Source organism: Pezoporus occidentalis, unplaced genomic scaffold (genome assembly GCF_034315485.1).
Source record: "Pezoporus occidentalis ecotype Australia unplaced genomic scaffold, CSIRO_AGI_Poc_V1 ctg2, whole genome shotgun sequence".
In the NCBI taxonomy this organism is placed as follows: Eukaryota; Metazoa; Chordata; class Aves; order Psittaciformes; family Psittacidae; genus Pezoporus; species Pezoporus occidentalis.
In genome coordinates, this window is record NW_026913855.1 from 13,304,877 (window position 1) to 13,375,957 (window position 71,081).

Genomic DNA, 71,081 nt, shown 5'->3' on the forward strand with positions numbered 1-71,081 from the left:
GAGTCATGGCGTTTATCACAATCTTTTTTTAAGTCCCTGTATCTCCCAGTACGCATGAGGTGCAGGCTGTAAATAACCTTGAAAATAAGAAACAAAAATAAAGCATTTCAAGTATTTTAGGCACTCAAGGAGTCAGATTTACAAATTGGACAGGCAATATGGTACTTGTGGGAAATACACATCTGTATGTCTCCATCAGGATTGCTCTATAAACCTCTGTGTTCTTCTAAGGTGAAGGCAGAAGCAGAGAAAGTTCAGTATAAAAACTTAGGAAAATCCTGAGACAAACTGTAAATATTTTTTTGTGAGGTAGATGGTGTTATTTATTCTGTATCTGCAAGATAACTGGGACACAAAGGAATTAAGCGAGTTGCCTAAGGGTGAGACAGCTGGACAGAGAGGAAGGAAACCTAACCAGCCTCAGTTTTGAGATTTACTCTGTCACAGGTCCCGCTATAAATGGGCTATGCAGAAATGAATCTCCTAAGTCTTTTTCCCCTTTCCTGTCTTCCAGCTGCAGGCATTTATTTCAAAACATGTAAGAGATGTGCATGTCTGAGGGGCGTGGTGTTTATTTGGAGCTATGCTGAAAACACACACACTCTGTGTGCTAAGTGTCACTGGAAAAATATGGCATGCAAATGCAGACAGGCTATCACTTGCCCCAGAGGCAGCATCACCTGCTTCACACTTAACCTTGCTAACCTGGAGCAGGCCCTCCCCTCCTGACACCCTTCCCTGCCTCTAGACAGATGGCCCCAGCTGTAGGCAATGTAGATGCAGGTCTGCCCTGCCCATATTTATGGGTGGGTGGTTGCCCTCCCTTTGTTTCCCACCTGGAGTGTTTATTACTCCTTTCACCAGCTCTTCCAGGACAGCCTCTGTTGTCCAGGTAAATCTGGCCCCTAAGGCCACAGCTCCCCACACCCGGGGAACCTGTCCTAAAAAACGTTTCTCACCTTGTTCCTTTCTTGTTCTGTTTCAACCCTTCCCCTCCCTTCATGCAGTATCAGGTTGCCCCACCAAAGCTTTTGGTAAGGAACGCTGTTGAAGTCAGGCAGCAAGCTTAAAAATAACCCTAGAGAAAAAAGAAAGGTATTTAAATCAGGGAACTTGTCCTGTGTAAGGACCTAAGACATCTGCCTTGCAGCCTGCTTCCCTGATGGATATGGGCATGTCTTAACCCCTGCCTGGTCTTGCACATTGCGGGTTGTGTTTCAAAACTTGAGAATAAGCTGCTTCTTAATCTTCTTTTAGGCCTATTAAGGAACCTGGGCTTTGTTAATAGCCCTGTGCTCATGTGGAGCCTCCCCAGAAGTAAAGCCTTTCCCTGTGTTCCTGGAAATCCCTCTCCTGGCAGCATAAACGGTGGGAGGATAGTCTTCATCTCAACATGATGAAGCTCTTTTTCTTACCTCCATTTTGTGCTCTTCCTGCACAGAGGGGAAGTGGTGCTGCTTCATTTTGGAAGGCCAATGTTGGTTGCAAAAGGCGGTTGCTAATTGAGTGGGTGAGCGTGGGGTCAAACTCAACCCTGCAATTGTGTGAAATTGATTTCCAGTGCAGGAAAAGGGTTTCTATAATTTTCCCTTACAATCGGGCCCATTAGCTAAGCAGGGGATATATTACACTTGTGAGGAAGCACAGCACAAATACAGCTCTTAAGGGCTGTAAGCCCCGACTGCCTATGCTAATGGGTCGTGTGTTGGCTTGACCCAGTTTACAGGCTGTTGATTGAACATAAGAATTTAGAGCAGGAACAAAAAATTGTCCCATAAATAGGCTGTCTGCATTTTAAACCAAATTAGCCCCACAGTGAATGGCCTCCTCTACTGAATTACAGCATGACTGAGCCTGCGTTGGGGATTGAAAGGGATTCATGTGGCTGGTTAAGAGCAGCATTATTAAGATTATTATTGGGGGCTGGATCAGGCCCAATATGAATGTAATTATGCAGGACCTTTGAGCTACAATTATGTGTGACAGAAGAAGCCTAAGTAACTGATGGCAGAGAGTTTTTGGCCTTTACGGCCATGTAACTCATATAGAAGCAGACAGGGCTTACGGCACTGACAGACGGGTTGTAGTGAAGCTTGCTGTGCTGGTTGAAGATGTTTCCATCTCCAGCCGTGCACTCCTATAAAAGAGCTGGCAGAAGGGAATTGGTTCCTGAGCCTCAGTCGCTCTGGAGAGAAGCTCAGCACCTCAGGCTGTAGTTTCACACCACGAGCAGTTCAATGACAATAGCAGCCTTAAGGGATTCACACCCTCTACCTCAGCCTCCTGTCAACTTTTTGCAGACCTGCTCCACTGATTCAGTTCATAAAGAAAAAAGAAAGGGGGGATTACCCTCCCCTTCAAATTTAAGCAGATCAGCTCTTGAGTCTGATCATAGTCTGATGCAAGCTCTATAGCCCATGGAGCTGAAGGTGTAGGACAGGAATGGCCACCAATTTGGAAACAGGGGCCTTACCTTAAACTGCTGTTGAGGGTGGCTTTTTTTCTGCCTTCCTTCTGTTCCTGTGCTTGGAAAAGGCTGCTGCTGCCAGGCTGCTTTCCCCCCTTCCTGGAGGACCAGAGCACTCTCTCCTGCAGGCAATCTCTTCTGGCTGGACTGTGCCCTGCAAGCAAGGAGACAGAAAACATGTATGAAATCAGAGTGGAAGCAGCATGGAAAACAGTGTTTGGAACAGCATGAAATTTCACATGTGTTTTCATCTCCACGTTTGCCCCAGCCAGTTTACACACAGCAGAAAACACTACTTCTTTATAATGGGTGAGTACCTACGATTTATTGGAACTGAGCTGTTGCTAAACACATGGAGTAGCGATGTATTAACACATTGTAAAAGGCCGTTTGATCACCATGGGATTCCAGATGAGCTAACAACAGAAAATAAGCCGTGATTCAGAAATGACTCATTTCAGCATTTCTCTTTGATGCAGCAGTTCAAGCAAGCCCTGTCTATGCACATTCAAATGAGTTCACTGAATAGTCATTGAGCCTAGCCATGCCATGCTTACAAAGTCGTTTTTACAAAGTCTAAGTGCAGTTTTTGAGTATAAAAATTGGGCAATTTCTAGCAAGCCGTGCCAATGCATGACTCTTAATCACTCCTGCCTGCAACCCCTTCCTACGCTTAGAACCTTGACGCCAAATACTAGTTTTCCATGATTCGAGGTTCTCCAAAGGTAAGGGTCCTGAGAAATCACCCACACCGTGAGTCGTGCATCTTCTGTCAGGTTGGAAATAACAGCAAAGGGGGCGACGTCTCAGAGAGACGTGTTTCCTACAGACTCTGCATGACGGCAGGAAGAAGGCTGCTTCTCCTCCCGTCTTCCTCCTCCTCCTCTGCCTGGTCTCTGTACCGGCCGCGAAAGCACGGCGATACTTTAGCCGGCATTGCCATCCAGCGGCACAGGGGACAAATGACAGCGGAGAGGCTCGCGTGTAGGAGCGGGGACCCTCTTGATAGGTTTAATCGCGATACCCGGCTGGACAGGTTGGACCAAACTTGAGCAGCAACCTAATGGCTGGGTGTAATATATAATATATTGATAGCGTGCAGCACCACTGTGTAGTACCCTCTTGCTGTTAGCCAGGATGCTGCGGAGAAGCAGTGAACATTTATTTAACATAACTAGGGGATGGTGTGCTAACTGAAGGGTACACAGCCCACTTCAGAGAATGGATGTCAGTGAACCCTAAATCCTGACTGTGTTTGGATTTAGGGTTCTGTAAATTCTCTGTGCTTTAGCAGGCAGAATTTTATCATTGTTCTATAGATTGCAGATTTGAGTATATTACTCAGATGGTTGCTGTAATGCAGTCGCAGTCACCTGGTCATTCAGTTTTCTTTTTTCTGAGGTGCTGCTAGCCAGGATGCTCCCCCAAACCTCAAGCATTAAGTAACCAGTACATAAGACTACTGGTAAAATAATCTGTAAAAATATAGGGTCATTCTTTCCCCAAGAAAACTTGCAATATTTACATCAATATGGTCTGGGCTTTGAAATGTTTGTATTGCCCACCCGCTCTTCATGGCTTGGCCATGCTGCCATTTCTTCTTGCCCAGAGGGAAATTCTCTCAATCATATGGGTTGCAAAGGAACAAGGCCCAAGCCAAAGGAGGCAATGACAGTCATTTTCCGCTACTAATGTCATGAATAAAAACCACAAACCCCAGAACAACTGCTTGGGCTTAAGTGGTTGCATAAGAGAGAAAAAAGGACTGTTTTCTTTTTGCCAAAGCTGGTAGACAGGGCAGCACATAGGTTACTCTGCAAACCCCAGTACAGCTGCTGACCCCACACTGTGAAGCAGGTCCGGCTGCCACAGTGGAGTTTGTCACCACAGGACAGGAGGTGCTGGCTGGTGAATGCCAAGGACTGGCAGCTTAGGGACAGCATGGTGGCCAGCAAGGTTTGCCATAAAGAACTGATACATAATCCCAGCGTCTATGCAGCTGAAACTAGGGTGGAATACGTGATACTTATGACCCTGCAGCCAATAGGAAGAGGGCCACCCTCCTGATGTCCCTGTGGAAGCAGTCAGGACCCAGCAGAAACTTCAGCCACAGCTTCCGAACTGGGTACGTAGTTTTCCACATGGGTCTGGCAACTGCAGGATGAGTGGAAGGAAGAGAGCAAGAACCCACATTTACTAGGGAAAGGTAAAGCAGGGGCACATTGGCAGATGGTATGCTTTTAGACCCGATCAAATAGGATGTAAAACACCACAAATTTCATGCTGTACACACAGCAGCATCACTAGAGCTCGGTCCCTGAGCAGGCTGGATATTAAATTGATCAAACTGGTAATGAAAGTGGGAATTACTCCATCTGAGCTGACACAAGGCAGGTGACCTTATTAAAAAATATGCCAGTGTATTTAATGGGGTAGGGCAGTTTCTCAGGGAATTCATGATTAATGTGGCTATAACTCTGGAGATCCCACAGTTAATGCCCCTGGAAAAAGTCTCACTTCCACTATGAGATGGCCCGGCTGAAATTTTTGAGATGGGACTGTCTGAATAGAGGCACATGAATTCAGCCACTATTTTCAGACATAACAGCCAAGTCACACAAGAACTGCTGCGCTGATTACAGAACATGGTGGCCTCATGCTGGACAAGGCAAACTAGATATGTAAGAAACCTGAGTCTGCAATGTGCCTCTCTATAGTCTGTTCAGGCTAACCGCCAGGAGCACCTTAAACTCCCATGCTATTTAGTCATCACTGAAACAACAGAAGCCACTGTACAAGACACTGACTTGAAGTAATGCCCTGAGCAAGACCTGACTTGGAGAAACCTTAGTATCCACTGACAACCAACAGCCTGGAGCAGGCAGTGGTTGCAGCTGTCTTAAGCTATGGGCATGTATATGAAAAGGATCTGAGAGTGAGAAAAACAGCTGTCTGTGAACCTCTGAGAGGGAGCAGGAACTTTAGGAAGGCCATAGCATCCCAGCCCAGTGTTGTGTCCCCTGCAGGTGCTAATGCCTATGGAAGAGCAAAGGAGCAGGGAAAGCAAATGTGGCACTTTTCCTTACACCCTTCTAGCCTCCAGCTATCCTGATGGAGGCTTGTGAGATGGACACCATTGCTGTATACCCAGTAATAGTCCTGTCCCGTGAACTTGCCCAGTTACTTTAACACAGCTCACACAGCATTGAGCAAGCAGAGGCTTAGGAATAAAGTGCCTGTTTTCTTCTGCTTGCTGTAGGTGCAGGGAAAAGAGGCCTTTGTGCACATTCTTTGCAAACGGAAAGGAGTACAGCAAAATCTAACCTAATATAGGCTTGCGGTTCAGGCCAAGCAGTGTCATCATTGTGAACAACAGGCAAGAATCTGTAAGTAGTCCCCAAAGACAGAAACTGAGCCAAACTGGAAGAAACAGGCGCTTGAATTTTGAGGCTTCAGAGTGGAATTACAGTTCAAGGCAGGATCCAGGTACACTGCAAAAGAAGGTCCCTGAAAGCACTGTGGAACAACCTGTCATGAGACAGAAAACCCATGCTAGGGTACCAGCTGCCAAGGTATGTATGGTAACTGAGGAGCCCAACAAGAAAAACCTGGACTGGGAGAGGCAGTTTAGCAGGAAGGGACCAGACAAGATGAGGCTGGCTGCAGGAGCGGAGGAATGCAATGTTGTGCAAGACAGTAGTTTTCTATCCTCTTTACAACTTTCCAGTGACCCAGTATGGGGAGAATAGATTGTCCCAGCTTCAGTAATGCCATCAGGGTCTGTCTCTGACCCTATGGCAAGTGGTGATTGCAGCCACTGCCCTTCCCGTAAGAGAGCCATAAAATGTTTTTGCATAAGCAGTAGAACAAGGGACCAAAACATAAGCATGAGCCTCCACCCGAAGCAAGAGGAAACAGGAAGGTGCTTGGCAATTTGAAATACCTGGGAGTGGAGTGCAAGGCTTTTACTGAGAATTGTTTTGGTTGTCTGTACATCAGCAAAAAAAAAGGAAAAATAATATACTATCTTCATGGTAAGACAGTGGCAATTTTAAGCACAAGTTTTGGGCTTATGCAGTGTGAGACAGATGGCTCATCAACACAGATTGCTTGTCTAGACTGCTGGTTATACAAAGAGGACACCTTGGCTCCAAAGGGAAAATGAGGCAACAGAAGCTGAAAGTCCAAACCTTAAGAAAAACATCATTCTTTGGGCTACAAAATGTGGCATTTCTTCAGGGAAGAAAACTGCAGCTGCATGGCACTGGCCAATTTCTTTCCCAGTTTGACAGCCAGCATTTGTCACTTGTTACACGTTATGTCTGCCAGATATGTCTGCCATTACTCTCTAAGAACCTGGCAGGCTTTAACAATCATGGATGTCTAACATTATCTCTCAAGCAGACCTGGAGTGCAGTGTGATGGGAATACTTTCAATCCTAAAAGCCCTTTGGGAGAAACTGGAGCCCCACAAACCAGGTGGCACCTCACCCCTGCTTACAACTTGATGGTGTGGGAAAAAGACATTTTCCAAGTCCAGGCTTGGTTCTACCTAAACCTAGTACATCTGTCCCAGGTAGGAAGATGCTAAGGACAAAGGAAGCATACCTACCACAGCCCTCTGAAAGAGGATACTGATAATTCACTGAAAGAAAACTAAACAAAGAGATGTTACAGGCATCAAGGTAATTTGCCTAATGACGTGAAAAGACATGAGAGGTGAAATACCTGTCAATAGATAAACAGTTATAAATTTATTATTTATTAAATGATTTTTCTTTATGCTTAGGATGAATCATCAAAGTATACAAATATTTTTCCTTCTAGAGTAGTCTGGGACTATCCTGAGCCTACCCAAACTGCAATGCTAATGGTCATTAGCAGAGATAAGCATACTTCTAAATGATGTCAAAATACTTTTGTTATAGTTTCTAAATGTAATAGGATCCCCAACCCAGCTGCAACCAAGCTAGGTGATACTGTAATATAGACAATCATAGGAAAGAAAGCTGGAAAAGACCTAGAAAATTACCAGGTCCAGACCAGTATGACCTGCAAAACTGCTGAAAAATCTACACCTAACCTGCTTCTGAAAACCGTTAGTAGGAAAATTCCAACCTCTCCAGACTATCTAATCCACATTTAACTGTTTATCACTACAAAGCTTCCCTCACTCTGATCTTCACCTCTCCTGATGCTATCTAAGATGATTAGTTCTTGTCCTACACACAGAGAACAGGGAGAATCAGCTACTCCCTTCCTATTTGCACCAGGATTTGCTTCTGGCTTTCCTTTTTTTTTACATATTTAAAGACTTTCTGCCTTTTTTTTTTTTTTTTTTTCTTTATGGCATAATAACCATGCGTATATTTCAGTTATTCCTGACAGGGGGTGTTTCTGAGATCCCTATGACTCTCATGTCATTTCATACCTAGCAACAAGTTATATTGCCAGAATAAAGAGCACAATAATGCTAAATGATTAGTGGAGCCATTAGAAATAAAAGGAGTGATCCATAGAGCCACTCTCTGGAATAGCCAGTCACCTGTACCAGCAGGCAAGGCTGTGGTAAGCTCTGCTTGGCAGTGCAGGTTACTTCTGCCCTTGGTCACACAGGGACTAACCAGGCTACAGGGACGCTGCCCTGGCACCTCACTATGGGTCTGACATCAACTGCCACACTTCAGCAACTGAGGGGAACACCTTGGGCTCATGTTCATAAAGTTGGCAAGTACCCATATCTTTGCAAAATCCAGTGTAAGCTACCTTTGGACACCTCTCCAGTGCAAATAATAGCTGCATGTGTACATTTGTACTTTACTATACATTAATCTGTAACAAGAAAACAGATTTCTCCCAGTGCCTTGACTACACCAGTGTCATCTATAAAATCCAGACATATTTAACAGAAGAAAACCAGCTTTGCCACCACAGCCTGCCTGTCATCTATTAGGACATGTTTAATTATGTCTTGCTTTTTCTGTGTAGGAGGATAAATGAGCTGGGAAGAGAATGCCGTGCTGTTGCTCCTAAGCAGCTGATGAGGAGTAGTTTGCACAGAGGTGAGTACGTGTCCCTGTTGGAAATTAATTGGAGAAGGAAGTAGTAGAGTGCTCTGCTTAGTACCAGTAGCATATCTGACTGGCAAAATGCACTCTGCTACAGACTAGGCAGTGTCTCTGCTCCTGAAACCTTTATAGCTAAAAGACTACCACAAATTCAGACAAGCAGTGAAGTTCCTGCTGCATAAGAAGCTCTGCATCTGGAGCTTGAGAGCACCACAAGACAAAAGCAGATGAGATGCTGTATTGTCTGGCCCCTGCTGTCTTGCAGACAGATGTGCTCACTAACTGCATACGCTTAGATTACTGGATGATTTTACTGGACCATGTGAGCTGAGCTAGCATTTGCCTTCATATGTCATTTCATTTCTCCTCCCATTTGCTGCCAGTGCTGCTGCCTTGTGACTATCCAGTGTCAGTGTGTCTGCGTGGGAGCTTCTGTTTAAGGTAGGCTTGTATTTTCTTTTTGAATAGTCAGATTGTGGCTGGCTGGGAAGTGCAGGGATAGCAGCCGTTGCTCTGAACAGGAAAAAGCAGGGGCAGAGGAGAAGAGGTAGGAATAAACTTTAAGTGCTCCTGTGTTCAGACTCTGCTTAAGTGCTCCTGTGTTCAGACTCTGCTTTCTCTTTCCCTCTGTTATACAGTGCATGGAATCATAGAATAGTTAGGGAAAGGACCTTAAGATCATCAAGTTCCAACCCCTCTGCCATGGGCAGGGATACCTCACACTAAACTATGTTACCCAAGGTTCTGTCCAGCCTGGCCTTGAACACCACCAGGGATGGAGCATTCACAGCTTCCCTGGGCAACCCATTCCAGTGTCTCACCACCTTAATAGGAAAGAATTTCCTCCTTATATCCAATCTAAACTTCCCCTGTCTAAGTTTTAACCTGTTACCCCTTGTCCTGTCACTACAGTCCCTAGTGAAGAGTCCCTTCCCAGCGTCCTTACAGGCCCCCCTTCAGATACTGGAAGGCTGCTATGAGGTCTCCACGCAGCCTTCTCTTCTCCAGGCTGAACAGCCCCAACTTTCTCAGCCTGTCTTCACATGGGAGGTGCTCCAGTCCCCTGATCATCCTCGTGGCCCTCCTCTGGACTTGTTCCAACAGTTCCATGTCCTTTTTATGTTGAGGACACCAGAACTGCACACAATACTCCAAGTGAGGTCTCACGAGAGCAGAGTAAAGGGGCAGGATCACCTCCTTCGGCCTGCTGGTCACGCTCCTTTTGATACAGCCCAGGATACAGTTGGCTTTCTGGGCTGTGAGCGCATATATACCTTCCAGCTCAGGAGGGGCATGTGAGTAAGGCATGTGTTAGAGAAGATTGCTGCCAGGCAGGGCTGCTCCGAGAGAAGAGTTTTAGGGAGACTGTGGGCATTGCATGACATTCCAGATCAGCACAAGATCAAAGAAGTTCCATCTTGTTGTGAGGAGGTGTGAGGGATGAGGACATCCTTTTCTTAGGCACAAAACAGTGGGCTGTGGCTACCTGCACTTCCTAACCAGAAAAACAACACTGAGGAGAATAGCTCGTAATAGCTTCACTGTGATTTTAACATTAGTGCCAGTGCAGACTGAGAGCTTTGCATGTGAGGGTCACGAAAAAGAATGTCATGATACAGATGGTTTAGTGCTAACAATAGAATAGAAAATGCCAAGTGACCCCAAATAGACATAAAATGCATGATGCTTGTCACTACTGACTGAGGCCAAACAAGAATTAAAAACTAAGAACTAAGAACTAAAAAAAAGAACTAAAAGGCTCTGCATCTTGCTTTTTAAGTTAGCTAACAAATTAGTTGAAACAAATTATCTGAAGTTTACTGAGTATGAACTATATTCCTAAGATGCTATCTTTGTGGTATGGAAAGGTCTGTTCCTATTTATCCACAGTGAAGCCATTTCAATCGCCAGTCCTACTGGGGAGTGTGTTTCCACTGTAGGAGCCACACCTGTAATGCTGACAGAATGTAGAGAAAAGTGCTCCTCTCATGTTATAACAAGAATTGCTACAATTCAGGGAACAATAGAAAGGAGTGGCATCACAAGCATCAGTCATCAACAGTTTTTGTTCTACCAGCACAGACCCCTCTTACACAGCCTCTGTCAGGCAGCATGGTAAATTTGATCTGTTATCATCATTTTGTCCAGTAACTCTGTCTTTGCACCCGAAAGGTGCTGAGGTCCAATACAATCCACAGCAGGAGAACCCATGGGCATCATAAGGTCTCCTGGACCTTGCTGCTCTTTCACAGACACTTGCCATAATATAATTCAGATTTACATCTCGATTTGGTTGCTCCTTGCATCTAAACTTCAGATGAGTCTGCAAAATTGACACTTCAGTAATACCTGAGAGTTTTTCTGTTCAGGTGGCTCATGTGAATTGCACACTCTGTTTCTTTATTCCACTGATGTTATCTTTATTTCCTTTCTTTTCTTTTTTTTCTTTTTTTCTGTGTGCATGTGCAATATCTGCCTCTAATCCAAGGCATTGATCTTATCTCACAAAGAGCAGCACAAGGCAGAACTAGTAAAAAAACCCAAACCACAAAACCTCAAAGATTTTGAGAGCTTTGTTTCCCACAGCAATCATTTGCATGTATGGATATTGTCCAGGGCATTTAGATGCCTTGGAAACTGTCTGCTGCTATACAGCTAGGAAAACTTTTAGGAACTTAAATATGTATATAAAAGATACATATACACACACACACACACACATATATGCACACACATATATATGTACCTAAGGAAGCTGTTTTCTCTTCGGTGTTGAAGTTTGTTTTACTAGCATGGTTCATAGCAAACAGGTAAGTTACATGATCAACAAGAAAACAAGATCATTTGCATGTATTCAGGCTTTTAAATACAAACTATTCTAGAGAATCGAGGCACCAGGATGAAGAAGTGGCAGCAAGCATGCAGCCTTCTTTCCCTAAAGGCTAGTAATGTCGAAGGATCATGTTTAGTCTGGATAGCTGCAAGGGTGTTGCAGCAATGTCTGTGCAAGGACATCCAAACAAAACCACAATGAAGCACACTGAGGAAAAGTTAAAATCTTGCATTTCATTGTTATGATGAGCTGGCCTATCTCTTGTTTTCTGCATATATATGTATGTGCATATATATATATATATGTATCTTTTTTATATATATTTAAAGTTCTTAAAGGTTTTCCTAGCTGTGTAGCAGGTTACATAGTGCCTAAAATGGTTTTGAAAGCATTTGAGCAGATGTTTTCAAATTCATCTAAGTCCCCTGGACAATATCAGCCTTTGGTGTCTGGAAAATCTACGTGTGGTCTCTGCCCTGACACTCCCCCAAGAAAATCCTGACTCCTGTAGAAATGTTGGCACCTGCCTCTGCCTCTGGTTTTCTTCCTTTCCCCGTTTTCCTTTCAGCTGGATGGAGGTCTCATATTAAGACCATAGCACAGGGGAAGAAATGGTCTTGCAGCTACCTGACACAGTGAGCAGGTCAGAAGATGCTGAACTTGATCTATATTGTGCACAGAGGACAGCAAGCTCCTGCTGGCCTTGTAGTCAGCTGTGTTCATGGCAGTTTGTGTTACTGAGGTGTGAGGTGGGGGAGTGTTTTTCACTCCTGGCTATAATTCACTGTAACAATCAAATTCGGAAGAAGCAGTGTTTTGAAGCACTCTGGACAGCTCTGTGCTCCCTAGGACAGCATTCGCCAGTAACTGAGCTAGGACATGTTTTACCCTCATGGCAGTATTTGCTGTGCATTTCTTTGCTAGACTTGGTTAATAGTCTCATTAACCATTAACCTGCTCATTAAGCATTAACCTGCTCATCTCTCTGAATCCTCATTTAACAATCCATACTGCTGGGCTGTGGCAGCATTTTCCAGGTGATTTCTCAGCAGAATCAAGTGGGTCTTTGTTACTCCCTGGAACTTTGCACACCTCTGTTCAGTCCCCTCAAATCCATCTGAGATATACTCCTTCCGAAGGCACTGGTGTCCAAGAGGAAGGTGGCTGTGACCACAGCCATCCCTACCTGTCCCTGATGATTCTCTGGTGAGGGGTGGCTCTGCTGCTCACTGTCTCTGGGTAAACCTAACTGCAAGGTCTTTCCTGCACCAGTGCCCATCTTGGGCGATGTTCTGGCCACAAACCCTTAAAAAGCTTCTTCAGTGCTCCTCTCCTCATTACAGCTTATGACTGTACCTGATGGGCTGCAGTCTTCAATCTCTTTGAACACAGAGTCCTGGAGACTGTTTGGAGCCATGATGGGAGGAAAATACAGCTTCTGGGAGAGACCTGCCAGCACCTGAGGTGACTTGTCTGCATTGAGTTGGAAGGCAGGTGATGGTGTTTCTGATTCTGTAACATGCTGGACTGCCCAGTCAAAACATTTACAGGCATAACCTCAGATCATCTGATACTGACTTATCATTACTTCACATTGAAGCAAAAAGACATGATGTTGAAAAAAGTTTATATGCCCCAAATGTGCTGCCTCATGGCAGGAGATCCAGATGAACAGACGCACAGTTGGAAGAGAGAGAGCTACAGGCATTTCACTTTAGTCAGAGCTGTGCCACAAGCTTTCATTGCATAAGTATGCTGTTATACCAAATGCATGCATGGCTCTTAGAAACAAGAATTATTCATCAGAAAGCCTAAGGTTAGCTTAAGTAGTTTAAATAGCAGGTTTTGCTAACCCAATTCCTTTTGGTGGATGTAAGCCTGGAGCTCATCAGGACTCATCCATGACACTTGGCAGAAACTATACGGCAGATTTTGGATTTACAAATAAAGAAAACATGACTGCGAATAATGATGGCTCTGATATAACTCAGAGGCTAAAAAGATTCTCCTGCTTCTTAGATGTGATTGTGTTGGTGGCCTTACATGGTAGCACAGTGTGCTGAACAGGCCTTTTTGTAATTCTGAAGCAGTGATGACTGATACACTTGGGTGGTTAAAAAAAGTTCCTGTAAGGGAAAAAAAAAAAAAAAAAAGAAAGATTTATACACAAGGTAAATATGAGGGTTCCTGATGTGAGGTGCACACTCAGGAACTTTTACAGCTAATAAAGTTACTAGGTCAGAGAGCAGTTAAGAACTTACCTGTAAATTGAATTCAGAGACACTGAAATATATACTGCCGGCTGTTCACTGCTTAGCCAGTAATTATGCAATATGTCTGTTTGATCTTCAGGGTGCTGTGGAGCAGCTTCTGCCTGCACATTGTTTGCTACTTATGCTGCTTCTACATCAATGATGACTATGAAACTATTAATATTGAAAGTGAAGACAGCAGCTGCATGCTATGCATCAGACGGATACATCTATTCTCAAGCAGAAAACATGAGCAGCCAGCAGAAAAAACTGTTTGTGGTGTCTGATCTGACCTCTTTGCAATATTCCAAGTGAGACTGTTTTTCTCATGGTTCTGAGCAGCAATGAGTAGACTCAGGTATTGCTTCTTTGCTGTTCTAATTTTCAGTGTTTCGCTTCTAATTTTTTTTTATGCTGTTAATTTGAACACACAAAAATCTCTTTGGAGGCTGAACTTCTCAGTGAATTCAACATTAGCAGAAGCCTGCAAAGCACTGATTGAAGACAAGGTGCACTTTACGAAGGAAAATGCTTTAGAAACTTCATCCAGAGAATCCAGCTGCACGGAGTACATCACCCGGAATCACTACATCACCCGCACCCTCTCGGCTGAAGAGGCCGCCTTCCCCATTGCCTACGTTATGACCCTGCACAAGGAGTTTGAGACCTTTGAGCGGCTCTTCAGGGCAGTGTACATGCCCCAGAACATCTACTGCATCCACGTGGATGCCAAGGCACCGGCCCACTTCCATCAGGCAGTGCAGCGCCTGCTGGGCTGCTTCCCCAACGCCTTCCTCGCCTCCCAGGCGGAGCGGGTGGTCTACGGTGGCATCTCCCGCCTGCGGGCTGACCTCCACTGCATGAGAGACCTGCTGGCCTCAGGCATGCCCTGGCGCTACCTGCTCAACACCTGCGGCCAGGACTTCCCCTTGAAGACCAACCGGGAGATCGTCCAGCTGCTGAAGCGCTTTGGGGGCAAGAATGTCACCCCCGGGGTGCTGCCACCCCCCCACATCACCTTCCGCACCAGATATGTGCACAGGGAGCAATTATACTCTCTCTTTTCTTTCATGCTTGTGACACTTGTGCGCAAGACACCCCCTCCCCACAACCTGACCATCTACTTTGGCTCTGCGTATGTGGCCGTCACCCGCCCCTTTGTGGAGTTCGTGCTGCAGGACCAGCGTGCCATCGATCTGCTGGCGTGGTCTGAGGATACCTACAGCCCTGATGAGCACTTTTGGGTGACGCTCAACAGGATCCCAGGTGAGTACTCCTTCACTTCTGTTTTCTGTAGATACACAGGTGCATGCACAGGTGTGCACATGCATGCATGCACACAAAGACATATATCCAAGGCTGATTTTCACAAAGACTAGATGAAAAATTTAATCAGATCATAACTGATAAGAAAAGGCTGGTCTATCAAATAAGTTTACTTGCCCTTTTTGACCATTGAGGGAGACGTGACTGAGCAGTGCAAGATGTGCTTTATTGTTCTGTGCCCAAGCAGGAAGTAACTCAGAGGATCAAAGTTCAAATTGCAATCCTTGGACATTTCAGGTGTTAAACATTTTACCTGTAAAAATGGAGATGAAGAAAAGCGAAGGAATAAAGTTTAAAATATGTAAGCATTGCAGGGAAAGTGTTTTTACAAATGTCCTGGGTTCAGCAGTAGCAGTCATTTTTCTCCTTCTTAGTAGCTGGCGCAGTGCTGTGTTTTTGACTTTTAGCCTGAGAACAGTGCTGGTAACACACCAATGTTTTTAGTTGTTGCTCAGTAATGTTTATTCCCATCAAGGTCTTTCAGTCTCATGCTTTGCCAGTGAGGAGGGGCATGGAAAGCCAGGAGGAAGCAGAGACAGAACACCTGACCCAAACTAGCCAAAGAGGTATTCCATACCACAGCACGTCATGCCCAGTATATAAACTGGGGGCAGTTACCCAGAAGGGCCAGATCACTGCTCAGGTTGGGCTGGGTATCGGTCGGCGGGTGGTGAGCGGTTGTATTCTCTTCCCTTGTTATTTCCCTTATTATTATTATTATTATTGGTGACAGCAGTAGTGGTTTGTGTTATACCTTAGTTACTGGACTGTTCCTATCTCAACCTGTGGGAGTTACATTATTTCGATTCTCCTCCCCATCCTTCAGGAGCAGGGGTGGAAGAACTGGGGGGGAGTGAGCAAGTGGCTGCATGGTTCTCAGTTACCAGCTGGGCTTAAACCACGACAACAAGATCTTCTTTTTTCTAGGAGGAATTTTATTTTTCACAGATAGAATTCAGTTGCTCCCTATTTATTACTTCAGAGCCAGAAAACAATGTGAGTTCAGGTTAGAATCTGCTTCTAGTCTTCATATGCTTTTCTGTGGGCACACACATGCCATCTCTCACATAACACCTGCAAAAAAAACCCATGTTCTCATAACTACTGCCTAAACCCCACTGCTCAAAGTCAAGGATTTGTTTAGTGAAACAGAGTATTTTCATTTTCACCTTAGATATTTACTATTAGTTTTACTTTGTTCAAATTACTAGGAAAGGGTTAGAAGATGCTTGGGACTTCTCCCCCATGCACATTGATGCTTTTAGAAGCATCTGGTAGGACTTTACTGCACCCAACTCCCTAGAGCTTCACAGCAGCCCAAAGCAGGACTGTTAGGAATGGAAACAGGATAAATTTCTTCTCCTGTCATTTTTTCTTCTGTCTTTCCACCCCTTCCCTACTGAACTTGTGGGAAACAAAAACAGGGAGCATTAACAGTGGGACAGAGCATGTCTACTTTAGCCTAAGCAGTAGACTGTGGGTCCGTTTTGCAAGGCCAAATTATCACTTAACTCTGTGAGAATAGTGTTTGCTCTTGTCATAACTATTTTACAACTGGCATGCACAAGGTGCACAAATGATTACTGTTTGAGATATTTATAGTATGATCATCATCAGATACTATTTGTAGTTACATGACTTTTCCAAGAAGCTGGTTGTTGTGATCTTATTATAGTCTATTGCCTCAGAAGCAATAAACCTGGGACCAGATGTGTCCTCCACAAACAGAAAGCTTTAGGTGGTTGCCATTTGTTGTACTACACTGTGTAGCTTACACAGGCTGCATATTTCATTGTATATTTCTATGATTATCACTGTATGTTTTCCAGTGTTGCACACTGGCATGACATATTTTGTGCTTTTTCTCTTTGCATTCAAAAGATGTAACATTTCCACAGCAGGTATGTTTCCTTCCTCCTTGTTTTCTCTGCCATTACATTAGTGTGTCTGGTCAAAAGTGGCCATGCAGCTCTCGCAGATGTATTCAGGGGCTGCTATTGTCCACAGTTTTGAATCCAAACTTGTAAGCATAGCACAGGGTGTCACTCACCTGAATGTATCCAAGACAGATCCAGACTCTGTGATGTGAAGTCACCCTTCTCAATGCACAGGGTGTTAGACTGGGACTCAGTTCCTGGCTCTAAAAAAACCTCTTATCCAAGTTTGACCAGGTCACGTCCTTTCAGCTTTTCAGGCATATCAGAGGCAGATAATGGTGTGAGGCAGTTGTCCAGCTGTTAGAATAAATAGTTGCAGGTCTCCAGACAAGCAAAGAGATCATTTAAGGACCAGTTTGGATGGACAGTGTATCATGAAAAAACTAAACCAAATAGATTTGATATTTCGGACTCTCACAATATTCTCAGTTCAGATAAAAGATTAAAAAAGACTGTTTGATTCCCAAATCTTAAAATAGCGTGCTTATTACCCAGAGACATGCAATGAAGACCAAGCTATTTTTTTTTTAGCCCCTTAAAGCTAAAGTCTTTCAATTCCCATTCAGTTGGTTTTCAAATAACAGTCTTAACTTATCTTTGGTATTTCTCTCAGGCCACTTATCTCCCACATAAATTCTGTGTGACAGAAAATTCTTGAAAGTCACTTTTCAGATAACAAAGAGAAGTATGAGGAAAATAAGGGAAAGTATTTGCAAAGTATGTAGGCTTGAAGTGACTGGCCCTAAATTACTTTCCCCAGGTCTCACATGAAGCAAGCACCACCACAGTGCAGGTTAGTTGCTACTTCCCAGGCCAGCAGCATAACCACTGGTCCACCTTTTCCCTCTCTGTCTACATAGAGCAGAAAGTGGGTTCTGGTTGCTGTGGGAGAGGGGTGTATCCAGAGTTAATGATATTTAGGCCTTCAGGGTAGTTTTTACTGGATTCTCTTCCAAGCCAAACTCCTGTCCCCACTTTCATGTGGCAAAGGTGCAAGATATGCTTGACTTGGGATATAGGCAGTCCTAAATGATAATCCCTCAGGATACACACCAATATGTACATTGACATACACGTATGCTGGTCCATTAGTAACTTACACATTGTTCAGTGGGAAAATAAAGGTCAGAAGGAGTAATAGAAGCACTTCTTATTCAGAGATACCAACATGTTCTTAGAAGGGAGGTCGGTCCTATTATTTCTCTTTCACAGAAGCAGGCAGAAAAGGATGAAACTATATTCCTAGTGTCTTAAACTAGACCATGGGCAAAGCCAGCACTGGAGCACTGATACATAACTCCCACTCTAACATACTGGATTAAACTGTTTTATCTTCAGAATTGGCTCACTTGAAGAATAACAGAGCATGGTTGCACTGTCACCTTTGCATCAGTCCCATTTCTTTACTAAGGGTGTGGGTGCACAAGACAGCTGAGCACTAAAAGCTCATTGTTCCCAAAATAGGAAATTTTCTCCTTATCCCTTCCTACTTCCTCCTGCCTACCAGACCTGTGCTAGGAGCTTTGCCAGTTTAAGTCACCTGATCTGAAGAAAAGCAGTGTACTGTCCTCAATCTGTGAATTTAATTGGCTTGGTGAAGAATCTGGCCAGCGCTGAAGCATGAATTAAAGCTGGGGGTGAACATGCAGATGTGAGAAATGGGAGAGGAAAATGAGAAGGAGAGGAGGAACAGGAGCCAGACCTTCCCCTTTCAGTGCTGGTGAGCCATGAGCCTGGTTTACGCCATTTTCTACAATGCTGCCTGCATATGGGCACTTTTTAACATCTGAGCTTGGAAGGGTAGGGCAGAAATATTTAAAGTCATCGTGTATGCTTAGTTGTTATCAACAGTTTTGGTACAATTTCCATTCTAGTGCAGATGAGGTGTATTTGGGAAATGCAACACTGCTAGTTGAACATATTTTTGTTATTGCATTTAAGACAAACTTCTAGGAAATGACGATATGGAGATACAAACTTTACAGTCCCATGGGTTATATCACTCTTATAAACTTTGTTTAAAACTCATATGCACAGGTCTGTGTTCTAAAGCTGTTACCTATAGTAAGTTCTCTCACATTGATTCCAATGAAACAAATCATAGCTTTGCTTTAATCTTCAAGTTTATACTATGTGCACCCTCCAACTGGCAAGTAAGCTATAAGGAAATATTCAAGAGTGCATCCTCAAAGCCAAAACAAATATGTTAAGAGGGCCAGTCCATAGTCTGGTGAACAAATGTCATCTGTGTGCCACAGGTAGCTTACTGCCCTGTAAAAATGGCATCAGTTTCCACTTCAACCTTTCTGTTAGGTGCTGCTGGCACCAGGTTCTGGATTAATACCAGCCTGGAAAGCATAAAAGAGTTTATTTGTAAGCAGTCCTGTGCTGGATCACTACACAGTGCTGTAAGTGACTGTGCTGGCAGGGCTGAAGGGGCTTGGTGGTTATGGGAATGACCAGCCAGGGTGTTCAGGGGCAGGGAATAAATCACCAGAGATCAGCAGTACATATTTAGGTAAGAAGCTCATCTCCCGGAGTACTTCAACCACCATCCTCATCCCTTCTCTCAAACCTATGGCTGAATGAACTTGTGCATATGCGAAGTAAGCCTCTTTCCTAGTTTCCTGCACTTGTTTTCCAAGTTTCTTGTTCAGGTTTCATATTTAGGAATCTCTCCCAAATTCAGGTGTGCAAGAATGTCCTTTTATCCAGACCCTTTCCAGAGTGCCTGTTGACAGCTTCTTAGCAACTTGGCCTCTGTCTGTTCTGCCCTGTTACAAAGAGACAAGAATTGTTACCGCAGCCTGGGAAACATAGCCAAGACATTGTCTCTTACCTGCTCTACCAGGGTATGTGCAACAGCTGCTGCTGTTGTGGTTGGGACAGATGTGTTTTAATAGTTGTCATCTTTAGCTTCAGAACTTAACCAGCATTCATGAAGATGCCATACCACTGAAGAAGCAAGTGAAGTCTTAGCTATTTAGTAATGAAAAGATGCCGGCAGCTCATCCTCTTCTCCACAGGGCCTCTGCCCAGAGCCAGCCCTGAAGCGCATTTCACTAGCAAATGTGAAGGTCCTCTCCACTCACAGTGGCAGGAGTTGCTACATCTGGGGCTACCGCTGCAGCTGGATTTAGAAGTGAACGGCAGGCAGGACTCAAGAAACTCAGTGAAGAAGCAGAGAAGTTTGGAAACAACCCTTCAGGAAGCACACTGGATATGCACAGTGGAGTATATTGTAATATCCAAACTGGCCAAATGCTACAAGCAGTCTAGGCATAACAAGAAACCCAGCCATAACCAGGAGAAATAGCGTTTTGCACCTGCATTCTAATGCTTTTGGGGAAGGATTATTCCCAACAGGGTGCTGCTGTATGGCTCCACAGAAATCGCATCAGCGCAGCTTAGGGTCCTTTGCAGAGCCATGAATAAGAGGAGCAAGAACTTCAGGAATATGCTTCATGTGGCATTGTCGCTGAGGGAAATGCTGAGGAATCACCACCATACAACTAGCTGGTGTGTTTCCAGAAGGCACTGTGTTGCTGCACAGAGCATGGCATTCTGGAGGCAGGCTTTGCACAGGCAAGTTTGATTTGCTGATTGTGGTTACATAATTAATGTTGTAGTTGGGAGCAGAGGTTTGCTTTTCAAGTCCTTTCCATCCAACTGTTCTTTCCTATGGCACACTAGTTTTATTCAGATAATGATCTTAGTACACAAGGGCTGGATTCCTTCTCTGGTGGAAGCAAACCAGAAGATGTACATTAGCGCACATATAGTGCACTACAACAGCTAAGGGGAATACAGGAATCCCAATCGAGGAACAGCCCCACCACTGCCAAGCATGGTACTGGTCCTGAAGTGCACACCAGCAAGTATGTGCCAGTAGAAGGCTCCAAAATATCAAGGGCTTATGTTGCGTAAGTAGCTAGGTGATGCCTGCTTCGACTTTCTTTCCTTGCTCTCCGTTTCTTACCAGTTCCAACATGCTGAACTTCACCTGTGTTTCAGTGCTGTGCTTTTTTATTGCCTTCCTTCCCTGGCGATAAGTGAAAAAGACTGCATGTCCTGGCACTCATCCAGGATCCTTGTTCCTGGATACCCCAAAAAATCCCTGCATGAGAACATTCACATCCATACACACTGCTTTTTCTGTCACCCCAAATCCAGCATCGAAAACTTCATCCCACTACCCATGTCTCCAACTATGGCATACAGCAGAGAAGTGTGGGGACACATTTGGCTACTGGGGCATCAGCCTTCGTTTTGTGGAGATGAAATGAGTATTGCTAGTCCTAATATAGGAGCTGTTAAACCATTAGCAATCCCCTCAAGATACGAGCTGCAAGAGAAAGTCTACATGTAACAACTGGCTGTTACAAAAATCATTCACTCATTGTCTGCCCTGTAAGAGTGCTCAGTTATGTTCTGGCAACTGAGCAAGGCTGCAGACACATCCTGGCATGCTAGAGCAGCCTTTCTAAGCTTCCATGGAAAGACCCTAACATGTGATTCCTTTCTCTCCCTCAAAATGCTGTGATGTAGCAATGGTGCCATGGTCAGCAATTCTTTGCTTCCTGTCACTGCAGAGTGCAACAGCAACAAGTTTGGGGTGGTTTGACCTTACATGGAGTGCAAGGTGGTTAGCAGCTATGCAGCCATTAGCCACAGTAACACACCTCTCTTCCCTGCTCTCATTCTGGCTGGCACAAAATTCATTCAGTTACTCATGGACAGGATGGTCCCACCTCTGGGACATGCCTTGATCATGCACATCCCACTCATATACAGAGAACATGAGTGGTGCTTGGCAGACATTTGGTTTAAGGGAAGCTGGGGATTTGCAGAGAAAGTGCCAGGACATAAGCACTTTTATTCCTGGTTTCTGGAAGAAGCCTGCAGAATGGTGATCAGCTGTAGGTCATCTGTCCCAGAGGAAGGGAAGGGGAAAGGAGCATAAGCCGTACAAGCCCAAAACCCAGACCATTCTCTGGTCTGAATGGGCAGATCACAGGGCCTCCAGCAGCTTCCTGTCAAGTACGGGGGACTGGGAACATCAGCAACCTCAACCTGGTATCTTTGAGTGATTTTTTTTCTCTTGTTGCAGCTAACATGACAGAAATTGGGATTCCATGGAAGATGATGTTGCATTCTGGCTTGTTCTTACTTTTCCAAGGATTCACCTAGCTGTATGCTAACCACGATTTTAAGTGTTTTTGATATAGTTACATATTGTGTCTAAGTGCAAAGGGTCAGACTCACCTCAGTTCTCTCCAAGCAGCATGAAGGTTGTGAATGTATTCACTTGTTTTGTCAGTGATGTGTAGTTTGTTTGTAAGGTGAGTGTTAAACCACCCCCGAACTTTTGTGTCTATCTGCACCATCCTGATGGCAATTCCTCATTTGGGAGCTGAGTGATAGACAGAAAAATAAGGAAGATTGTTGGTGTACAGTATGTCTCAGGTAATAGCAGGCATGTGGCGGGTAATACTGTGAGTCAAGCTAGTATTCTCTTAAGACAGATGGGAGTTGTCTTTGTTAAAATTTCACTGCAGTTTATCTGAAGCAGTAGCTTTACATCCAAACAAGAGCTGGTGGCTCTCAAGGAACATCTCATTCACATCCCTTGGATATAGGAGTGGGATACAAGAATAATACTAGAAAATTCTGAGCAGCACTGTTAGAATGCTAATCAATCACGTTAGCCAATTCTTTATTTTTAAGTTTTTATAAAGCCATTTGCTTGTACAAACAGACCTGTGTGTTTTCCAGGCAATTTAGCTTGCACTGAGTTTCTCACTACAGCAACTTCACAGTTCAGAACTGCTTTGGTACCTCTCCATCCCACTGTTGTTTGTAGGCAGCCTCTTGGACAGCCTTCTCTGCAATGCAAGCATCATACCAATAAGCACTACAGTAATTCTGTGCTGCCTATTAGAATTGTTCCTTTTCCTTAGCTTAGTGTCCACCTTTCAACAGACAGACAGTGACGCAGAAGCTTTTTGACGATTCCAGACAATGATGCTGGTTGAATAAGCCATGTTCTAGAAAAGATATATTTTGTACCTATGTCTGCAGTGTTACTCATATTACTAATCCTTATTGTCTTGATCATATTTTCCATTAATGAGTCTTCTTTATTGAGCAAGAACTTCTCATAGGAATAAGGCATTAAAAAAAAAGGGATTTTCCTGTGACTGAGTCTTATACCCACAAAGCTGGTGTAATCTCATGATCAAAACCTGCTTAAGGGAAGGTGTTGCAACACCATCACATCAATCACAAAGCCACCATCTTCATGGCAGAATTTCCTGAAAAATTACTTTTGTCCTCTATCTACCATTCAGGTAGTTCATAATTCATCTGAAAAAAAGCTAACTTAAAAGTCGGGTTTGGTCTCTGTGCAATCTGCAGTCATTGGAATTCAAGTACTGTTTTCAGTAGGAACAATGCTTCACAACCAGTTGTTTGCTTCTCGGTAAAACACTACTTAGTGATGATGGGATAAGGAAGGGTATGTCTTCAAGAAGTCTTTTTGAAAAGCCTGTAATAGCTAATAAATGGCCTTGTGCTCCTTTGCTTGATCTATCACACATAGGCTTCAAGCAGCACAACTCCTAGAAGAAGAGAATCAGATGACAGTAATTTAAGAAAGAATTTCTTTCTTTCTAAATTCTGGCATCAGGTGATGTCTGTCACTGTTCATGCATGTAACCAACTAAATGTCAGTCCAGTTGCAGTAACAGAGGCTTTTCTTGATGTTCCCAGATACTGAGTTGACAACAGCCCTTGTATTTGTTCGGGGGGGGGAACTCCCGTCAAGCAACCCGAACCTGTCCCCTCCTTTCACCTACAAGCAAATTTCATCTGACCACACCTAAAGCTACATTGCACTTGCTGAGATACAAACCCTCCTGCCAGCACCCTGCCTGAGCAGTCAGGGTGGAAGTTGCCAGAACCATGCCTGAATGGGTGCTGGGGTGGGCACTGGTGTTTCCTGCACAGCAACTCTTCTGTCTCTGTCCTTGGTGCCCAGCATGTCCCCACAGGTCCAGCTCACTCCTGCTCTGGGAAGTAGGTGTTTCCTGATCAGCCCTGTAGATTTCAGCTGCTCTGATGCAGGACTACCCTGCCAAAGACACTAGTTTATGGATCACTAACAACTCAGAAAAACCTCCTTCAAAACACATCATCAAATGAAGGTACTGTAACTGAGACTCTTTCATTACTATCTATCAGACAATTCAAGACATGAGGTGCAGTTTAGCCCTCTTATAACTGTCAACAGCCTGATAGCATTGCCTTAATTCAGATGGCTGCCTTGAAAGAAGTAGTTTTAAATAACTTCCCCTCTCTCCACACCCCTCCTCTCCCACCCCCCCCCCGCCCCCTGAGTTTTATTTCCTTCTCTCCAGGTTCTAAGGTCTGCTTTAAAGTCTGATAACCTTGAGTTTATATTAGTTAACCCCTTGTCCCTCCATGCACATACTTTTGCATTCACATACCACACTGAAATGAATATTTATGGGGTCAAAATAGAAAATTAAGCCTCAGTACATTTTTAAGGAGGAGTGATGTGGTTCTCTTTTCTCCACTGATTCAATCTTATCTTGAAAGAAAATCTCTTCTTTTGAGGACTCCCCCATATCTTTACCAGCCACCTCCCTCCCATGAACAGGTGGGAGAACTTGTCTCACAGGACAAGCAAGAAGACAGATAAACCATGATTTTGGAGCAAATCGTTCTTACGTGCTGCCTTATGAGCCCAGTCAGAGAAAGTCTTGTTCCCATACAGGGTTAAGAGGTGATTGTTTCAGTCCTATCTGCATTTGCTCATCAGCTTCTCTCCATCCTCCTAACACTGGCAGCTTAACTCCTTGACTGCAGTTCTGCAAGATGACAACTGAAAACAAAACAAATCAAAACAAACCTAATTTACTGTTGGAGAACCTGGAAGGGACTAAAATAGGTTGGACATAGCTGGGAGTGAAGCCCTGTGTCCATGAGCTGGACTTCATACGCACCAAGGAGTGTCGCAAGCATGGTGGCCACCACCAGAAGGTAGGGATGGCCCTCAGGGCGCATGTCCTCTTGCCCCCAGCACTGGCCTGAGGGCTGTCTTTGGAAATGCCATGAAGGCAGCAGGTGCCGGGAGCACCCTGGGGTGCTGGGACAGCTGCAGAAGGGGGCAAGACTGCCCTTCCCAGGGGACGGAGGTGTCTTGGGGCAGTGCTTTTGACACGTCAGCCTTGCTCTTGTGTCCCCTCACAGTGGGACTGCTGGGAGGTGTGACCAGCCTAAGGGTGGCCTGAGGCTGGCAGTGTGGACCATGTGGTGTCAACAGGTGGTGAGACTGCTTGTGGCTGCCACAGCACTGATGGGCACTGCCATGTTGCTGTGGCATGGCAGGCAGCAAGTGGTGGGCAGTGTGGGCTCCCCTGAGGCCATGGCTCTGAAGCAGGTATGCAGCATGCTGCTGGTCAGGCAGGGCTTCCACCTGAGGGGCAGGCAGCTGTGGTACATATATGTCCCGCAGCCAAAAATCTCTTTGGAGGCTGAACTTCTCAGTGAATTCAACATTAGCAGAAGCCTGCAAAGCACTGATTGAAGACAAGGTGCAGTTTATGAAGGAAAATGCTTTAGAAGCTTCATCCAGAGAATCCAGTTGCAAGGAGTACATCACCCAGAATCACTACATCACCCGCACCCTCTCGGCTGAAGAGGCCGCCTTCCCCATTGCCTACGTTATGACCCTGCACAAGGAGCTTGAGACCTTTGAGCGGCTCTTCAGGGCAGTGTACATGCCCCAGAACAAGGCCACCCCCCCACATCACCTTCCACACCAGATATGTGCACAGGGAGCAATTATACTCTCTCTTTTCTTTCATGCTTGTGACACTTGTGCGCAAGACACCCCCTCCCCACAACCTGACCATCTACTTTGGCTCTGCGTATGTGGCCGTCACCCGCCCCTTTGTGGAGTTCGTGCTGCAGGACCAGCGTGCCATCGATCTGCTGGCATGGTCTGAGGATACCTACAGCCCTGATGAGCACTTTTGGGTGATGCTCAACAGGATCCCAGGTTGGTCATCAGGTCTGGGGAGTGCACAGAGGTCCCCACCATGGCACCTACCACCCAGCACTTGCTGCCACTTGGCCATTACGTAGTGACAGCTCTTCCGTGATGGCCACCACAGCTCACATCTCCATGGAGGTGTTTCCAGCTCTTGGTGGCTCTTGGTGGTGTCCACCAGCAGGTTTTTCACCAGTCCTATTGTTTCACATGGAAAAACTGCCCAGCAGGTGAGAGCCCATGTTTGCAGCGCTAGTGGCAAGTGAGGAAGGCACACTGTGCCCCCCTGAGTGTGACATCCTGGACATTCATCCACTTGGCTGAGCTGTCTCCTGGAAGATTAGTACCCATGACTGGGTAAGGGGCATCCTAGGATGGATGTGGGCATTGCAGTGTGACAGATTCAAGGATGGTGCTGCATGCCTTCCTGAGTAGGAGCCGCTGCTGTGCCCCATGAAGGCCCAGGGGTGCAGCATGGCATCCCCTTGGCTTACACGCTCTTTGGCCATACTGTCTCACTAGTCCCACCTGCACTTCCTTATACCATCTTGCTTTTCGAAAAGCCACCAAAGGGGGTTGTGAATTTCCAGGTGCCTGCATACACTGGTGGGCTGCACAACTTCACTTATAGAGCTGACAGCATGTGCTTGCCCGCCTATACATGAACCACTATATACGGCCCTGCATATTCCCAAACATAAACACATGGCCCCAAAAGCCAGCAAAAGTTATGATTGATTTCAATCAGGTCTTGCAGAATAATACTCCCAAGGGTCGTATGTACAGCATTTCAGGCAGATATGTGAAGTACAAACTCCCGTGCCCCAGCTTATAAAGTGCAGGAGAAAAGCTTGAATCACTTCGTGGCACAGAAATGTAAAGAAGTTGTCCCCTTCAATAGAAAGAGATGCCAATGAGGAAACATAGGCTGCTTCAGGGGACTGGTGGAGACTAGCCTGTTGGCAGCTAGGTTTTAACTGATGTGTTGATTTGATCCTGTAATCACAGAGAGAGGACTTGGAAGGCCACAGCAAATCAGGCAGCCTTTTATGATGCAAGATTCCCAGCCCAGTGTCAGTTTACATTCAGTGTGTATTACAGAAATTCCGGCACAGTGGCTCGTTTTGTGTGAGATGCTTATGTTTGTCTTCGTAATATGTGGTACCAGTGAAAGGAGGAAAGGGAGTGGGCTGTCTCTTGGGGCCAACACATACAGATCAGCTCTCACTTGAATCGCAGTGGCAAAAAAAAATCAGGAAGAACTTAGAGGAGAAACAGGTTGTGTTGCTTTTGTTCTATGAAGAGCTCCAGTGTTTTTAGCTGGAGCTAAAGCACCTCCAGTGTTGTTAGCTTCCGCTAACAAGGAAAGACATGAAACTAAAGGCTCTGGAGGAGGTGGCCTGTCTTTCCAGTGACTCGTGGCTGTCTTCATACCCAAGCAGTGCAGTTCTGCTAGTGGCTATTTCTAAGACTTGGTGGTGGCAAACTCGTTTCTAGGATAGTGCTCAGTATGGCTGCCCATGAAGAGGCTTTTCCTCCCTCCCTGTTTTCAGGGACAAGAACAAAACTCTACTAACCAAGACAGAGTGGGAAATGAGGGCTGAATAAAAGGAGAGTGAGCAACTCATGCTAAAGTTTATATTAACTTTCACATCACCACCAATTCTCAAACAAACTATTTACACAAACAGGACCCCAGAACAGCTTTTGAATCTGAAGTCAGTTGCTCAAACAAATATTTAAAAGAAAATGTGTTAAATCCATTTTTTTCTCAGTGCTGAGCCATACTTTCCCCCAGTCTTGAATTAACTTACAAAAATGCTTAGATTGCTCTATCTGGGAGATGGTGAATAATGTGAAGTCAGTAATTTTGTATTCCTGGAAGGCAGTGCCTTCCAGTGTTTCTGTGGATGTCCTGGGGTCATTCCTGTTTTGTCAGTCATCCTGCCGCTTCTCCACTGTGTCAGCATTTTCCAAGTCTTTCTGCACACCACATTTACTGCCATCTGTTATGAACAGGTTTTTAATTGAGGATGGTAATACACATCGCAGGCCATTTAAAGTATCTCTCCCCTACCATCACTTCCTCTTTTTGTCTTTTATGAAGTGTTATCTTCAGCTTAATGCTTTCTACAGAAAAATAACATTTTCTGAATTTTCCCCAGGACAAACCCACACTTTTTGGCATGTTATTTTATTTGATAACAGCCCGATATACAGAGAGGGAGAAATAAAGTAGTAAGTTCTGGTTACAGCTGCCACATATCTCTGTTTATGGCAAAGTGCTATGGTGGTTCTGCTGTTAGATCAGATGGTCTTTTTGCATCTGTTATAGAAGTTGTGACTTGGTAATTGCAAACATCCATCCTTACTTACCAAGAACAAGCTGTTCTTAAAAACACAGTGCAAAGCAAGCAAACAGAAAAAAACCTCTGATGCTTAACCTTTCTCCTATCCAATTTCTCAAAAAAGCCCCAGTCTCTCCTGACATTATACAGTGCCTTCATGGTCTTGTTTGTCCTCCACCGTGCTTCTCTTCAAGCTCACAAGCAAAATAGCTGTTGGGTTATGGTAACTATGGAGGTACTGTACTTGTTGCCATCTACGAAAGGAATAGAAATAGCACTAAATATCTACAAAACCTTGCTTTGCTTTTACCTTTATTTTTTAGAAAACCCCAGGATTAGGATGATGACACTTTCAGCTACCATTTCAGCACCGAGGGCTTCTTGCATGTATTGCAGTCACCAGGTGAAAATGTGCTTTACAGAACGGCTGTAATCACCCCATTTAGGATTGTGGTTAACCAGCAAAATAAATAGCCTATATTAATCCATGCTTTAAATGAAGTTACAAAATCAGGAAGACAGGATAATTAGCCTTAAAAAGAGAGGTCAGAACTCGAGATAAAAATGTTAAATGTTTATTTTAGCTAAAATCATATTTAAAGGGCCTAGGATCCCTATCTTTGCACAAGTCCCACAACTCCAAAGCAGTGCTATTATGCATTTCACGCAAGCTTGACAAGGTTTTGTTCCCATCTCATTGTGATGAAAATGTATATATAGTATATAGAGTATGCTGGTTTTGTCTGGAAAAGAGTTAAATTTCTTCATAGCAGCTAGGATAGGTCTATGTTTTGGATTTGTGCTAGAAACAGTATTGATAATTCAGGGATGTTTTTCTCGTTGCTGAGCAGTGCTACACAGAGCCTATATTCATGTGAAGCTATTATGTGTCAGTAGCCTACTGTTCAAATAGCACCAGGAGGGTACTGCTGATTGGGAGGGTGGAAGGTTACATCCCAACTAGAAGCAAGTGCAGCAGGAGGGTCAGGAGACCTCCTTGGATGGATAAGGAGCTCCTGAGGAAAATTCAAATGAAAAAAGATGCTTATAATAAGTGGAAGCAAGGACAGGCGGCCTGGGAAGAGTACAGGGATGTTGTCCAGGAAGCTAGGGACCAGGTTAGGAAAGCTAAGGCCCAGTTAGAATTAAACTTGGCTAGGGGTATTAAGGATAACAGGAAGGGATTCTACAAGTACATAGCAAATAAAAAACAGACAGGGGAGAATGTAGGCCCCCTCCGGAAGCTCTCGGGAGAACTGGCTACACGGGATTTGGAGAAGGCTGAGGTTCTGAATCGCTTCTTTGCCTCGGTCTTCACTGGCAAAGGCTGTGACCACACCACCCAAGTCTTGGAAGGCAGATGCAGGGACTGTGAGAATGAAGACCTTGGGCCCACTGTAGGAGAGGATCTGATTCAAGACCATCTTAAGAACCTGAATGTGCACAAGTCCATGGGACCTGATGAAATCCATCCATGGGTCCTGAAGGAGCTGGCGAATGAAGTTGCGAAGCCGCTGGTCATCATATTTGAGAAATCATGGTAGTCAGGTGAAGTTCCCGATGACTGGAAAAAGGGAAATATAACCCCCATTTTCAGGAAGGGGAAAATGGATAACCCGGGGAATTACAGACCAGTCAGTCTCATCTCTGTGCCTGGCAAAATCTTGGAGCAGATTCTCCTGGAAGGCATGCTAAGGCACATGAAAAACAACAAGGTGCTTGGTGACAGCCAGCATGGCTTCACTAAGGGGAAATCCTGCCTGACCAATTTGGTGGCCTTCTATGATGGGGCTATGGAACTGATGGACAGGGGTAGAGCAGTTGATGTCATCTACCTGGACTTGTGCAAAGCATTCGACACTGTCCCACACGACATCCTTGTCTCTAAATTGGAGAGATATCAATTTGATGGATGGACCACTCGGTGGATAAAGAACTGGCTGGATGGCGGCACACAAAGAGTTGTGGTCAATGGTGCAATGTCCAACTGGAGACCAGTAACGAGTGGTGGCCCTCAGGGATGGGTTTGGGACCGGTCTTGTTCAACATCTTTGTCGCTGACATGGACAGTGGGATTGAGTGCGCCCTCAGCAAGTTTGCCGATGACACCAAGCTCTGTGGTTCTGTTGATACGCTGGAGGGAAGGAATGCCATCCAGAGGGACCTCAACACGCTTGTGAGGTGGGCTGATGCCAGCCTCATGAAGTTTAACCATGCCAAGTGCAAGGTCCTACACCTGGGTCGGAGCAATCCCAGGCACAGCTACAGGTTGGGCAGAGAAGAGATTCAGAGCAGCCCTGAGGAGAAGGACTTGAGGGTGTTGGTTGATGGGAAAATGAACATGAGCTGGCAGGGTGCACTTGCAGCCCAGAAAGCCAACAGTATCCTGGGCTGCATCAAAAGGAGCGTGACCAGCAGGTCGAAGGAGGTGATCCTGCCCCTCTACTCTGTTCTCGTGAGACCTCACCTGGAGTATTGTGTGCAGTTCTGGTGTCCTCAACATAAAAAGGACATGGAACTGTTGGAACAAGTCCAGAGGAGGGCCATGAGGATGATCAGGGGACTGGAGCACCTCCTGTATGAAGACAGGCTGAGAAAGTTGGGGCTGTTCAGCCTGGAGAAGGGAAGGCTGCGTGGAGACCTCATAGCAGCCTTCCAGTATCTGAAGGGGGGGGGGCTATAGGGATGCTGGGGAGGGACTCTTCATTAGGGACTGTAGTGATAGGACAAGGGGTAACAGGTTAAAACTTAGGGGAAGTTTAGATTGGATATAAGGAGGAAGTTCTTTACTATGAGTGTTGTGAGGGACTGGAATAGGTTGCCCAGGGAGGCTGTGAATGCTCCATCCCTGGCAGTGTTCAAGACCAGGTTGGATGAGGCCTTGGGTGACATGGTTTAGTGTGAGGTGTCCCTGCCCATGGCAGGGGGGTTGGAACTAGATGATCTTAAGGTCCTTTCCAACTCTAACTATTCTATGATTCTATGAGTGATTGTACACACATACATCCTACTGAGGCTGTTGCAAAAGTGGAGGCTTATTTCTGAAGTGAGGTTTTTAGGTCTCTTGGGGTGACATCTTATTTATATCACAAAAGCTGCTTTTTGTGAAGAAGCTTGACAAAACGGTTAGCAGCCAGGCATGTGTTGATGCATATTCCTAAGTATTTCATCCTAGTTCTGTGGAGAAAGGTTGTAGAGAGTGGACATAAGCCTGAACGCACAGATGTTAAAAGGACTAATTACTTGATATTCTGTTACCTAATTGCAGGTGTCCCAGGCTCCATGCCCAACGCATCATGGGAAGGTGACTTGAAAGCAGTGAAGTGGATTGATATGGAAGAGGCACATGGAGGTTGTCATGGTAATGTGTACATGCTTCTCCATCACTTCTTCCTCAGTTATAGCAGTTTCACATGGGCATAACTACATTGCAGTCAGTGAAATTACACCAATATTACTCAGAATCACCTAGTGGAAAATCTAGTATGAGTAAAAGTATCGGTTTCTCTTCACTGACAGAAGGAAATTCCCCTTTGCTGTGTCTTAGTCTTGTCTGAAAAAGAGTCTGAATTAGTAATGACTCTTTTCTGATCTGTCTCCTTATTTTGCTCATTATTTATTCTGAAGTAACTTTCTTCATTTCATCCCATTGTTCACGCTTACTCCCATTGCACATCCAATAGACCTTTCAGCATGTTTGTTCCATTGGAGATCATTTATAGTGGCTTTGCAGATAAAACTTTTCAAAATTATTTGGATTTTGATTCTGACATTGCTTTTTTCCTTTTTCTTTTGTCAGGCCATTATGTCAGAGGCATTTGTGTATATGGAACAGGTGACCTCAAGTGGCTTTTTAACTCCACCTGTATGTTCGCAAATAAGTTTGAGCTTAAAACGTACCCCCTGACTGTGGAGTGCCTGGAGCTGAGACATCGGCAGAGAACCTTGTCACAGAGTGAGGTTCAGGTAGAACCCAGTTGGTATTTTTAGCTAGCAACACCCCGAGCTACAACATCAATAAAGGTGGTCAAGAGAATAGCTGCAGCAGTCTTTATTTTTGCTGTGCTAGAAGCGTAAACTCAAGAGACGTGTTTCTTTAGTATATTCTGCAGATGTAGCTCAGGTCAGCTTATCTCACACAGCCTGCAAAGCTCACCTTCCACTTAATGCCCAGAAGCTGAAGTGCAGGAGATACAAAAAGAGATACCAGGCCAAAGGTCCTCTTGCAGCCAGAGGAGCTTTGACCTTTTGCCATTTTTAATGGGCTGTTTTCCAGCCCAAACTTTTGTCTTGCTACACTGTCATTGCTATCTTTTTCTATAAAAATATAAACAGTCATGCATCCCCAGAATTTTTCACATCTAAAAGACAAGTGTGTACATTTGGTATGCAAAAATGCAACAAAAAACTCTCTACATGCAGATTTTGGCTCACCACTGTCCTTAAATCGTCATGTGTAAGGACACAGAGGGAGAGATGGAAGGCGGGAAAGGAAATAGCAAGATAGATATTTTCAGGACTGAAAAAACAATAACTGAACTTTGGCAATAAGTCAGTAATTCTGCAGTAAGTCAGTAATTCTGTGTCATATTTGGACATGGCATAAGCCTTCTTCTCAAGCTGACTTCCTTTCATCTTCATGCAATGGTTAATGCACATACTTAACCTTGGGGTTCACTTCCTCACAGCCCTACTTTTATTCCCCAGTAACAGCCACTAGAGGGAGGCCATTAAATATCTGAGCAGATTTTCCCTTCGAAGTCTGCATAACCCTTTAAAGCACACAAAATCTCAGCAGACCAGGCATGCCACAAATAAAAAAATCAGTGCTTGGGAATGTTTTAGCATGACAAACAGAAGGCAAAAGTTGTTGGTATTGGTTATGGTGTCCTAAAAAACAAAGCAAGGAAGTAAAACTATGAATGCTTCTTCCTGTAACTGATGGTTGTGTTTACATGGCATGTTAGCAGTACTGTTGAGCGACAAAACCAGCAGCATGAAGGCAGGATAAACTGAGATGCCTGAATGTAAGGAGGGGGTGTGCTACCCTCCTGTCTTTCTTCTAAACAAACTATCGTGGCTCACAGGGTACCTCTTGGATAATAGCAACTATGCTGTGTATATGGTGTACCATTGCTGATTTCAGGGTCTTTTAATAAACTGGATTGCAAACTGCAGCAGTTCAGAAATGGCAACGCATCATATTTAGATGTCCTGAAGCATGGCTAGCAACCTGCAGGGAAGGTTCTTAGGAAGCAGGTTCTGCATCAGTCAGCTTCTTCCGCAAGTATAGCTGCCAACATCTAATAATGCAGATCTCTGCAGAAAAGCATGGAGAATTTACCGCAGGAGCACAACTTTAGTGAAAATCCTGTTCAGCTTTTTTTGGGAGAAGGAAGAAGAAAAGGGCTTTGCTAACTTGCTGCCATGGTCGCAGCTGAAGAGAGAAGTGTTTCAGAGGGCGTAATTCTTCTAAAGAGTGAGTTTTAGGATGTCCAACTTGAGAGGTCTGGAAGTAGCTCCCATTTGCTCTGAGAAGATGAATTGCCCCCAAATTGAAACATCCCAAATAAGGTAAAGGCATTCTCACTGTTTTGTGAAAATATTTAAAATTTTGCTGAGAGTGCAAACAAGATGATATTTCATTGTTCAGACTCCACAGGTGAATGACAAAATATCACCCAACCACAGAAGCAATAAGCTTGGCGGTTTGAAACTCTGGATATAAAAAAGATGTTGTACTCTGAGCCTGATCAAACAGAGATATTTTAATTCTGGGTTATATTACCTGTTCAAGTAAGAACACAGAGAAACATCACAGATTTCTGTCCAGCTGTGATTTAGGATGTTTGTTTATTCATGAATGCTACTCCAGATTATGTTTTTCTGTAAGTAAATGAACATGTTTTCATGGTGTGACTGATTTTTGTGTGCAATACCTGCCTCATCAGCCTACTCTTTTTTTTTTTTTTTTTAAACAAAGACCATTACAGTTAATCACTGTAAAAGAGAGAAAAGAACAATTTCCAGCATCTGAGCTTCAGAAACGCATCTATACCAATGAGATCTATCAGTACTTTGGCACAGCAATAAAATACAGGCAATATACGAAAAACTGGAGGAGATGGCTGGTAGGGAGGACATTAAGAAGGGTTAGACTCCTGTGCACAACGGTAAAAGCAGTGATTCCGTTTAGCAGCTGTGGTGCACCTCCATAGAGGGAGCTTGCCCTCTGGGTAACCCCTCCCTGCACCACCTTGTTTTCTACAATTATGGCAAGGCACTAAACTGGTGAACTCTTTCCCAGTGCTATTTGTAGCAAGTTCCTACCTTCTAAATCAGTAGGAACAGAGAAGCAAAGTTTTCAGCTCTGTTCAGTCTCTCACTGATCGGGACAGGGCACACAAAGGATGTGCGCTCTCTAACAGGTTTCCAAGTAAGTCAGACTTTCCACTGGAGACCTTGTGGCCACACATTTCCCAGAGCCAGCCAACATCAGCAGGAGCTGCAATTTCGGTCTTATACAGTATTGGTGGCCACAGGTCTGCTGTTCCCTGTTGTGAGTAACTGGCAGGTTTCACACTGTTTCCCTTTCAGCTGAACACACCCAAATACTTCCAAAGATCCCCCACCCCTAGGAAGATGTGTAATCTCTGTGTGCCAGCAACACTGGAGGAATATGTAGCAGCCAAAAATGTCTGTCACTGTGTGCCAGATTGCAGGAACTGCGCAACAGTCTCTGGGAACACAGTTGAGAGAGCAGGTTCAAGAAAAGCGAGATACAGCTCTGTGCCTCCTTGTGTTCACTTGCGTTAACAACACCACAAATGCTGCTCTAGGGCTCTGGTTTAGATGCCTGAAATAAATTCCCTGGATGTTCTGAAGAGAAGGGAAGGCAAGTTCTAGGCCTAGCCTGTGGCTCGATGTTTGGCAGCAGGTGTCCTTTTACATTCACTTAAGCAATGGAAGTAATGTGAATGTATTTATGTTTTCAGTTTTACCTCTGCTATTACACATCACCTTAGAGGCCATATAGTAGCCAGATAATACGGGTCCAATACTGAACCACCCTCACTCCAAATGAATAACAGAAATGGTATAAAAGAAAGGAAAGGTGACACTGAAATTACTGAAGGGAGCAAAAGCCAAACATGCCTTAATGTGCTTGTGGTCTGGTTTGGTTTTCTCTCTTGCAATATCCCACTCTTCTGTTAAAGTACACACAGCCTTGTTCTGCAAACTGTGTCTCACTTAATTTGTGGGCACCACAGCTACTGCAAACCCACCATTTGGCACTCACAACTGCAAGATGGAAGTTTTGATGCACAGGAATAAATAACTGCATAGCCACAGGAGGGATAAAACTAAAGTAGCCAGTAGGACTGTCTTCTCACTGATTTCTGAGCCAGTTGAAGGGCCAAAGATGCTGGTGGACCTAACTTCTGTGAGCTGTGAAGTCAGCAGTGACATCAGTTATCACCAAACAAGGAATGAAGTAGAAGCTGTGGGTACTGCAAACATGGGGGTTGGTGTCAAGATCTGCCCATTAGCACACACTGATTCAGAGGTCAAGACGCTGTTATGCTGTAAAAGCACAGGAATACAGTAACATCCTCAGCTTCCACCGGGAACCAGCCTGCCAACATGCAAATATCTATGTCTTGACATAAGGCTTAAAAAAAGAGTTATTGGCATTATGTCACAGCAGAGACGCACTTTTGCTGGCCCTCTGCAAATAAATCCATTCTTAATAGATCTTTATGAAAATGGATTTTCATTGCTCCAGATTCACAGTGCCACACTACAGCTATGGTTTTGTTTGCCATCTCCTTCCTCTCCCCATGCCAGAGAAGCCAGGGAAGAGTTAGAACTCTGCTAACAAGGGGCCATTCAAGAAAGGTCTTTGCCTAGCAAATTTTCCCAGCTCATGGCTCGTGACTACCAGCAGGAATTTTGCCATGGTGGTGGTTTGCTATGTGAGCAGAAAGGCTCACTGGTAGGAATGATAGAACAACTGGCTGGTGTGTGCATGTCATCTCTGGGCGGAGCACCCAAAGAGGCTGGAAATTGGCAGGAGAAACAGGCAATCGAGGCGAAACAATGGCATTAAGTAGGTAACAGGTAAACCTTACTATCTAATCTGATCAAATATGTCAAACCAAAAGTAAAGGTCCTACTTTAAACAAAGGAGCCTTCCTGGTTTTGATCAGCAAGTCATGCAGACAACCATTAGCACTATACTTGCTAGATGCTTCAGGCCCCACTGAAAACCCTATGTGCCTAAACCAAACATTTGCATCCCATGTAATGGCACAAAAATGCAAATCGCCTCCACAAAAGGCAGGAAGCTTCATCAAATGTGGTCTGTAGTGTTAGCCTTTTTCATGCACCCACTATTAAGGGCAGTCAAGGAGGTCTTCAGAGGAAATAGGAGCTCAGAACAAGTGGGACCCAAGAACTCAGAGGAGGACAACAGAAAAGAAAGCCTGAGGACAAAGGTAGGGTGGAGGTAGAAGGAAAACAAAGATGGGAAAAGGCAAACACAGCACATGGGAGAATGAACTGGGAATGTGAAAAACTGAGAAGTTAAATGGAATAAAAATACTGTTTTGGTAAATGTCATTTGTCCCTTGTAATCCTTCTTTTCCACTTAACCTGGGGGAAACTCTGGTTTGCCATAGAGCTCATAAAACTGCAATAGGCGGCCCTTTCTGGTTTTATTTTGTTTAGTGAAAGCCTGACAACCATATTAACTTTCTTTTGGGCAGAATATGTTCGTCCTAGTCTCTTAAGTGTTCATTTACAACAGAACAAAGTTCTAGCCTGAACACTTCTTTAGAGTCTTTTATGGAGGCAAGAGTGGAAGACAGTTAACTATGTTTGATTGACAAGTCATTTGTGTTGTTCTATGGGCAGGCCTTGAAACTCACCAAGTTTGATAAACCTTTGGGTACACATTAATGAACAAGCTCTGCCAGGGGTCAGAAGGCAAATTGCTTCTTGTGTCAGGTGGACCTTCTGGAAAACATGTAAGAGATCTTGTCACAAACACAAACCTCAGTACGCAGTTCTTAAAGCACAGCTGGGAAGGAAAGAGTCAGAGATCAGCTGGGAAATGTGCACCAATTTCACAGAGCTTGGGTCACACACAGTTATTGACCAGCTGAGGTTGGAAGGGACCTCTGGAGACCACCAAGTCCAACTGCCCTTTCACAAAGCACAGTCAACTTGCTCAGGGCTGTGTTCAGTTGTTTGCTGAGTATCTCTATGGACAGAGATGTCACAGCCTGCCTGAGTGCTTCTTCCAGGGATTGGTCATCTTCACAACACAAAGTATTCTACTTATGTTTAAATGAAATTTCCTGTATTTCAACTTGTGTCCATTGCCCTTCATCCTGTCACTGGGTACCACTGAGAAGATCCTGGCTCCATCTGCTTTACTGTGCTCCATCAGATACTTCTACACGCCTGCCCCTGAGCCTCCACTCCTCCAGGCTAAACAGTCCCAGTTTTCTCAGCCACTTCTTGTATGAAAGATGCTCTAAACCCCTAATCATCTTCATAGCCCTTTACTGGACCTGCTTTGGTATGTCTCTCTCTGCCTTGCTCTGCTGAGCCTAGAACTGGATCCAGCACTCCAGCTGTGTCTCACCACTGAGCAGAGGGGAAGGATCACCTCCCTCAACCTGCCTATTGCAACCCAGGGTGCCATTTACCTTCTTTGCTACAAAGACATGTTGCTGCCTCATGGTCAACTTCTTGTGACACCCTGGGATACCCAAGGCCTTTCTTGCAAAGCTGCTCTGCAATGATCAGTCCCAAGCACCTCTGCAGTGCTAGCCCCAGCCAGGGAGAGTTGCACCCTCTCTCAGGAGCTGGGACTGTATTCCGTACAGTGCTGGGGCAGCTGCTCCACGTGGTGCTGGGTGCCCTGTAGCACATCACCACGGTCACCCAGCATGTGCACTGTGTCCTCAGCAGAGTTTCTGGGGAAGCCAGTTGCCTTCTTTTGACACCTGTATTGGGCTCACGTGGCAAGGCTGTGGTGATGGAAGGGTTGCGGGGATGGCACCTGTGAGATGACACGAGGAGCTGCCCTCATGCTGGGCAGAGCCAGCTCCAGCTGGCTCCAAGGCTGACCCACTGTTGGCTGATGGTGGCAGTGCCTCTGGGATGATATATTTCAGAAGGGAAAAAAGAAAACTGCACAAGAGCAACTGCAGCTAGAGAAGGCAATGGGAATATGTGAGAGAAACAGCTCTGCAAACACCAAGGTCAGCGAAGGAGGAGAGGGGATGCTCCAGGCACCAGAGTAGAGATTTCGCTGCAGCACACGGTGAGGCAGGCTGTGCCCCTACAGCCCGCGGGGGTCCAGATTGGAGCAGATCCACCTGCAGCCCATGGAGGACCGCACGCAGGAGCAGGGAGATGCCTGAAGGAGGCTGTAACCCTGTGGGAAGCCCGCACTTGGAGCAGGCTCCTGGTAGGACCATGGAGAGAGAAGCGGTCGTGGGGCAGGTTTGCGGCAGGCCTGGTGACCCCGCGGGGGACCCACGCTGCAGCAGCTCGTGAAGAACTGCAGCCCATGGGAAGGACTCATGCTGGAGCAGGGGAAGAGTGTGAGGAGGAAGGAGTAACGGAGAAGCGCCTTTATGGACTGACCGCCACCCGCCGGGAGCCCGGCGCGATGTTGAACCCTGGAAGAAGAGGAGGAGATGGTTTTATTTTGCCCGGTTGCAGGCTCTATCCCCCTCGGTAACCGGTGATGGCAGTTTTGCTCCCGAGGAACTGCAGCACTGGGACTCTCGGCGGCCCCCGCACCCAGCACCGCTACTGCCTGCAGCCCCTTCCAGGCCTCTCCCCGCCTGCCCGTCACGGCCGGCGGGCGGGATCTCCGGGGGAGGCGGTGCCGAGGCCGCGGGGAGGGCGGCCCAAGGTCGGAGGGCGGGGCGGCGGGGCCAGGCCAGGCGCTGCCCGCTGCCCGCCGATGGAGTACGACTGGCTGGGCTTCGGCTATGCGGCGCTGGTGGCGGCGGGCGGCGTCGTTGGATACGCCAAGGCAGGTAGGTGCCAGCGCCGGCGGGGCGGGGGGGGGGGGGGGTGTCCCGGTCCGGCCCGCAGGCAGCCTCCGCTCCGTCCGGCCCCGGTCCGGCGGGTGTTGGAGCGCTGCTGGTGGAAGGAAGGGCTGTGTCATCGCTGGGCGGACCTCAGCGCCTTGCGTGCCGTCCGGAGAGCCGTCGGGGTGTCGGCTCTGCCCTTGAGGGCCCCGCGGGAGGCTGCGGCACTGTGTGCCGGCCGAGAGCCGGGGCTGACCCCGTTAGGCCGGGCTGAGGCCTTGTTGCATAGACACGGTGCTCGGCCGGGGCCTGCCAAGATCAGCTGTGTGTATGTTCTTCTACTAACTGCTTTATCTTTCATTTTATTCAAGGCAGCGTCCCTTCGCTAGCTGCTGGTCTTCTCTTCGGTGGCTTAGCAGGGCTAGGAGCTTACCAGCAGTCCAAAGATCCAAAGAGTGTGTGGCTTTCCCTTGGTAAGTGCTCGGCACCTGAGTGCTAAGCATGGTTGGTAGCCTGCTTTCTACCACATTTCAGCTGATCCGTGCCCTTTTATTTATACAAATGCTTTAAGTGCTGGCAGGGCCTCCTGCCCACAGCCAGGAGATATTTGTATAAGAGCGTGGTACCGGGTTCTAAAACCTAGGTTGTCCTTGAAGCCAGAGTTGGTGAGAAATACCTGTCTCCTCTGCCAGATCAGGTACTGTTTAAACTAATGTAGGCACAGGAAACATGTGGAAAATGGTTGTGAAACAGTATTTTCCTGTGGTCATGGAATCAGTGTTTTTTCAGTAGTGACAACACTGTGACAAGCGGTTTGCACAAGTATCTCAGAAGAGTGGAGCATGTTTAAGCATCATATGCTGTGGAAGAAACAGTCTGGAGTATATACAAGAAAGGAGGCAAGGATCTATTCTGCTAGAAGTGGTGGGTTGGCTTGCAGTTAATCCTTCAGGTAAAGGATAAAATGACAGTGGAAAGTATTATGAAGTACTGGAAGAGGTCAGGTGGACCTTGGGGACTTCCATCACCACAGGACTTTAATACCTGGTTAAACCAGTATCTGTCAGGGATTGGTCTTCCCCTTGGGCACCAGGTTAGCTTAGGTGACCTCTTGAGGTTCCTTCTAGTTCTGTAACTATGTCATATTATTACTAGTGTTATGATACTCTAGCATCACAGTGATTTAAGACTATAGGACTTGATCATGTAACGTGCTGAGAGGCCTTATGAAACAACCCCTGGTAGATACTGCAGAGCCCAGACTGTCTTGTCAGTAAGGGGTGAAATGTAAAACACAGCTTAATGTGAGTCAGAATTTCCATTTGTGAACTGTCTCTCCCTCTCTGGCATGCTGTGGGAATGGCTGTGCATCTCCAGCACAAGTGTCAGCAGTGTCACGACAGAAAGTTGAGCAGCTTCTGTGTATCCTGATGTAGTGCATGTAGTGCTTTCAAGCAGACCTCTTGAAAGTGGTGTTATGTCCCATTCTAGCGCAACTCTTTATTCATCCATTCCACCTCAGCCCTGCTGTGATGTGCAGTTGTGTCTTCCACTGAGCTTTAGGTAGAAATACAGAAAAAGAACCTTGCCAGGATGTCTTTAGAGCGTCTTTTGCCCTCTCTGGTGCAAACAAACCTGAAGCTTTGGAAAAGGTATATGACACCTCTACCTGCCTTTCTTCCTCAGAGAAACAAGGGCCCTGTAACTTTATGTGAATATTGATGGTGTTTTTTTTTTCCAGATTTGGAGATTAAATAATTTGGAGTAACATTTAAAATATTAGTCGCTCTTTCAGTTTGATCCCTGGATGGCTTTTTGTTTGCTGATTTCTAGTTGTAGTATTTAGTGCTATGTTCCAGACCAGAATGTCACAGAGAAATGGGAACCGTAGTAATGTTTGCCTCCCACATAGTGATCTTAGTCACCATCCCAGTTTTCTGGCAGTTCTGAGCCTCTCTGCATTCAAGGAAATAACGGTTCTTCTGCAAATAAGGAGAAAGTGGGGAGAGAGTGATCTGCCCAGAGGATCGGAGGGTAGACAGTAGCTTCAGCCCTGATGGGGTCTGCAGGCTTCTGCTGAGCAGTGGAGCTTACTAACGCTGCTGAGAAGCTTGCAACAGCTCTGCTGTTCTACACAAATAAGTAAAATGTTTGCATATGCTTCCCTAGGGAGAGGAGGGAGAGAGGGAGGCATTCCTGTCTGTGGACATAAGCCTGTTGGGCTGGTGCTGCTGAATGTCCAAGTGTTGCAGCACTGCACTTGTATTTCTGTTCTGACTGGGCTTCTTTTCAACAGTGGCATCTGGGACCTTGTCTGCTGTTATGGGAATGAGATTTTACAACTCCAGAAAACCAATGCCTGGGATAGTTGCTGGTGCCAGGTAGTCACCTCTTTTTTGTTCTTGCCTGTATCTTTGAATAAGCATTTTATTTGACTCATTTGTGGATTATATTGTTTTAAAAATTCTTGTGGTGAAAATGAAATCTTCTGTTGAAGTTCTGCTAAATGAAATCATGTAAATGTTTTCTTCCTTGTTGTTTCTTATGGGATTTTTACCTCCACCACCTTTACTTTTTCTATTTACTTAACTATTCTATTCAACAGTTTACTGATGGTTGGACGGCTTGGACTGCAGCTCATGGAAAAGCCTCTTAAGCCATAAGTCTACATCAAGTCACTTGAAGATATGTGATTGAGAAGCCTGAAAATGCAACTGCCTAAACGTGCTACACAAAAGTGGGAAAGGCACTGCTACCTGTGCACTGTACTTTTTATATCCTACCATGTGGGTTGTCTTTTTAAAGAGCAAGCATTCAGAACCCTTGTTATGTTTTCCAAACTAGTATTTGTCTTCTTTGCTTCTTTGAAGCAAGAAAATATGATTATAGCATTAGGTTAGCCTGTGGTCCTGCAGCTTACTGTAGGCAAAGATCTTTTGGCACTTGCACGAAGACGGTTGCAGGATTGAAGCTTTAATGTACTTATCTGGACTTACAATTCTAAGATCATCTATACCCCTAAACCAGTGGGGGAAGAGGTGCCAGTTTATCACTAGTAACTAACATAACAAATGTGCTTATTGTGTTACTTCTCCCTTTCTGTTCATCCAGCCATGATGTTTGCCAGCCAGGGACTTTGTTCTTCCAGCACTGTGTGTTAGAACCAGGTCCCACAAAACACAGTCATGGAGCAAGCTGTCAGTGCAGTGAATGCAAACCTGTTATTTGCAATTACTTGTAAACAAAAGTGCCCAGCTAAATGTAATTTGTTTCATTTTTACAATTACTATTCATAAACCAGGAAATACGCTTTATTAGATAATGCTGAACTGCTAGCACAGCTCTGGCATTTAATGAGCATTTGAATGTTATTCTAAATAAACCAACAAATTATTATTACAAGCTTTTGCATTCTACACAATTATTTATTTTATCTGCATTGGTACACTTCAGTACCTTTTCTGCAGGGTGTCTGGATTTGCAAACATGAATTATATAAATAATCTTTACTCCATTCCCTGAATTTAGTGACTTGTAAATACAAAAATCCCATGAACTGGGGGGCAGATGTAGAGAACAAAAGCATGCAGACCACATACTCAGACAAGTGTTCTGTTAAAGTTGTTTTGGTTCCTATTTTGTTTTCTTTCTGGGAGGAATCCTGTAGTTTAGATTTGAAAACTGCTCTGTGAAAGTTTATTTAAAGACTGAAGTTGATCAATCTTTGCCTTCAGTCAATTCCACTGATGCCTGAAATCATTCTAAATATAAACCTGCCATACAGAAATAAGCCTGGATGCTGCATGTACATGGTAATGTATCCCTTTTCTGGTTTCATTTAGCTTATGTCCCTTTCTGCGCAGGTTCTGAGCTTCGCTTTCTTCAGTCATTCTTCGTTGGTGCTGGTACTGAGAGAAATGGAAGCAGTGGAGTTGGTGCATTAGATTGGTGAGCCTCTGGAGTTGCTCAGAGTTCTCTAGATATCAGGCCAGTACCTTAGCAGGAGGGTAGCATCTTGTGGGTTTCCTTCCCTGACACAGCAAAACAGGCTGGGCAGTGATCTGGTGCTACCAGGGCAGGAGACAGAGTTAGGCTTGTGGTGATAGCCAGGCTCTCCAAGCCACACAGTGGTTTGCCAGACAAGTGGCAGTGGTGAGGCAGGGCTGAGGTCAAGCCGTGGGTCTCAGCAGCCTTGGTCCCAGGCCACACAGCCTGGGTAAGAGCTGGCTTGAGCACAGGCAGTGAGATTTCTTGAGGGGAAACTACTTGCACACCTTTCTAGGGTATTCATCATCCTGCAGAGTTGAGTTCAGCTTTTCGTGCTCACTTTCACCTCTTTCCTCTCTGCACAGAAACAAAGGGTGTGCAGGACAGCAGATGATTTTGTTTGTAAATCATCCTTTTAAGTGCTTAATTCCAGGATGGACCCAGCATTGGTGGGCAGATATCTGAAAACCTTTGTTCTAGCTCAGAAAGCTTCGTAAGCCAGACATTAAAATTTAAGCCACTTCTCTTTAAACTACTGTATGGGTTATTTGCCTCTTCATATTGCTTTTGAAGTAGTTCTTTTCTGTGGAAGTAAGGTGCAAACATAAATACATCTGCAGTAAATTGAGAACAGCCACGATTCAGCAGTTTTCTAATTCTGTAATGCTGGTCTCTTATCAGGTAACTTCACATTTGGGCTGCAACTGTCCTTCAGTGGAATAAAGACAACAGAAAGCAGGGAATTAGACTGATAAGCTTTTAAACTCTTAGACCAAACTCTTAAGACTTGCTGCTGTTTCATGAGTTTTGGAAATGAGCAGCTTGAATTCAGAACAGCTGGTAGAACTTTTGTTGCTGCTTTCCATGTTCAGGAGAAACAGCAGTAAACCAGGGAGGAGAGAAAAGCTTTACATATTTTTTACCCCCTTGGAACTTCATCAGGATATATATTAAATGTCTTAAGCATTTGATGGTATTTCTGCACTAACAGTTCAACATGTATCAATGAATCGGAGTTAAAACGACTATATAAAGCATATCTACTCTTACCGCTGATTGTTCTTGCTGTTTGTGAGAAGAATTTCTGAACGCTTGTTATGCTTTGATTACAGACAAGTAAAGGCTGTTACAGTTTATGTCAAAGCTGTTCCATATGGTAAGGACAGCATGTTTCTTCTAGCTATGTTTAGTGCCATAAATAGTAGCTGTTTGGTTTATTGCTCTACGTGATTTATGGACGTGTGACCTATGGACATGTTATTAGTCAATTCCTTGACCAGACTGTGCTTTCAACTAAATCACAGCATCTTGTACTAGAGATAAGTGATTCATTTCTCGTGTTTGTTGTTTTTTTTAATTACAAAACCAGTGCATTTATGCCTGTTAATTGAAAGTCTGAGGCTGTCCTTCATTGTCACAGCCAGTTACAGCTATACTTTATAGATAACTTAAGATGCATTTAAATAGCATAAGGAAATGACAGTTATGCCTAGACCAATGGCAATTGAATTGAACTGTCTGGTGCATTACTAAGCAGATATCCTTATCTAGGTCTTCCAGTACTGAAAGGGGCATTTTCTTTAGGTGCAATTTTCATAACAAAATATTTGACTTTTTAATACAACTGGTTTAGATTAAATTTATTTCCAGGAAGTTAATGTAACCCATATATTATAACGCATCAGGTCAACAACAGGAATTTAAATTTTTATATGCAGTTATAAAAGCCATACAAATACATTTTTTACAATGCTTAATGTAATCATTAACAGCTTTACATCTTTAAAGAACATACTCATTTTGTACTTTAAAATGGCAGGTTTAATGTAACTACTAGGCCTCAAGCATCTACTCTAAATGCAGTTGCTAACAGAAGTAGCCTAGCCCTACGCTCTAAAAACAATTTATTGTACATTGCAAGGTCCTTTGCAGGATATTACTATAAAGCTTAGCATGGAAGCCAGAGAAAGTACCGAGTAAGAATATAAACAGTGAGGTATTGCATTATTAAAGTTTTTGTGTGCTTTCAGGTACCTAAGTTAGCCTCTAAGAGCTAAACCAGAAATCAGTGGTTTTGAAGAACAGCCCAATATCCTCCCTCACATAGCTTATTCAACTTGTGTTGTTTAATTGGATCACCCAATAAAGACGTGGAAACAGGAGGTTACTAAGAATTCATGCCTTTTTGACTAAGTCACTTTCAAAGTAAGTGACAGACTGCAGTGGTTCAGGTTCCTTAAAATGTCACTGTGACACCCCCTTGACAGGATAGGTATTAATCTCCACAGATCTTTGACCAAAAACGGTAATAAGCTTATTATAACAGTAGACTCTAATTTTCAGGCTTCACTACTGCTTGGCGATGTAAGTCTAGCATCCAGTACTTGTTTAGCTATTTGCAGTATTGCAATATCATTCCATAGCCATATAAGGGCTAAGTTTTTAGACCTTCGTTGTGTAGTATTTATCAGTGGATTGTGTATATCCTACCACCAAAAGTTAAGTTCTCATTGTTATTATGAATATTTGCACATTACAAACCCTAAGTAACTCTTAAGTACAGGTGAGCTCCGAAATCCTTGTAGGAGAGGCTGGTGCCCTTCACAAAGCCCGGTCTGTGCTTTCACTCTGATCTTTCAGGTAAGGAACCAGCTGAATACCTGAAAGCATGGTGCTGCTCTGCTATAGCCCTGCTTCTAGCTGCCTGTGTATTTCAGACACATGCCAATAGTGGATGTTGCATTGGGCGAACAACCATAACAGTTGTTTTAAGAGTATGACGAGATCCATCTTTAGAAAGGTGTCAAGTGAAATCTACTTCTCTGCAGTTTTGGCAACATGTGTCATACAATACCTCAATAAATCCTACTTTACTGACACTATTTTATATGGTATTACATGTATCATATACAGGTAATAGAACGCAAGGTCTTTTTTCCTTCTTTACCACTGCATAGTCTTAGGACAAGTTAGAGCAAATAGGCATTTCAGGTTTCCAGTGCAGAGCTGAACATAGCTGACATCTATACAGGATGGCATTTTCTATCTGTTTCCTCCATATTTGGCCATCCAGTCTGTTCTTCCATGTACTGGCTGAATTGGTGGGCGAGTTAAGATATTCAAATTTTTGGCTGCTGAATTGAAAGTAGGACCTGGTAACTGAGCACGAGCAGCTTTGGTTTTCCATGAATAATCTGAAAGGAACAAGAACTCAGAATTAATTATGACTCAGGTATTTTACTCTTTCACAAATTAAAGGGCTTGAAGACAATTTGTGCTCAAGGATGCTAACACAGCAGGATGCTTTGTTCTCTGACGTGCTGCCTATGCTTGTTTATAGATGACATTAATGTTTTTTATAATTTGTGTATCTTATTAGTAATTCTCATCCAATGGATACTTTTTTTGCAGCAATTCCTTAAGAAAACATTGAGACTGAAATTCAGTGGAAAACTTGATGTGTATGTTTACAAGTCTGTATCACCTGTTACAAAACTGCTACAGAATGGAAGTGTTCTTTCCTCTATCTCAAATATTTTAAAAAGCATATAATTAGAACTTTGGTAAAATTATTAAGACCCAAACAGCCTAGACTGAAGGACAGCTTCTGGAGATTCTCTTGCTCCTTTTGAGATTTTATGCCTTTTATTTCCTTCCTCCTTAGCTAAGAACTCCTGGTACCTGGTGGTGAGTCCTCTTCATCTCCATTTCCTGTTTCTCTATTGATTTTGTTGGATCTGTCCAAGTGTATAGTTGGTTTTGGGTTTTTTTTTGTTTGTTTGTTTGGTTTTTTTTAATCCCTTAATATTCTCTTAATATTGGCATCCACCTACTGTCAGGCACTGAGATGTGCACTACTGTATTCCCAGCCTTCCTACTTAGATTTCCTGTTCTGGCATTTCAGATAGATGCCTGTACCCCAGGCTTCATGTGATTAAAGTAACTGTCCTGCTGCAGGGGTTGACAGCTCATAGTTTTTCTCAAGTTCACCAATTCTGCCATTTTCCCAATCCCTTAAAGTTGGTCATTTGGGATCTCTCTTATCCAGACTCCTACTATACGTTACTATTGTTTCCTTAGCATTCCCAAAGTATATCCTGCCCTTTCCATTTCTACTTTCATATTTTAGTCTTCTATTAGATACTACTATTTTTATTTTTAAATTTACCATGTTACAGATTCTCTTTTTCCTGCCTATGTATCATTCTTTTTCTTATAGAAAACCACCTATTTTTTTGTGGTATTTTTCAACAGTGTCTTGAACCCATTAAGGAGCCAGGCGAGGATCAAGATATGTAAAGAGGAATCTCAGGGAACTGAAATGGTGCGTCAGGTCTCTATCTCTTTGAAAATCAATACTGTTCCTTTTTATTGTAGGCTGGCATTCCCTATCTTTCATCAACAAGTATAATTCCAGCCTACCCTCTCTTGGCAATAAAGGTCATTTTTCTTGGGTGTTAGCATTTTCCTCAGAGAAACTGATCTTCTCTGTTACATTAAATTATTTAAATTATGGCATTAAAAACTTAACAAATGAGGACAGAATAAAAACAATTGAGAGCATAACTTATTTCAGTTTGGATAATACAAAGCAAAGGGTCACCAAAAATGTTAATGTTCAAATATTGACAGATAGGAGATAAAACCTGCCATTTGCTTCATCCTTATCTCTCTTTCTGTGCAAGTATGCAGAGTTTAGGATAAATACGAGGGGGTTAAGCAAGAGGATTCTTGCTCTTCTCCGGGACATGGAAGGGTCTCTTAATTGACCTACCTCTGTCAGCCTTTCTGGCCTTTACTACACATTTTCAATTTCTAATTACAGATTAACAGTGAATTTATTTCCCTTTGGATCACCACATGTAATTCCTTTTCGTTCTTGCTATTCACAGCAGTCTAGAGATAGTTGCAGATTTTGTCCTCCTGTGAACTTACTGATCCACACACTGTGACAAATCAAAACTCTTGCTGTTGTGTTTCAGCTGTGAGTTGGTAAGATAATGAAGTGCAGCTCCAGCCTTCTGTGATGGGCTTCTGATCAACTCAGAATATGCATACATCTAAGCATATTTGATATATGCATGCCATCTCTTCCCTCCCTCTCTCCTTTTCAGAGGTTACTTGCGAGTGTCTAAGGGGAACAGGTAACTAAAAAGAGCACATCAGCAAAAGACAACATTAGGCAGGACCATATCAGATTGGTCTGCCATAGGCCCTTTAGTTAAACAATTCTGATTAGTTTAGGTCCTTGCTATTTCCTTGGAAGTAACTAGTGAAGCGTACTGTTAGGTTTGGAGAATGGGTCTAAATCTTCATTCACAAACCAGTTTCTCTTGCATACTTGAGCACTTCTGCCCATCTCCTCTGAACTGGAAACATGCCGGGAAGGAAGGTGCTCAGAATGTCATCCATACCGTAGAGGATCCAAGGTAACAGTTACGTTCAGAGTGGATTTCACATTGTTTTTATAAAGCAGGCTTTTAATGTACAGTAATGTACAGTTATGTCATAATGTATCATAACTATTAACAACTGGTCATTTGCATTCTTGTCTTTTCCCTTGTATAATGTAGCAACATTGTAAGTTTGACTTCACAAAGCACTCTTGTGATATTTCATGGGTACAAGAGAAGTGTCATCTCAGTATCCACAGACTTACATAGCCAGCATAGTGAGATGAAGACAGTAAAAAACTGCCTATGTGACCACTGCAGAAACCACAGGCCAACTCGATAAGGCCAGTAAGTAAGAGAGAAAATAATTTTCATTTACTGGTTATACCAGAACTGTAACATTATCTGTGAATTTACTAAGTCACTTGATGAAGTCCTTTGACTTTTTTGAAACTGTTAAGGCCACTGTAGGCATGGATCAGCATCATTCAATTGCACCTTTATTTTCTCTTTTACCTAACAAATAACAGTGACTATAATCTCTTCAGCTATCAGGACTGCCTCTAGACATCTACGTTCACTTATGTTAAGAATGATTTATGCCCAAGAATTTTACTTACAAAACTTGAGGAAAACTTTACTAAGGGCTAATAAATCTAAATTTATAGGAATAACCTTAGGGAGTGTGGGAAATGGACACTTCTCTTTGTCTTGGATACATGTGGAAAAAGGATGTTTCTTACCTGATACAGGTGCACCAAGAGGAGCTAGCTGTATCCGTTGTCCTGCTGATCCAGCTTCTTTTTTATGAAAAGAAGAGGTATATACTCCTGACGGGTTGAAAGCAGCACCACTTACAAAGCCAGGATTTCCTGTTGACATTACAGAGGTTTAATATTTTCACTTAGGTTCAGAAAACCTTGCCTACTTTTTAAAGTCACTTCAAAATATATTTGCAGTACCACAAGATTTCCAAGTATGTTCTTTAAAAGTTCCATAGTACTTGTCTGTTGGAAAAAAAAGCGTACGTAGTTCTTTGCTTTGTGTATTAGACGTTTTACAGCATTTAAGAGACTTGCTAAGCTGCAGATCCAGTACATATGATCTGCAATTGAGCGGGAATAAAGACAACAGAGCATGACAAACATTTCATTAGTACTTTCATTAAACTTAGACCATGTAGAACATTTACACTGAGTTTTAGAGAGAGGTAGGATCTTACCTTTTGCTTATAGCTGCTTGCTTTACTGAAAGCTGCTTTAAGCCCTTTTATCTAGTGGTGTGGTTCTGTACTTAGTATTAAATCTGTGAACTACAAGGCCATGCACCGTAGTTTTAATTTGACCTTTATCAAGTATGAGCATTTTTATCATACTAGTACTCAGAACTGTTTCATTGGTATTTGCTGATTTAATGGCCTTTTTTGCCTCCTCAGTCTCTGGCCTCAGTGCAATTCCAAAATGCTTCTCATCACACAAACACTCCCAGTCTTCTGTGATAATTTCAGAGCTTAGAGCAGTGGATCTATAAGCTGTAAAACTGGTCAACTGCAAACCCAAAAAGGTATCCGCAACTAATTACAGCTATGTAATATTGCATATCTCCCTGTTCAAGAGCAGCAACAAAAAACATTTAGCTAACTCAGTTTCGTCAGCCTCTCCCAGCTGTTACTTTTATCAGTTCCACAAATAGTTGGGCTTCCATGTAGGCTCCCTGTGTCCAGTTGATGCCAGTCTCCAGCATAATGAAGAATGACACAAAAGCCTTGGTGAAAAATAGAACTTTAATAAAAGTATTCTAAGAAAAATGAACTTTCTTGTAGTCTTTAAGATGTTCTTCCATTTCAGGAATTTGCCTGAAAAACAAAATAACACAACTTTAGTGGTTTGTTCACCTGCTTATGCACATACACACACACATAAGAGAATGTTATTCCCTCAGTTCCTAATTATTTCACTGAGAGTGGTTCATAGCTCTAACAGCTCAGTAGCATTCTTTAAAATTCTGAGGCCTGAAGATAAGAACATGACAGGTCTTAATTTATATAATCTCAGAAAGACTACTTCTGCCTGCTTCTTATCTACAGCTCAGCAAAGCTGCCTATCCTGTCAAAAATTGCTCGACTATTATTTGGTTCTCCTTACCTTTTAATGTCCAGTGTCCTTTACGAACCCTTCTGCAGGAAATGGAAATGTGCAGCCAGGAGAAACGGTGTGGGTGGATCAGAGAGGTCTGCAGGGATGATCCGTTTTTGGATAAGAACAAAAAAAATTACAAGAAAAAAAAGCAGTATACAATAACAGACTAATGACAGATAAAATATCTTGTTGAAAAGCACAGTTCTTACCTCTGACCATTCCTGTACAAAAGAAAGGATTCTTGCTGTAGAAGTATTCATCCATCAGGCATCCAGGAGGTTAGGCAGCAGGTGTACAGACAAGCATTCCTAGCCAAGATGTCAGCAAGTGTGTGTCCCAGGCTGTATGCCCTACCTCAAACAACACATATGTGATTCTTCATAACGAATAATTGATGAAGAATTCATCAAGAATTGAAGAATTCATGAAGAATTTATGATAATTCATAATGATGAAGTCATTGAATCATTTGAGTTGGGTAGCGAGTGTAAAAACCCTATGAATAGCTGCAATGAAACACATCACACAGGCAGTACACACCAGAAGGGCCAGGACCTAGGGGAGGGGTGACACATTCTAGCAGCCTTACAATTCTTGCAGCAGTGTGTTTAGACTCCTGGAAACCTGAGTTTCTACCTTCCTACACTAACGTAACTCCACAAAAAAATCTATGCTCTGTAAAATCAGTGTTAACGGAATCAGAATGCTGTCAGTGGTGCAAGTTCCAAGTGCTGTTACAGACAAGCAGTCCTTCAAGAGAGATGTATGTGCTACTTCTTTAGGATCACTTCTCCCTTATCCATCAACAGTGCAATGATATGCTGTGGATTATAACCAGGGTGATAAAACATTCTCTGTCTTTTAAAGCACAGTCAGTGTCAAGAGTCCAGAAGTCACAATGAAGACAACAAGGTTTGACAAAACAGATTACAACTGAAAACAAAGTATATGATCACCAGGAATCTGCATTATACGTGCAATTTTTACAAGGAAATGTAAAACATAAATAGGAAACATGCAAAGATCCAGCCTATAATTGCTATTAATTACCTTTCAGATCCTCTAATTTTTCATTCAAACTTTCTTTGCATGATAGCTTTTCAATAGGTATAATTAAGTTCTCATCTGTAGACAGGGAAAATGAAGAGAAAGATGGAAACACAGAACTTTAGAAAAAGTGTATGGTGGTTAGGTGATATAAAAGAAATGAGGGAAAATAAAGCAAGAAAGAAGAAATATCTAACATCTTTGTAACTATGTCTTATTCCTTTTTTTTTTTTTTTTTCCAAGCAGGAAATGTTAAATAACTTGTTAGAGTAACAAGATTCTTTTGTAATAATAAAATAAAAATGTTTTTACCAACAGTGCAATCACATTCCAGTCACACAAATACATAAATCACAAGTTTAAGCACTCGGGTGTATCTCCAAAGTTGACTGATCATAACCTTACAATTCTTCATAAAAAATTTATAACTATTTCCTTTTATCTTATTCACCTTAAGGCAATGTTGTGGATGAGTTAACAAAAAAAAAACAAACAAAAAAAAAAGAATGACTTAAATAAACTAAACATGGTTATTTAAACAGTAACCAGCACAGTGTCAACTTTTGGTTCTGCCAATATGAAAAAAGAACACATACATAATTTATGTGTGTTGTATTTCCATGATTGGTGCTCCAGCTATCCTGGTTTCATGTGTGTCTTAAATATTGCTGCCTCCCAGCACATGAAACATCACATGCAAATTAAAATACTGCTGGAAATAATACCAGGTATTTTCATACCACACTAAATAATCAGTTTCAGTATTTATTTTCCGTCAGACTTTTGACAGATACACAAAGTAAGCCAGTGAGACAAATGCAGGATTTTTACCATTAGCATGCACCTTCATTCTATTTTCAGTGCTATTGAGTAGGCCGATGTCCAGCTTATTGGTGCATACTTTTGGAAACAGTTCTTGGCCTTTTTATGTCTTATTCCCTTGCACGACTATGTTATGAATATATTAATTAATCTTGAGGCATCCAGATACTATATTTTGGAAAACAAAAAGGTACATACGATGATTGCTTAAAAAAAGGCTGGTTTATTCTATCAAATTCTCACAGGTGCTGTCATTTTTCCACTTCCTAAAATCTTTCACATAATTTCAGATGAACAACTTACAGCTCACGTGACCTTCAGAGGGAAAATCAGGTTTGCTGACATTGCAGAATGGCTACTAAACTTCTAGAGGTGCAGCATCTGTGTGTAAACAAACCTGAAGTTCTTTCTGTACAAGCATGTAAGGCTAGGCGATTTATTGGCATTAAAGTATTTGGGAGTGACTCACTCTAGATGGACAATACTGTGAAGTTGTTAATAAGGTAACCTCCCATAACACCGTGATGTGACTATATACTTAAAGTACAGGGCTTAGTGGTCAGAAGATAGATTTTAGTCTTGAGTCTGATGCTTTCCTCAGTCAAATCCTAGGTAAACCTTTTAACTAGTCCTACTCTATAAAATATTGATAATGGCATTCTTCACAAAATGCGATACCAAAAGGCACCTTACTGAAAGTTGCTTGCTGAAAATAAAGGGACTTTTCATGCAGCAAAGTATTTAGGACAAGGCTAGTAGATTGTTAAGAGACAAGTTTAGAATATTAGGCGGTACTTTTATTGCATGAGCACGCTACTCACCATCTTGTTTTCATATGCAAGACTACTGTTTGATAGTGTTCATGGCACATTGCCCAGGCAGTAATGATGTCAAACTATTTGCTTAAATTAACACAGTAAAATAATGGTCTACAAGGGTTATGAACAAAATTTATCTTGACACAAATTTATAATAGGGGCTGGTCTATATTTCCTTTATGATCTGAAAGCAAAATACTTAGTTTACATTTGAAGAAGTTGTTATTTTAAGAGTTTGTTGTTAAAAGAAGACAAAAAATTATCAACCTAGAAGCTAAGCCTGACAACGGAAGTTAAACTGGATGGTCTCAATTAATTAAAGTATGATGAGATATAATGTAATCACTTTTAATTACACTTTTACCTGTAGTATTTCTGTTGAAAGTCATTCCTCCTCGAGCATGTGCCAGTGGTTTAGAGTACAACTGGTTGTTCCAGGTTCCATGTAATCCTTCTTTACTGACTGCTGCTAAGGAGACATTTTTAGGGTTTACGCCTTAGAAAAAAAAAATAGAGAAAATTTTATAAATATCAATTCTCAAACATAATTCAACCAATGAAAAATGGACATTTCTAGAACTGTAAAACAACACTGAATTGTTTGCGGTATAATGTAAACACCATTAATTTAAACAACAGTGCTACCACTAATTTAAACAACAATGCCCATCGATTAGGTTAGATTTTTCAGCCAAACCATGAAAACTAGAAACACAGTTAAGAACATTGCTAATTGTTAAGAACAATTCCCTTTGTGCTTTCAAGATAACTTTTAAAAGCCTTTTAAGTACACTTACTTCATTTCTATAAATCCATAGTCTCATTATTGATATTTTTGACTCTCAAACAATTAACACAGATTAAAAATACCTATCAAAAACTAGGGTTCTCAAGGCTGAAAATAAGCTGTTTCTTCAAGGTATAAGTTAAAGTAGAACACAGAGGTTCTTGTCACCTCAGTGTGTTATAAACATTACAAGAGTTAATAGGATTACACAGCATGAAAGCAGCTCCCAGATCTAGTGGTAACAGAACTACAGTACTACGCCTAAATAACAAATGCACTCCTTGGAGCTATCATTTTCTTAAGTGCTGAAATTATTTTTTACATCTATGCCTTTATCATTGAAAGTTCTACTAAAACCAGAGAGACATTAGAAGCACACTTATTAAAAGATAAGAAATAAAGATGAGCTTTCCTTTCCATTTATGTTTCCTTTATACAGGGAAGCTCCACCCGCTCCCCCTTTTTTTATTTCTTTTGGACTTAAGCTGTTTATTCTCTGGGCATCCTATTTAACATTCAGGAAGTGATTTCATATTCAGAAATCATCACTGGCCTAATGAATTCCTGAGAAATTAGTGATACATTGTCACAAAACAACTTGTCTGACAATCAGGAATTCCTCTGTGAGCCACCTAAAATCTCATACATGGGTTACAGTAGATGTCATGATACACTTACTGTAACTGTGCAAACCATTGTTACAATAAAAAAAACCACCAAGAGAACACCAAGGAAATAATTTGATTATCGAACACATGCAGAATACTAACTGAAGGACACATTCTCTTTTTTTTTCGTCCTCCTTCCCATTCTTTTTCCTAGCAATTTCATGTTATTTTCCTTATAAAATCACCCAGATTTAAACTAAGCTATCTATTAATTTTTAAAGAAGATGACTGCCTTGGGAAGGGAAATGAGCATGTGAGTAGCTGGTATTTCTAAACACTTCCTATCACAAGGGTAACTGTGCTTACCAGAACTTTAAATTAAAAAAAATGCTAACCTCCTGACAACTGAGAACTATGCTCTCTCTTCATATATATATATATATATATATATATATATATGTATGTAGTTTCTTTAGTTCTCAGATACATTTGCTTATGGGTCAAATCAGGATATATCCCTAGGAATCCAAGAGACACTGGATTCATATTACTGAGGGGTTTATATGTTAGTAGTCATAAGAAGGCCTGTGAGCTTTTGTAGTGTACAAGCAGCATTGAACTCCCTTCCACATTCACATGGCCAGGAACTTCTGTATTAATTATGATGAGAGACATTATGGGAAAAGCATTTAGACCAAAACTTGAAAATTTAGCCTGGTTATAAACAATAAAATTATCCAGCGTGAAATCTGAAGTTTTAATGTAGTGTACCTGGAGTGTTCATAACTTGTATTTTCCATATGTACTAACTTTCATCCTTACCAGGTAGATATCTTGATTGTCTTAAATAGTACTGTTTTGCTGATGTATTTAATCTTCCAGAATCATTTGTCATCAGAGCCTTATTTTCCCCTCCTGGCTGGATAGAGAATGAAGTTTTTGGTTCTGGCACACTGAAAAAATCAAGATGTTCAAACAAAAATCAAGATGTGACCAACAACTCCAGCATAGAACACCACAAGCTGACCCTAGCCTGAAGAGTACAGTGCTCTTCTCTTACCCTACTTTCATTAGTAAAATTGATTCCCACAAAGTAACAGCCAAATCTCATACCTCATGGGAGTTTGACCTAGGACAAAGAAAAAAGCGTATCCAACGCTATGGAATTCAGGTAAATGTGGGTAACAGTGGCAGAGCTGACAGCCACACTTAACGGACAAAAGAAATGAAGTTAGTATATCTGATTTTAGTAAAACACACTGTTTCTTAATAACATGACAAACACCTAAAGTCCCTGAAAACAAATCTGACTCAGTTTGGATACTACTGGTGCTATCTCAACACCACACCCAAAGCTAGTCTGCTTATACAGCTCTCTGCGTTCCTGCAGAAGTTTGGTGAGTTATATTTTAGCAGATTTTTCTTAATAAATCTATAAATCTACTGGATATTGCTTACTAAAAAATGTGATTTTACAATTACAGGACTTACCTAAAAAGACTTTCCTTGTTTTTCTTTTCTTTTAACAGCGCAATGCTAGGTTTTTTTGAACACGACATTCCAAATTCTGTGTCATCCAAGTCATCCCAGCTATCCACAGCCTTTACCAAAGTCTGACCCCATCGTCTTCTGCAGCTTTTAGGACCTACTGCACCACTCTGAGGGCCATTAGCTGTTTGTTTCTATTTTAAATACGAAAAAAGCTTCAATTCAATTCTATATTTTGCATCTAGTTCACTTCCTGACTACACTTGTGAACTTTGAGGGCATGACTTTAAGCAGAAAACAATAATGCTGGCAAGTATTTTGAGTGTAGCTCATTTAGACTGTCATCCTTCTCAAATCTACTGAAATACCAAAGTTAATGTTCAACTTGCAGACCCAGTTCAGTGCTCAGCCTCTACTCCTTGTGTCTTGCTGAACTCATGCTCTCAATAGTGATATAGATGAACTGTCAAGGAGTAGAGCACACTGGTGCAGAACATTCACAGCAATTATACTCAGGGTTTAGGCATGCCAGTTGCAGTGGCCCCAAAGTAAATACAGCAAATAAAGTTATCCGGCCTTTCTTTAACACTATTTTCCAAATAAATTACTAGATTTTAAAACTGTCCTTTCATATGACTGTAGTTTGCTTTCCTATATTTTCTGAATACCTATTATTGATAACATACTCCATATTTTATTTCAGCAAGTATAAGTGGAAAGCAAAACAAAGGTTACGAAGCTTAACGTTCATCTTGCTAAAAAACTTCCTTGATAAATTCTTACAAGCTTAGTAACTGGATGAACTCTCAGATATTTTACTGCTTGAAGCAAGCAAAGTTCTCCCTTTCCACTTCTCTATTATACACTAACACTGTTTTTGGGAACTGTTTCTCAAAGGTCAGTAAACGATAGCTATTGTAACTACTTAGCTGTTGTTACTGCACAGGCATGACGGTAAAGGCTATTCTAAATAAACATACACTTTTGTTAGAAGCAATCTATTCTTATTTGCTGTGAAATTTCAGTAAGTTGCCAGTTGTATCCTTTATGAGTCCCTAGCGACCTGCCTATATTTCCTCTAATAAAATGTCTGACAATTTTCAAGGGATTGCCTGGCTAAATATAGTAAGAACCTTTAATAAAACCACCTAAATATTTATTGAAGACAACTTACTGGCAATGAGTTTTTATTGATAGCTGGTAAAAATGGTTGTGCCTGTGGCTGCTGCTGTTTTGGTACTTGCTGGTTAGCAGTATTCTGAGGCACCTGAATTTGCTGGAGAGGCTGGTGGTTAACCTTTGACAAGGGCTGTGGCTGTGTTTTGTCAGGTACATCTGGTGAAGACAGAGGTTCTGGCTTGGATATAGCTTCCAGTTTAGGTAAAATTGGCTTTGGCTCTGTTGGCTGAACTGCTTTAATAGGAGTCTGCTTCTCCAGATACTGTGGAGGAGGTCCTAAAACTTGTCCAACTTGAAAGTAAGGGTACTTCAAAGCCTGAAGAAGATACAACATATTAATTTTACTTCAAAAAGCTTACTTTAAGCAGGTTCCTGAAGCATTTGAGCAAGCCATAAGGCAGAGATGCAAGATGAATGCATAGTGAGATCATGTGTAAACAGCATGAATTGATAATTCTGTATTTTAAACTCTTCCTATCTTATAATTTAGTAAGATGGGTCCACTTGTAACATGTTAACAGCAGTCACCTCCTTTCTTTTCCTCTTCTAGGTTCTGCAGAATCTGTGTTTTGCCATGCATTTTACATTCAACACCATTCTATATTCATGCAGCAACAAATTTCAATCTTAGACGAGGGAGTCTCTACTACCTTTACCACATGCTTTATTACATGTTTCCACTGCTAAGTATGTTTTGGCAACTTGATGAACAGATTAAAACAAACAAAACACCAGAACCCCATAATTGTGATGATTGCCATTTAACATTAATGTACGGGTTTTACAATTAAAAGGTTTTCCTTCATTTTCTTATCACTAGCTTTCCTTGTTTTTGTTTTGCTTTGAAGTACAGTCACTGTGTTTGCTGTGCTTTCATGGTATTTATCAGGAACACAGTGTCTGTCTTCAGGCAGATGTGTATTTCATTCTTTTTCTCTGATCTTTTAATGTCCACCTCTAGACAAAAAGCATGGACATACCTTAGAAACACAGCTCCTCCTATGTCAAAACAACACACTCTGCTACTCCTTCTGGGTATGATCCTACTCTTTGTTAGTTCTCAAAGAGATGTTTCGCTTCAGCTGCACTTGAGAATTGCTGCCTTTGTACACAATTGAATGTATATACATTAAACTCTCCTTTTGGCTGTGGATTACACAAATGCTGCAGCTGCTTCCTTGATAACTCACTTGGGCAAAAGCTGGTTGTTTACTTTCATAAAGCACCATGCAGTATTCTGTACAGAGATATATAGCACTGGACTAGATTTAGATCTCAGTGACTGTAACAATAGATATGCTTTATAAAGTGGAGAGAAAGGGTTGCTTTACTTGGTACCATCTGCTTAACCACTTCTGAATCACATTACATCCACCTAGGATAACTTGCAAAATGTCCTTTTCCTTTCCCTATTGTATTCTCCTTTTATACCTTCTAAATAGGATTGCACTAGGTATGAATATTGGATTGAAAAAAAAAAAAGAAAAATCGGGAGAATATAACCATGTTTGGTACTTGAAATTGTTCTTTAAAAGTAACTTGTAGAAAAACAGTAACCTTTGTGACCAACTGGTACGTTCTTCACAAAGTTCTTAGCACTTAGTACGGTTTACATCCCATTTCCAACTAAAAATAGCTCTTAGTCTTATTTTCTTAGCTCTTCCAAACTGCATTCCATCTGCAACTTCACAAAAGTTAATTTTAAATATCCCTCTTTGTACAGATGGAGGAGGAAAAAACAGGCAGCAGAAGTGACATTGTTACAATTGAGGAAACTTGCAGGTTAGATTTTTCTCTATCCTGTACAGAGAACATTTTAGAATATGCCAATACAGAAAACAACATAGCAGGAATAGCTAAAGAGTTTAATGCTGTCTGCTGAGTAAGGTTTAGAACTTTCTCACTGCTAGATTCGTTCTCACCAAAGTGTTCAAAATGAGGAGACATTTCTCTGGCCATCAGTATTATGGCAATGAATCCGTTTCTATATTTATAACTTTTTAACAAACAAATTCAATCTTAATCATTCAGGTGCTCAGACCTGACTTGCTGTAGGCCTCTTCTTTGGATTCCAGTTCAGCATATCACTCATAAGTTGTATTGCTTCGTTACTTGCATTTGGGATGAGAGTTTTTAGGCTTATGGGGACACATTGTGGGAAGCGGAAATTCATGGCAGAAGCAAGGTGGTATCCTTCTGGCCAGTCGCTCTGTTCCAAAGAAAATTAAAATCAGTACTAAAAAAGAACAAAGACTATGTATATTTAAGTTACCAGATCAAATTTAATTTTAGGCAGCTTGAGTCATCTTGGTTTGCACAGCTCCTTCCCATACAGTGGAAAACAGGCATTTCTATTTTCCATTACAATTACTACACCAGTGATCTCAACATCAGTCTCCAGTGGTCGTTTTTCTCAAGCTTTCCTGTAGGCAAAGGTGGAACCATAACTGGGGGTACCACACCTGGACATATTCTACCTGAAGGAGAAGAGAGTGCAGCAGTACCAGAAGCAGTACTGAACCTCCCATCTACCACAGATATGAGCTCAAACACCTGACTTCAACATACCTTCTTTATGGGAACAGTAGAGGTGAGGCCCTTCCACCCAGCATACATGGTCGTGTAATGGTGGTGTAGCCTATACTATACCACTGATTCCACCATTAAGATAGTCAATGATTAAATTACAGTTAGACACTATTACAGCATGAAAAAAAAAAACAAAACACAACAAACCAAAAACATGAGAATTTTTTTTCTTTTTTGAGTGTTTTAACTTTCCAAAAGTAAACACTAAAGTCCTTCCTTGCCTGATAATTGCATTGTTTGAACATAGAACCATTAGATTATCAAAGACATCAAGAGATCATCTAATCCATGCCCTTGTCCCTTCCTGCCAGGTGTTAGTCTCAAAAAGCTTCCAGTGGCATTCCACAACCGCTTTGAACAGCTTCTTCCAGAGCTTAATTCTCCTCAAGATAGAAAAATGCAGGTTTCTCTTATGACTATAAAAGACCATTGCTGAGTGTGCTATCATCAGATGATACCAAGAAGGAGCATTTATTTCTTCTCTCTAAACCAGCCTTTTTATACATTAAAAGGTATTTTTCTTCCTCCCTTACTGGATTTGATGACATTCTGTCTGCCAGAGATAGTGATAAAGGAACAATCAGAATTAAGTAGCAAGGGTTGCACATTGAACTAGTGAAGTGCAGGGATAGGATGAAAAGAGTACAAGTGCAAAAATGAAAAATACATTTCAATTTATTAAAAAAAAAAAATCATTTGGAATTATTGAAAGTGCCATTGCCAGCCTTCAGCTAATGAAAATGCATTCAGTTCATCTTTCCTTTTCAGACTGTCATCAGCTTTGTCATTAAACTGGCATAGTGCAAATGCACCATCACTGCCAGTACTTGAATGGTACAACTTACTGTTTTATTTACAAAATAAATAAACCAAAACTTTATAAATAAAGCAGCTCCATTTATTAAATAAAGCAAAACAGTTGCATGTCACTATTTAAAAAAAACTCACAGATGTCATTAGCATGGTATTACAGACTTAAACAAAGGAAGGCAAATTGGAATGAAGATAGCTTCTGAGCATAAATCTTGTAATTCCTTATTGCAGGAAAATGGAATAAATGAAAATGTACATTTGAAAAAAATCCATGTTTGTAAAACTATCTGCAAAACCAGACTCTGAAAATAACTGGTTATGTTTTTCAGAATGCAGAATGTAATGAATTTGTAAAAATTGAACAATTTGTGACAAACGCATCATTTGTTGTGATCATTCCAATAACTTAATATTTAAGTACTCTTCTCCTACAGCAATCTCCCTAAAGAGGGGATGTCTTTGCATTGTTGTAAGGAGATAAAATTCCCAAGTCTGCCCACCAGATGACAGGGGCACGATGGAACTAATTGAAGCTTCTTGATCCCATAGTCTGCACTTCCAGAACTTGTTTATGCTATACTTTGCAAATGTTCCAGAAGATCTTACATTGCTCTCTTTCTCACTCTTAATATCCACCAAAATGTTGTTCTTGCTATCCAAGACTTCCGAGCTGCTTAAGAAACCTACCATCTGTGTTTGAAAACTTGAGTCTTACAATACTGTTCACATTACACATTATTTCTGACACACAATTGTCATAACAATCACTGTTTTACATATCATAGCAATCTGCACTTACTCCTCTAGACTCAGTTTTCATTTCCCCAACATATCATCTATAACTCTATCTCTAACCTCTTACTCTCTGACCTGTCACGAGTTTGCACCTATTTCTCAGTATGTTCTCTTGGATGTCTTTCCACCACTTCAAGCTTTGCATGTTCCTTGGTAGTTTAATCCATTTCTGTTCCTTACTTCTCTATTGATAACAGCTCCTTTACTGGTCAAGAATTATGCTATATTTTATAATCAGTAGAACACTAATGAAATTGATGTTTTTCTCTCCCACTCATATATTTTCCACACCTAGAGACTCTGTTCAGTCAGTTATCTCACTAAGTTCTGTTTGCACCCATAAAGTAACGATATACATCTGCTATATCTTATTTGATTTAAAACAAAAACAAACAACAAAACCAAACAACCCAAAACTCATATGGTCTTTTTTCAGTTTATTCAGTATTTTGAAATAAGCTTACTCTTTCCTTGTATGTTTATATACCCACTTGTTAAAACATTTTAACTGCAGTAAATACAATTACATATTTTTATATGCATTACCCAAATGTTTCTTGTGATTTTAAATAGTATTTAGCCTGTTCAGAAATAACTGACAATATTTGCTTCTTCTCTAAAATACTGCACATTTTTCCTCCATTACATTTTATTGCTAATAATATTTATGAGAGATCTGTGTTTGAGATCAAATGCTTCCTTTATGGTTTAGTATTAATAAAAGCACAATTTATCTTATTTATGGTATCTTCCACAAGCTCTAAATTCCAGGTGCCAGCCTAGAAGAATTACACTTTCAGGAAAGGGAAGCAAATTGACTATATGGAATTCTAGGAGACTTCCGATGTTCTTTCCAGTATATATAGCTTTAAATAACTGAACTAAACAATTTTATCTCGCTTTCATTAGAGGACAGCAAGCCTACACATAATAGTATGACATACATCAGATACTGATACACAACAAAAGACTAGCATTACATGACTTAAGGGAAGTTTAAGATACACACAGTTGATAAAACCTTATGTCTACAGGAAACTTACTAAACCAATAATTAATATGGATGTTCCAAAAGAAAGGTAACATTCAATGTTTTATAATATTTTTTAAAATTTATTTAAATACAATTGTGTGCATTTTTTTTTGAGTCTTACCTTCTTTGGAGTCCCTAATACTTGGCAAATTTTGAAGATTTCATCTACTTCACTTGTGCCTGGGAAAAGAGGTCTTAGTGTGTATAATTCAGCCATTATGCTGCCAACTGCCCACATATCAATAGGTGAACTATAGATAGATGATCTTAGCAAAACTTCAGGAGCACGATACCTATTAAGGATGGAAAGAAATAACAGATAAATTAAAATGGTAAGAGAAAGCTAATTAGTTAGAATAATGTATTAACTTAATATACTTACCACCTGGTAGAAACATAATCTGTGTAAGGTGGTTGAGATCTTAGTTCTCTAGCCAAACCAAAATCTGCTATTTTCACAAGTTCTGGTCCAATACAGAGAAGGTTTTCAGGCTTCATATCTCTATGAAAAAAACCTATAGAACACCAGATGGAAAAGAACAGTGAACTATTATATCAGCACTTCTTAAACAGCAACCTTTAATAGAGTAATCTAAATGGGATATTTTGGAAGAATATAGGGGTTTTTTTGTGTCTTTTTTTTTTTTTAATTCAACAGAAAAGAATGGCAACCCTCCCCCCAACAAGCACATGTATTTTCCCCCCAAGTGATTATTACACCAAGTATTCTTTAATTAAGAAATGTAAACTTTCATTAACATATTGAAGAAAATGAATTGGCTATTGCAGCATTAACAAATAAATCAATTTCAGAATGTCGGAATGAAATCTTTTGCAAAAACTACAACTGCTTTGTCAGTTTTGGATAATGGAAAATTGAGCTTCTGACACACTTACTTGGTTAACATAGTTCCCTAAACAATTTTAACTAGTTTATTTATCATTGCGACAACAACTTGCAGATACAGACATACAAAAGATATCAAAATAAAGGTTCTTGATTACTTGCTGTTGGCTTGAGCACCTACATACCTGGACAGTGGTTATATCACTAAGCAAATCAATTCTGCTGTTTAACTGGTACATGCAATTTGCTATACTATACATCAATTTGATTGAAATACACTTGCTACAATAAAGCATTCAATTTCTGCATGCAGAAACTGACAACCACTGCAAGAAATTGGCTGAAATTATTCCAGTGAAGTGTAAATGTTCAAATTTATCATACCTGTCATTCCTGAACACTTACAGTCAAGCCAAAATATTAATATTCTGACCTATAAGTAGAAGTTTTTCTTAAATTTTAATTTTCTTATTCATTTCATGTAGAAAAGAGGAAGAGAATGCTACTGATTAGAGAACTATTTATGATCCTGAACAGAAAGACATGGAATTACAATTTTTGGCTATCATCTGAATTCACCAACAAGCCTCATCAGGGGGCATGAAAACAAGTCAGCAATTACTGGGAACACTCTTCCTTGTTTCATTTTCAACTAACATTTCATTGTATTTGGAAATATGTTATGAAGGACAAATACAAAATAAGAGTTGAGCATGCGAGTTCTTAAACGCAAATGAGCTTAATACCAGTATTTCAGAATGTAGTTTGTGGACAGATATTAAACATGAGCATTAAAAGTTTTGTAAATGCTGTGAAACTTTTTGTTGTTTTTGCGAGCACACAGAACCTCTTACTCAGACTGTGTTTATAATTCCTAGAAAAAACACATCTTAAAATATTTAAATCCAGGTTGTAACTGTTGATACCATTTGAATTTTTTAGTGAATAAATTATTTTAAGAATTCTTTTAGATGTAGGGTATCATATTAGCTATAATAAAGTGTCAATGGTCCATAAATAGATATTTTTGAGGAAACAGAAATGCATAGTATGGCACGGTAAAAGATTCTTTAATTTGTTTATTCACCTGGTAACTATGATGGGAAAAAAAGTACTCAATAGTGCATGAACAATATCCAGTACTTACAAATAGAAAAGAAAATCTGATTATAGGAAAACAAAGTGTAACTTCAGATATAGTTTAAAAATGTACCATACTTGAAATAGGTAATTTTTGAGATAATTAACAACCTTTGCTAGATACTTTTATTCATGTTATTGCTGTGCGTTATCTTATATTCTAAAAAACTGCTACACGGTTAAACTTAACACAAAACCTACCGTGTTTATGGATAAAAGCTAGTCCTTGTAGTATCTGATACATCATGTTTCTGATAACTGACTCAGGGAACAACTTGTTTCTGTGAAGAAACAGATTAACAACATCATGTAATTAAGAAGAATAATGTATTTTCAGAACATACATGTTTCTTATTTTGCATAACACATTGTGAACAGATGAAAATGGACCCATCAAGTCTTGTGCACAATGACAGACATACAACTAGCCCTCATCTCAAAACTCACTTGCTGCCAGGCCTTAATTTCACTCACTTCAAGTGCTGCAGAGGAACTTCTCTGCAGAGAGGCTCATGATCCTACCTCTCTGTAGAAGCCGGCTGGCCAGTGGTGTGCTTGACCAGATGAACATGGAATGCACAGTAATGAAGCAAAGAAGAGACTGCAAAGTGCAGAACTGTGATAGGGGTGTCATGCAGTGGTGGTAGCCTTAAAGGAACCCTGATTGAGAGCAATGCTTCCCAGTTGTGGGTGACATGGTGCTAATATTGCTATTGGTTATCTCAGGATTTGAACCTAAGAGCTCTCTATGTAAAGAGATAAAAAGTCATGACAATGTCTGAAGGAAACAGACGTTAAAGGCAAAAGAATTCAACAAAGAAAAATGCTACTGAAAATGCTGGTCCTATTCCAAAGTCCACCTTTCAAGCCTTGCTAGGTACTGTTTGTCCAAGATTGCAACACCGCATAGTCTGTAAATAGGTCTTACGAGTGTGCATGCAGGTACATGCATATGACAATCCCCACCTTAAGCCAAATCCATGAGCAAAAGCAGAAAGAACAGTGCTCATCCAATCCTTCATATACTAAAGTGAAGACTAATGAAGAAAAAAAAAAAGAAAAAAAAAGTACTTGGAATTTCTCTCATGGCTATACACCCAAAGATATGCAAACTACCCTGTAAACAACCTAACTAACTGTTATTTCCAAGAGCATTACAAAATTCTACCCTTAGAATTTTGCAGGTGCAGCAACTCCTGTTCACATCAGTGGGGCTGCAACAAGAGCCAAGCCCAGAAATTCCAATGTGTTCTTCAAGGCAGTATAACAATAATTGAATAAAACATGATGGCATGGTATTTTTTTTTGTGAAAAAGACATACCTGTCCTTCATTAGCTGATAAAGATTTTCCTTCATGTATTCAAATACAAAGTAAAGGTGGTCATTTTCTCGTATGACTTCTTTCAATTTTATTACATTGGCATGATTTAGCTTCTTCAGAGACTGTAACAGAGTAAAATATGGCTTCAGGTAACTCAACAGTGATTTTGACTCCTTAGCAGAACTAGATTTTTAACGTGCAAGTTTCTAGAACAGAATTTACAAAACATGTCCCTCTGACAGGCCATATTTACCTTGTAATCTCTGTTTCAAAGAACAACCAAATAGCATTTAAAATTAATCTCAAAACAAAACAGTAACAATACTAATAGTAGTTTAAACCTTCTAAGGATTTTACCATAGCTGGAGTGATTAACACAAAAGCCTAATTCCCTACAGTGAAAGACAGTTCTGAAGCTCTAACAGCTCTTGCTCACAGAACTGAATAAGAAAACCCAACAATTTTTTTGTTATGAAACTTCAAGGAACAAAGATTCTCTTACAGGTGTTCTTTTTGGAGATACTAATTATGTGCATCTCCAATAAATTAAACCTAAACTATGTATGCCTAACTCCTTTGTTAGGGAGTTTTATACATACAGAAAATCAGATGCCTGAAACATGGGATGAGTTGGAATTTAAGCCCTGAATTTCAAGCGTTATTCTGTCATTCAGCTAGCCAAAACTCACAGTGCTTTTTACAAATACCCCAAATACATGATATAAGGACTGGATATATAACCTGAAAATCTGCTAGTAAAATGAAAGAGCTGGATGGTAAAACTCAAAAACACACACAGAGAATACATTTCTTTATTTTTCTCAAAGAGAAGAGGTTGGCTATGAGACATGGCCACTGCTTGAGAACACTGGGATATTTCACAAAGTGGCAGGAGCTCTAGGAGTTTTTGTGGTTTGTGGAATCTGTCACCCCCATTTAAAGAGTTCACAAAGTTTGGCCTTATGTTTGGACATTTTAGATGCCCTTTTCCTTCATGCATATGCAACCAAACACGTATTTTTAAGTGTGCTATGTTCACCATTTTACCTTGACTTCTCTCAAATTCATACATTCATCCCATGAATAGAACTTTCTTTTCATTCTGAAATACAAGTCCAAGATAAAATACTTTAAGTGAGCCGCACAGATTAGCTGTATTTTGAACTTAATTTAAAACACTCTAGAATACCCATCAGCAACATAATTAAAACCAAACTCAACTCTGAGAGTTGCTAGAAATGTGTTTGATGATTGCAAACATTGTTTTAGAGGAGTAGAGCCAGGGAAACCATGATAGTCCAAAGTATCAGGGACACCAAATCCCTTTGTATTGCTTGAATTGTGCTCTTAATAATGAGAGCAAGAGTGAGACTGCACATAAGAGAGAGATATTTCAAACCAGAAAAGTCACTTCTTTGTGCTTAAGATGCAGACTCTATGAAAACAGGAGAATTGCATTTTTGAAATCTGCAATCTTGACTGCTTAACATTATAATTAAGCATCTGACTCAATCATTTTTACAAACCTGTTCCAAAGTATTAAATACCAAACAGAAATGGTTACAAGCATCAAGCAATACTCATACACACAACAGTCTAATATATAACAGTGCAACACATTTATTTGTAAGTCTTGTATAGGTGCAAACATAGATACTCGGTGTTGCTGAGATCTTGGGATGGGGTTGCTGTATTGCTGTAAAGTTCTAGTGGCTAGAGTGAAGAGATTTAAACCCATGATTTTAATTTAAAATAAACATATCTAAAAATAAATATATATAAATATTTATATTAATATATTTAAATATATAATGTATATTTAACATATTGTATATTAATATATATAATATATATATTTAAAAATAATCAAAACTGACCCCCCTCAAATTCCAGACTTAAAAATCACACAAAAGAACTCCAAATCCTGAAATCATGAGAATGAAAAACACTTCTCAAAGTGTTGCTCCTTCTGCCTAAAAATAATGAAAATAATAAATTTCAGTTTTTTTTTTAGCTTAGATTAATATTAACAACTTAACTAATAGTACTAGCAGTATATGGGGAAACCTGAAACTCCCAGAAATTCTTAAAACAGAAGTCAATTATATTACAATTATTTTTCTGCAATAAATCCATAAATGGAGAAGAAAAAAAAAAATTTCCGATATTTCAACTTGCAGCTCTGTAGGAATATAAGGGGAACTTCCCCATTCCTGTAGTACAATTATTGTCGTTTTGTAAAAATCTTCTTAAACAAGTATGACAATGCTGATGGCTACGCATAACACAACCTTATTGGATCCAAGGAGACAGCCTTTGTTTACCTGACCAGATTGTCACCTGGCATTTATCATTGTAACAGTATCTCAAATGTACTGCAGCACCTAAAAAGATCTCTGGGGGTGGGAAGGCCTTTCAGATCCACTCATTAAGATGGTTATTCTTACAAGTCATGTAAATAAACAAACACCCTAATTAATCAACTGCACATTCAGTTTTGCTTTTCCTCTTGTGTTAGCAACCAATACCACTTTTAGAAGGAAGTATGTCTGGACTGAACAAAAGGAGCATGCAATTTTATAAGCCAAGATAAATCAGTAACATACAAACTAATGAGTCTCTCTCTTGATCTGTCAGCTGAAGGCTGACCCACAATCACCTCATTAAGTATCTTAATTAAAAAAATAATTCTGTTAGTTTCCTTAAAAAGGACATTTCTTTCTATTCTACACAGATGGAGACAACAATAAAGTTAAAAGTGAAAATATTTAAGCTTTGGCAAGTACCTTTACTGAACTGAGATGTCACATACCTTTTGATAGCCACAAGTTCTCCTGACTCATTGCTCTTGCCCATCAACACACTGCCATAGGTGCCATCACCTAGTTGTTTCATGACTGTGTAACGGTTCATTTTTTTAAGACCTAGATAACCAAAACCTTATAAATTCTAAATATCTTCTGTCTTATCAAAGGATTCTATGATCTTTGATTTTCTTAGAGAAATTTTCTTCCAGACTCTCTTAGGTTGGTGAAAATCTTCTCATAATGGTACAGGATATTCACTAGTCTTCTCCAAATTACAGTTACTTTGTGATCCAGATGTAAAATTCAAGAGACAGAAGAACATGGTCATTCTTATATAGATCCTAAAACAACCAAACAAAAAGGGCTAGTAAGTAATTTTACAGTATTTTAGGAAAGAGAGTCTACTATTTGTCAACAGTAACAACCCCCATTTCTTTAAATAACTCTTCAAAGCAAGTAGTTCCTTTAAAATCTTCAAATCACAGAAGGTGCTCAGTCTAGGATTAGGGTTATAGTAAACAGAGACTGAAGAATCAAGATTACTGTTATAATTCCCAAGAACCAGAGAAGTGTGATTAAGCCTGGTGCCTTCTAACAGGACTTCTTATTATTGATTTGCAGACAGCAGCAGGTTCCTAATCTGTAATGAAGGCAGGTCTGAAGTTCGGGAAAACAAACAGAAGAACCCGAAGTTTGCACAGGGTGCTGTGGTAAACCTAGAGCTGAATGCTGTGTTTTAGATTGGTAGCGTAAGCAGGCGTGCTGTGTGTGAAGTTAGGGAAGAAGCAAAATAAACACTGCATTCTTCACCAACATAAACTGAGTTGTTGTAAATGTACTTGGATACCTTGCTCTGGAAGGCACAGAATTCTTAATCTATAGCTATAGTTAGGATTAGGCACAGCAGTGGCTGAAGAGTTCAATTTATTGTTTAATTTTACAAGGCCTGCAGAATGAAGTATAAAGCTCACACGCACTGGCATGCAAGGCTAGATGTGAACTGTCATTTGGAAAAGAATTTGTATTAATCAATGTTGAATCTTTGTCTTCGAATATATGTAAACCTTAATTTGAATCCTGATCCAAACTTGAATCTGATCCCTAGCTTTCATTATACACAATACTATCTGTCACCACTTCAGATGAAGGCCAGTTCCCATCAGTCCTATGTACAAATCCCAATTCTAACCTTAGCACCAGCTGACCACTAGATGTAACCCTAAAACTGTTGTTATGGTACTCAAGCAAACTCACAATAGTCATCCACTTATTTATCCAGGCCTAGGAAAATATAGCAACCAATCACTGTACCATTTATTCACTGTAACCCAAACGGCTTAAGCACAAACAAACCATGGCTTGCTAAACAAATTCCAGACTTATTGCTACATTTTGTCTCTGCTGTCCCAAAATGCAAAATAAAGCTCAAATCAACTGGCATCCACTGTTAGCCTACTTCTATAGAAGATGCAGGATTCAGCATGCAACTCTGCTGTCCTTATCCTTACACCAGAACTAGCTACAGGCTAGTAAGGCTGTCCAAACAGATTAAGGAATTCAAATTCAGCTGGTAACAAGCCTCAGGCCTGAGATTTACAGGCCTGGCAAAATTCAACAATAAAATTGGCCTCTTACAAGAGTGAATGCAGCATTCTCAGGCAGACTAGCCTGCTGCGTAAAGGGAACATCTGCCTTGACAATACACTGATGTTTCTAAGATCTTATTACTTGAAATGCTGCTTCTTTGGAGAAGTTGCAACATATACCTTGATACTCCATGTCAAGATGCCAGTAACAGGTGACCTAGTAGACATCTCAATTTATAATCTTTGCACCAGACAACCACCAGTTTGGCAGTGAAAAACAAAGAACTTTTTATCCACTCCCTCCCAAAAAACTATCACTATAGTAAAATTAGATAGCTGGTTAACAGCATGTTCTATAACAAAGCTAAAAAACAGATTTAACACGTAACAATCATAGACAAGTCAAATTATGACTGAGTTCTAAACTGCACTTTCATACAACATAAAGTTAAACCTAACAGGATTTGGGTGCCTGTGTTTCTCTGTTTCAACAAATGTCATTGTACATTGTTTAAGAC

The 71,081-nt window shown here is 41.6% G+C and overlaps 3 protein-coding genes and 1 long non-coding RNA gene across 11 annotated transcripts in view; 2 read left to right on the plus strand and 2 right to left on the minus strand.

The window, feature by feature from the left end:
• Positions 1 to 304: 304 nt before the first annotated feature.
• On the minus strand, positions 305 to 4,564 carry LOC134163095 (uncharacterized). Its single transcript, XR_009964567.1, has 3 exons — positions 3,295 to 4,564; positions 2,474 to 2,621; positions 305 to 1,534 (listed from the first exon to the last, which is right to left on the minus strand). It is a non-coding gene; the product is annotated as an uncharacterized LOC134163095 (long non-coding RNA).
• A 9,144-nt stretch (positions 4,565 to 13,708) lies between these two features.
• On the plus strand, positions 13,709 to 32,702 carry GCNT2 (glucosaminyl (N-acetyl) transferase 2 (I blood group)). The gene is made up of 3 exons (XM_062617871.1): positions 13,709 to 14,886; positions 31,576 to 31,668; positions 32,107 to 32,702. The coding sequence occupies exons 1-3, from the start codon at positions 13,965 to 13,967 to the stop codon at positions 32,295 to 32,297; spliced, it is 1,206 nt and encodes a 401-aa protein (XP_062473855.1). The 5' UTR covers positions 13,709 to 13,964; the 3' UTR covers positions 32,298 to 32,702.
• Positions 32,703 to 39,057: 6,355 nt separating this feature from the next.
• LOC134163224 (transmembrane protein 14C-like) lies at positions 39,058 to 42,766 on the plus strand. Its single transcript, XM_062617881.1, has 4 exons — positions 39,058 to 39,370; positions 39,736 to 39,837; positions 41,661 to 41,745; positions 41,970 to 42,766. Exons 1-4 carry the CDS (start codon positions 39,073 to 39,075, stop codon positions 42,025 to 42,027), a joined length of 543 nt encoding a protein of 180 aa, XP_062473865.1. The 5' UTR covers positions 39,058 to 39,072; the 3' UTR covers positions 42,028 to 42,766.
• Positions 42,767 to 45,037: 2,271 nt separating this feature from the next.
• MAK (male germ cell associated kinase) overlaps positions 45,038 to 71,081 on the minus strand; it is a 29,327-nt gene continuing 3,283 nt past the window's right edge. For 4 of the 8 annotated variants that reach the window (XM_062617876.1, XM_062617873.1, XM_062617872.1 and 1 more), the window contains exons 2-15: positions 68,983 to 69,318; positions 67,218 to 67,272; positions 66,171 to 66,292; positions 65,050 to 65,129; positions 63,244 to 63,376; positions 62,983 to 63,154; positions 59,673 to 59,840; positions 57,627 to 57,947; positions 56,456 to 56,646; positions 55,787 to 55,917; positions 53,934 to 54,065; positions 51,933 to 52,007; positions 49,488 to 49,616; positions 45,038 to 46,545 (exon numbers count right to left, since the gene is read on the minus strand). In XM_062617876.1, the coding sequence (XP_062473860.1) occupies positions 46,394 to 46,545; positions 49,488 to 49,616; positions 51,933 to 52,007; positions 53,934 to 54,065; positions 55,787 to 55,917; positions 56,456 to 56,646; positions 57,627 to 57,947; positions 59,673 to 59,840; positions 62,983 to 63,154; positions 63,244 to 63,376; positions 65,050 to 65,129; positions 66,171 to 66,292; positions 67,218 to 67,272; positions 68,983 to 69,083 (1,962 nt within the window). In that variant the 5' untranslated portion in view covers positions 69,084 to 69,318 and the 3' untranslated portion in view covers positions 45,038 to 46,393. Of the gene's footprint in view, positions 46,546 to 49,487; positions 49,617 to 50,170; positions 51,237 to 51,289; positions 51,389 to 51,932; positions 52,008 to 53,933; positions 54,066 to 55,786; positions 55,918 to 56,455; positions 56,647 to 57,626; positions 57,948 to 59,672; positions 59,841 to 62,982; positions 63,155 to 63,243; positions 63,377 to 65,049; positions 65,130 to 66,170; positions 66,293 to 67,217; positions 67,273 to 68,982; positions 69,319 to 71,081 lie in introns of those variants that run through there. The other 4 variants (XM_062617877.1, XM_062617878.1, XM_062617879.1 and 1 more) reach the window with 4 other exon arrangements.

Bases quoted from the DNA above. Each gene is read 5' to 3' on its own strand.
- GCNT2 (XM_062617871.1), top strand. From the start codon at position 13,965: ATGAGTAGACTCAGGTATTGCTTCTTTGCTGTTCTAATTTTCAGTGTT. The intron at 14,887-31,575 runs GTGAGTACTCCT...ACCTAATTGCAG, and splicing joins GACGCTCAACAGGATCCCAG to GTGTCCCAGGCTCCATGCCC. The intron at 31,669-32,106 runs GTAATGTGTACA...TTCTTTTGTCAG, and splicing joins GGCACATGGAGGTTGTCATG to GCCATTATGTCAGAGGCATT.
- LOC134163224 (XM_062617881.1), top strand. From the start codon at position 39,073: ATGGCAGTTTTGCTCCCGAGGAACTGCAGCACTGGGACTCTCGGCGGC. The intron at 39,838-41,660 runs GTAAGTGCTCGG...TCTTTTCAACAG, and splicing joins GAGTGTGTGGCTTTCCCTTG to TGGCATCTGGGACCTTGTCT. The intron at 41,746-41,969 runs GTAGTCACCTCT...TCTATTCAACAG, and splicing joins GGGATAGTTGCTGGTGCCAG to TTTACTGATGGTTGGACGGC.